This window comes from Coregonus lavaretus (assembly GCF_964263955.1).
Source record: "Coregonus lavaretus genome assembly, chromosome: 2".
Taxonomy (NCBI): Eukaryota; Metazoa; Chordata; class Actinopteri; order Salmoniformes; family Salmonidae; genus Coregonus; species Coregonus lavaretus.
This window is the reverse complement of record NC_139989.1, coordinates 16,082,731-16,143,631: the sequence shown is the minus strand read 5'-3', so window position 1 is coordinate 16,143,631 and position 60,901 is coordinate 16,082,731. Positions and strand designations below refer to the sequence as shown.

General features: G+C 42.5%; 1 protein-coding gene across 1 annotated transcript; it reads left to right on the top strand.

Moving 5' to 3' along the window:
• Positions 1-3,152: 3,152 nt before the first annotated feature.
• LOC311149075 (protein disulfide-isomerase TMX3-like) lies at positions 3,153-58,210 on the top strand (the record flags this gene model as incomplete). The annotated part of the gene is made up of 16 exons (XM_084186183.1): positions 3,153-3,270; positions 3,560-3,611; positions 6,163-6,202; positions 10,726-10,849; positions 13,157-13,202; positions 17,790-17,870; positions 20,125-20,224; positions 20,937-21,014; positions 21,440-21,506; positions 42,351-42,449; positions 43,161-43,218; positions 43,435-43,488; positions 46,551-46,607; positions 51,959-52,088; positions 53,324-53,392; positions 55,533-58,210. The coding sequence occupies 16 exons, from the start codon at positions 3,153-3,155 to the stop codon at positions 55,782-55,784; spliced, it is 1,425 nt and encodes a 474-aa protein (XP_084042309.1). The 3' UTR covers positions 55,785-58,210.
• Between the last annotated feature and the right edge of the window lie 2,691 nt (positions 58,211-60,901).

The window sequence follows — 60,901 nt, the reverse complement described above, 5'->3', positions numbered from 1 at the left end:
CTGGAAACCCTCCCACTTGCTGGCCAACAGATGTTCTTGTAGATTTTTCATTCAATAGGGTTTTCAGTACATTTATCTTAAGCCAACCCTTTATATAAGGTGTACCTTTAAACCTTTAATTTCAATTTTGTCAACCAACTTGGGTTCAGAATATAGGTCCAATGAAAGAAAGCCATTAAATATATGCATATGTGTCTCAGTTTCAGCACCAACTGGTAGATAAAAAAATACTCTGATCTTGTAGATTATATAGGCACATTTTAAGGTTAGGAAAGTATGAATCATTTAAAAAAAACTGTTTCAGAGTGCCTTTATGCACAAAATATATTGCTGAATCAAACATAAAGTGGTTTGATTCATCCTGAAAGTTGTCATATCAAGTTCAATACATAAAATATTGTAAGGTGGAATACAAAAGTGTACAAAAAGGGTTGAACAACAGTCCTATAAATCTACTCTAATCCTCTCTAATCATGGAACTGTGTGACAATGGTCCAGTCCTCGTGAACCAGGAACACCTGCTATGTATGGTCTGAGTTCCATAGTGATTCAAATAGACTACATGTCCCAAATTATTCCACAATTTTAGCCTAATATGATCCACTAATGCTAGCGACCCTCAGGAACAATTTAACGGATGTGACAGAGGAAAGAAAGGTAAACAGAATGGAATGGAATTATGCAAAATGTAATCTACAAATTTAAGAAAACAAACACTAAAGTGACAGATATAAATGTATGTGGGTATTACCGATGGTGGCTCCCGATAGTGGCTAATATTTAACATGATACAAATAGTAAAATAAAAAGGAGAAAAGCCTGGGTAAATAATTAAAACATTCTAAAGCACATACAGTGCCTTGCAAAAGTATTCATCCCACTTGGCGTTTTTCCTATTTTATTGCATTACAACCTGTAATTTAAATTGATTTTTATTTGGATTTCATGTAATGAACATACACAAAATAGTCCAAATTGGTGAAGTGAAATGAAAAAAATAACTTCTTTCAAAAAATTCAAAAAAATAAATAACAGAAAAGTGCTGCGTGCATATGTATTCACCCCCTTTGCTATGAAGCCTCTAAATAAGATCTGGTGCAACAAATTACCTTCAGAAGTCACATAATTAGTTAAAAAAGTCCACCTGTGTGCAATCTAAGTGTCATATGATCTGTCACATGATCTTAGTATATATACACCTGTTCTGAAAGGCCCCAGAGTCTACAACACCACTAAGCAAGGGGCACCACCAAGCAAGCGGCACCATGAAGACCAAGGAGCTCTCCAAACAGGTCAGGGACAAAGTTGTGGAGAAGTACAGATCAGGGTTGGTTAAAAAAAATATCAGAAACTTTGAACATTCAACGGAGCACCATTAAATCCATTATTAACATTTTTTACGAATATGGCACCACAACAAACCTGCCAAGAGAGGGCCGCCCACCAAAACTCACGGACCAGGCAAGGAGGGCATTAATCATAGAGGCACCAAAGAGACCAAGGATAACCCTGAAGGAGCTGCAAAGCTCCACAGCGGAGATTGGAGTATCTGTCCATAGGACCACTTTAAGCCGTACACTCCACAGAGCTGGGCTTTATGGAAGAGTGGCCAGAAAAAAGCCATTGCTTCAAGAAAAAAATAAGCAAACACGTTTGGTGTTCGCCAAAAGGCATGTGGGAGACTCCCCAAACATATGGAAGAAGGTACTCTGGTCAGATGAGACTAAAATTGAGCTTTTTGGCCATCAAGGAAAACGCTATGTCTGGCGCAAACCCAACACCTCTCATCACCCCGAGAACACCATCCCCACAGTGAAGAATGGTGGTGGCAGCATCATGCTGTGGGGATGTTTTTCATCGGCAGGGACTGGGAAACTGGTCAGAATTGAAGGAATGATGGATGGCACTAAATACAGGGAAATTCTTGAGGGAAACCTGTTTCAGTCTTCCAGAGATTTGAGACTGGGACGGAGGTTCACCTTCCAGCAGGACAATGACCCTAAGCATACTGCTGGTTTAAGGGGAACCATTTAAATGTCTTGGAATGGCCTAGTCAAAGCCCAGACCTCAATCCAATTAAGAATCTGTGGTATGACTTAAAGATTGCTGTACACCAGCGGAACCCATCCAACTTGAAGGAGCTGGAGCAGTTTTGCCTTGAAGAATGGGCAAAAATCCCAGTGGCTGCAATATCCCAGTGGATGCAATATTTTGCATGTTCAAAGTGGTAGGCATGTTGTGTAAATGAAATGATACAACCCCCAAAAAATCAATTTTAATTCCAGGTTGTAAGGCAACAAAATAGGAAAAATGCCAAGGGGGGTGAATACTTTCGCAAATTATGAGGGCACACAATTAAAATTCGGAATAATGGCACAGCTATTTATAGCCTAGACTACTTGACTGTGGAAAAGGGGCTGCAATACATGTCATGTTGATATGAATTTCGGGTTGCTTCCTTATGACTGGTTTCACATTGGTCTCCAGGAATCATAAGAAAAAATCAGCTAAAGCAATTGCTATGTGTATTTACAATCCCCTTCTACAAACGGATTACTAATTTACTTAGCTCTTATCAATAGCTCTTATTAATTTATCAATTGCAGTGCATGGAGAATGCTGTTACTTCTATCAGAAAAAAATGATGTAGATGATTTTTCTTAGATGACCCTCAACGAATAGCGGGAGAATAGAATGCTATTCTCATGCTTAAATTCAAGGTCAGACTAGGCATAGAGAGAAAAGTGCATAAAAAGGGAATTACATTCCATTTATGGCGCTTAACTCAGGTCGGAATCGGCCCCATAAGGCATAGGCCTGCTCCTGTCTAGTTGTGTCAATTTTTATTAATCTATTTGGTTTTTATTTGTATTTTATTAATGTATTATTCTGTATAAGTAAAAGCATGTTTACAAATGTATTTTATTATTATTATTATTATTAATTATTGGCTAAACTGAATCAATTGTAGGCTACAGTATGTTCATTTAACAGCAGGACATATCCAAAAGGAAATATACCAAAGAAAGAGATTGTCTGTAAATGTAACTATGATGAACACTGAAAGACTACATGGGGGTTAAGTTGTTTTTATAAAAGTAATAGTATTTATGTATTTCTGATTCCTGCAACATTGTGATGCTTCCGATTTAATGCAGCGTAATCACAGCGCATGCTCAGACAGACCGAAATTATTGCTTGTATTTATTTCCTGCTTGACGTTTCCATTCGGAGCGATGGCAAAAGTGAAAGCCACCTTGGTTTGTGCAGGTACTTACACTTTCTAACCGTTTCTGTTTTGTTCATAAATGCGTTATTCGTTGCATTACCTTGATAACTTGTTAGATTTGTTCGCTTGGGTGGAATTGTGCTGTAAATTGCACGCAGTAACAGTAGCTAGCTAAGGGCGCGAGCTATTCTAGCTGATGCATCATGAGGTTGAAAGCAGTAGGTAACGTTAGCAGCATATCAAAAATTGCAGAAGCATTCGTATAACTGTGTTGATTAATTGTTAACGTGAAGATTTTCACATGAACTGTTCATTCTGTTTTTATTGTAGGGCTTTTTCTATGTTCAACGGTGCTTGCAATTGTCGAAGAACTCGATGACACGTAAGTGATGCTCTAATGCATTTTGATTGTGGAATCTTCCTGTCTTTGTTTAACGTCAATCCCTAGTATGTATGCGAATGTTGTCACCAGGGGACTGACGACCATTTTGGTTAATGTAATAGACCTGAGTGTTTACCCAATTAATAACTATTTTATCTTATGTTAAGGTAACATAAGCTATTCCAATCTCAAACCAGTCACTCTCCCTGTACACAGAAACTTATGTTAATATTGTTTGTAAACAAAATTGTAGACTTCTGAGTTTGACTCAGTGTACCCATCACCAGGGGGGTAACTTTGTGTTGTATATTGGGGTGGGGTGGGGTCACTGGGTTCCAGGATCAACATCCTTCTAGGGGGGTCCAGGGGTATGTCCCCTCCCGGGAGATAAAAAAAAAAGAAGGAAATGGCTGTGAAATGGTAGTTTCTGGTGAATTTTGAAGGGAAAATACATCCCAAACGTTTCTGTTAATTTGGTCAATATATCCCAACCACAACTGAAATTCCAATCATTTGGATATTACTTTAAACTGTTGGTCTAACTTTATAAGTTCAGAAAGTAACCACGCTTGGCAATTTTCTGGTTGAACAACTGTGGGAAAGTCAGTTCTGTGGTGTGTTCAGTTCGATTGAACGTTTGCTACATTGTTTAACGGGTTGTACTGAATGACATGTTTCCCCAAAACGTTCTTCAACGTTCCAGAACAGGTAACCTATGTTTAGTGGGTGTGGCTTGAAGCAGTGAGTGACGTATTTGAAGGGCAGCGGTGCATTTTGAACCCACAACCCAACCCCTGCCCGTTTTTCAACTGGTCATTCAGAACAGCACTGTTTCCGTTTTAATTGAACGTTGCATCACGTTTTTTGTACTGAACGCAGCCCTGGTGACTTTTTCTACTCTAAAATGATTGAAAATAAAATGATGGTGACACCATTACAAAAATGAGCCTAACAACATATTGGTCCATATTATCAGGCTGGTGTGTTATTTGGCAATAAGCATTATCACCTGTAGCCCAACTGATGCAGCATAGTGGCTATAAATAAATAGGCTGAAGCATGGGGTTACCCATCTGTATTTGTGCTAATCATTAGCTAGATCAGTGCTTCCCAAACTTTTTCTGTCATGGCCCCGTTTCATCATGTGGGAACATCATACGCCCCTTAACCTCCCCACAAAATTATGGTATAAGAATACATTTTACTCATCAAGAAACCGTACATACAATCACCAGTAACTGGCTTCCCTTCCATATTGAAATCAAGAAGAAAAAAGTAATAAAGGATAAATTAACCAGCATCCTCCTGTGCAATGTCACATGCATCCCTATCAATGAAGATTTATGGTGGGCCAATTTATTTTGTAGATTTTCTCGATTGAAATAAAATATAAAGTTGGTTCTGGAAGTATTCTAAAGGTGACTATTAGGTTGCATAAACATGAGTGCTTTCCCCCCAGAATTTTGGCCTTCAAAATAGTTTTCTAGGTTGCTGCTGCTGGCCAGAGTATGTGAGACAGGCATGCTACCTCTGACTGGGGAGAGAAACAGGCTTGCTTGAGCCTACTGCCTGAGGTTCAGAGAAATGGCCCTTCTCTAATTCTGTAGCCTACTAGAAACCAGTTATTTGAACTCACAAAATTGAGCCCAATATAACCGTTACCAATTATCACTAATTTTGAGAAATACCGCTCACATGCGCATCTCGTCACTTTGCAATAGAAACTTAAACTTTAAAAAATATATTTTTCTATATAATTATTATTCATTCTTATGAATTTACCATGTTAAATGTGACCTCCTTTATTTGTTACAAGTCAGCTCATAAATTAAGGGTTTTATTAAGAGGAGAGGGAGAGAGCGAAAGAGAGGAGCTATTGCTCCGTTCTCCTTACGAGCCCTGTGCAACTTTTTTCCCTTCACAAACCAGGCCTCTGAGGACCGGGCTAAACCAAAAGCATATTTGGCGGCGGGGGGATCCAATCATAAAATTAGGAATTGAGTAGTATTTTAAAGCCACAGAAAGCCAGTAACTACGGTGGGAAAATAATTTCCAATTCATCATGGTATATTATTGAGGGGGTCAAATTGGCCTGTCTCTAATATTGGGGAGATCATGACCCCCCCAGTCCCCCGCCCCTCCGCAAGTTAAGGGCCTGCTCATTACATCCTTGTTGCAGTATGTCTTGTTCGTTATGGTTGTGTGTCTATAATGCCGTGTTCACGTCATATCGGAAACTCAAATGTCTGACTTGCTTACTCGTAGAAAAATGAGTTTTCCACTTGGGAAATATCAGAATCAACCAATAGGAAGCTATACGCAAATACTTTTTGTTCATTTTAACTCTGAGGTCCCATTGTTTCCGACATGACGTGAACGTGTCTATTAGACATCTTCAAAGTTTCATACCAGTTATTGAGAAGCTTCATGGTTTGAATAAGTCGCTTTTTATGATGAAAAAAAAGGATTAGATCTATTTTAATAGCTTTGGTACTGGTTAAAATATAAAGCCAAAATGTTATGAATTCTGATCATTTATTTTCTTCCTCAGATTTAAAGACACCAGAGTCGATGATGTCTGGCTGGTGGACGTGAGTCTTGTTTGCTTTGCATCACACACACTGCAATCATGCTGACCTGACGAGGCTGAATGAGCCCATTCAGCACTGCTTTAGACCCTCGTCCCGACACCAGTGTCCAGCTCATCCCTTACGGAAGTGGCCGTGGGGGGGGGGGGTCTACTGTGTGTGTTTTAGTCAATGAGAAGTCATGCATGGCGGGCGGCGCGCCTGGCCGGGGGGCTCTGAGGGGGCTTATGCCAGAGCCCAGGGTTCATGTCTGGGGCCTGAGCAAATCCAGCTGGCACCCAAAGCAGCTTCCACTCCTAGTCTGGTCTGGACAGGGAGTGCCAGTCTGACCGCTTGAGGAGAAATGATTGGAGTGACAGCAGTCGTAATGTATGCACTGACGTGGATCACTATAGGCACGCGCACACACAGCCGGAAACACAGTCTTGTAGACTGGTACACAGAACAGGGCTGTGCATTGACTATCAGGCAAAAAAATGCTTAGGTGGAAATGCCAATCCCAATATCAAGCACAGCATTGCCACAAAGATGGCAGATTTGATTGAAATGTTGTAATTCAACTTTTTTGTCTGGTAGTGTATTCAGGGGTATCATTTCAAGTAAACCCAGGGTATAGCAAAGTGACAGGGTGGGGTTGAAGCTCATTTAGGCCTACTATTTTTCTACACAATTTTTAAAAACTCTAAAATGCTATTTGGAGAGTACGTCCCATGAGCGCCAACATGTTAAGTTTATAGGAGCATATACAGTTGAAGTCGGAAGTTTACATACACTTAGGTTGGAGTCATTAAAACTCGTTTTTTCAACCACTCCACAAATTTCTTGTTAACAAACTATAGTTTTGGCAAGTCGGTTAGGACATCTACTTTGTGCATGACACAAGTAATTTTTCCAACAATTGTTTACAAACAGATTATTTCACTTATAATTCATTGTATCACAATTCCAGTGGGTCAGAAGTTTACATACACTAAGTTGACTGTGCCTTTTAAACAGCTTGGAAAATTCCAGAAAATGATGTCATGGCTTTAGAAGCTTCTGATAGGCTAATTGACATCAGTTGAGTCAATTGGAGGTGTACCTGTGGATGTATTTCAAGGCCTACCTTCAAACTCAGTGCCTCTTTGCTTGACATCATGGGAAAATCAAAAGAAATCAGCCGAGACCTCAGAAAAACAATTGTAGACCTCCACAAGTCTGGTTCATCCTTGGGAGCAATTTCCAAACGCCTGAAGGTACCACGTTCATCTGTACAAACAATAGTGCGCAAGTATAAACACCATGGGATCACGCAGCCGTCATACTGCTCAGGTAGGAGACGTGTTCTGTCTCCTAGAGATGAACGTACTTTGGTGTGAAAAGTGCAAATCAATCCCAGAACAACAGCAAAGGACCTTGTGAAGATGCTGGAGGAAACGGGTACAAAAGTATCTATATCTACTGTAAAATGAGACCTATATCAACATAAACTGAAAGGTCGCTCGGCAAGGAAGAAGCCACTACTCCAAAACCGCCATAAAAAAGCCAGACTACGGTTTGCAACTGCACATGGGGACAAAGATCGTACTTTTTGGAGAAATGTCCTCTGGTCTGATGAAACAAAAATAGAACTGTTTGGCCATAATGACCGTTGTTATGTTTGGAGGAAAAAGGGGGAACTTGCAAGCCGAAGAACACCATCCCAACCGTGAAGCACAGGGGTGGCAGCATCATGCTGTGGGGGTGCTTTGCTACAGGAGGGACTGGTCCACTTCACAAAATAGATGGCATCATGTGGAAGGAAAATTATGTGGATTTATTGAAGAAACATCTCAAGACATCAGTCAGGAAGTTAAAGCTGGGTCGCAAATTGTCAGACTCCAGCCACCCTAGTCATAGACTGTTCTCTCTGCTACCGCACGGCAATCGGTACCGGAGCGCCAATTCTAGGTCCAAAAGGCTTCTCAACAGCTTCTACCCCCAAGCCATAAGACTCCTGAACAGCTAATCATGGCTACCCGGACTACTTGCACTGCCCCCCCCACCCCCACCACATATTTTTACGCTGCTGCTATTCTGTTAATTATTTATGCATAGTCACTTTAACTCTACCCACATGTACATATTACCTCAACTAGCCGGTGCCCCCGCACATTGATTCTGCACCGGTACTCCCTACTGTTATTTTATTTTACTTCTGTTCTTTTTTTCTCAACACCTTTTTTGTTTTATTTTACTTTTTTATAAAAAAAATACATGCATTGTTGGTTAAGGGCTGTAAGTAAGCATTTCACTGTAATGTCTACACCTTTTGTATTCGGCGCATGTGGCAAATAAAATTTGATTTTATTTGAAATGGGTCTTCCAAATGGACAATGACCCCAAGCATACTTCCAAAGTTGTGGCAAAATGGCTTAAGGACAACAAAGTCAAGGTATTGGAATGGCTATCACAAAGCCCTGACCTCAATCCTATAGAAAATTTGTTGGCAGAACTGAAAAAGCGTGTGCGAGCAAGGAGGCCTAGAAACCTGACTCAGTTATACCAGCAACTTATTGTGGGAAGCTTGTGGAGGGCTACCCAAAACGTTTGACCCAAGTTAAACAATTTAAAGGCAATGCTACCAAAAATACTAATTGAGTGTATGTAAACTTCTGACCCACTGGGATGTGATGAAATAAATAAAAGCTGAAATAAATCATTCTCTCTACTATTATTCTGACATTTCACATTCTTAAAATGAAGTGGTGATCCTAACTGACCTAAGACAGGGAATTTTTACTAGGATTAAATGTCAGGAATTGTGATAAACCGAGTTTAAATGTATTTGGTTAACCATTTTCCATCCTAAAAATTAGGAATAAGCAAAGGCTTTTATTTCTGGTCACACAGATGGAAAAGGGTTCTTAAAAACATCTACTAGAAAATGTCTTAAAAGGTATTAGAAATACATCAAAACACAATGTTGAAGTAAAGGTCCCTGCCAACTAAAATCGACATTTATATTTAGTTTGCAGAAATGATTTATTCTGTAAGTTTAAGAAATATTACATAATGTTTCTGTTACCACAAATTTCTCTCCCTCATGAGGTCTGGGCCAAACAAATTTGGTTTTATTTGGGAGCTGAGCTCATTAGAATAATAGCCAGTGTGTAGAATAATATGCAAAGGAGGGATATACATTTTCAGGATACATCACCATGAGACAATGACTGTATAGTACAGATCAAGGACCCATGATGTCATTATGTTACCATCATTCTGTTATGTTACCGAGTGTTGATCCACTTCACTTACTGTAGTTCAATAACCAAAATAGATTTTTTTCAAACTCAAGGTGTCATCCTAGCTGACACTGCATTCTTTCTGCAGACATCTTTGAATCTTAATTCGGAGTAGATATTTAGGAGTTTTTGAAAACGTGGTCTCTTAAAAAACTGAGGGAGATTTTACTGTCTTCTTCTGTTAACAAACTTTGCATCTGCACTGTTCCTCAAGTAAATGTGTTTTAGTAAAAATGTCAGTGGCAATTGTTAATAGTAGACTTCTGCATATACTGTAGGTGTATGGTTTGTTAAACATGGCAATACATTTTTGCTTGGCATACATTTTTTAAGTGAGTCTCTGCGTCACTTTGTTACCATGGAATTGCCAACAGCAAAAACAAGCAACATTTACTCCCGCCATTATCAGTCCCTCCAGGATTCAGCGATCAAATATATTTTTTAGCTAAATAAACAGTTCCCTGCATGTTATGCGAGGGGTTGCAAATATTTCCAGATAAAACAATCAAATCATCACAATATTATTGCATAGAACTGACCCATCACAGCAGTGCAAAAAGAGGGCTCGCAATTTCAACCAATCACTGCACATTTACCACATAATATGGTTAAATCAAGCCACACATCAGCAAAGTTTTTCCCTACAAATTGGACAAAATCATTGCATATTGCCATGCAAAATGTCAGAATTGGCGAAGCAAAATGACGTGTTTTTCCCCGCAAATATCACAAAACATCCCTGCGAAATCCTGGAGGGACTTTATTATCACCTTGGCTGTTGTAGCTTCATTCACCTCAAACACATGTCAATACAGCAGTTAGCCTGCTACGCACTAGCTCAGCACTGGGATTAAAAACTAGTTTTTAATCCATGTCTAATCAAACAGCAGTTAAGCCTACCTAGCGTCCTAGCCATCTACAGCCATCTTCCACCTCTGAACTGTTTTGAGAGAAAAGTCTTGCTGTTCATCTGCCTGCACCAACGGCATCCTCGTGGTCCTAAAGTCAGCCCCCTAATACCGCTAAACTGCATTTGCCTTTTAATTGGATTTGGAATGATTTTAGTAGCCTATTTTAAATTGTTGCGGTTGAGCTAGGATATTGGGACTGCCATACTCTGCAATACCCAGTTGATGTCCCTGAGTGTGTTGCCGCCATGTGTATTATTTATGAACTGTGTGTGTATTTGTGTTAATAGTTTTAGTGCTAGGCCTATTTCATCGTTTTTACAGTGATTGACAGTGTTGTGTTGTGCCTTTGCAGTTTTATGCACCGTGGTGTGGCTACTGTAAAAAACTGGAGCCTGTTTGGTATGACGTCGGCGCCGAGTTGAAAAGTTCTGGATCGCCGGTGCGGGTGGGCAAGATGGACGGCACTGCATACTCTGGTGAGTCTCTGTTGCAGTGACAATGTCAAAATTCTTCTCTACATATTCCTGATTGGCTGTAGCCTTGACTACCTACATTATTTTGTCAATGTAAGTACATTTGAACAGCTTTAATAAGTCGTAGACAAAAATAACAGTAAGCATATATGCTTTAACATGCAGTCTATCGGGTTAACACCCCTGACCGAAACAAAAGCAGAGCCCAAATAGGTGGCGGGTGGGGTGGGTGGTGGGAAAACACCAGCGCATAGCTTGCGTGTGGCAGCCATCAGAGAATGTGTGTGCGGAACCTGTTTGACTAAATAGGCCGCCATATTAAGGTAGAGTGATTCATCTAATTGGTGCAATATCAGCTGATGCCAATACTTGGGTTTCTTTGTCTGAACCGGCTGTGATTGATTGTGTGCCCGTATGAAGTGCTAGTTAGTCAAATGTCAGTTTGTGGACACCCCTTAAAATTAGTGGATTCTGCTATTTCAGCCAAACCCGTTGCTGACCGGTGTATAAAATCGAGCACACAGCCATTCATTTTCCATACGCTAACATTGGCAGTAGAATGGGCCGTACTGAAGAGCTCAGTGACTTTCAACGTGGCACCGTCATAGGATGCCACATTTCCAACAAGACCGCTAGTGCTTCCCTGGTCAACTGTAAAACTGTAAGTGTTGTTATTGTGAAGTGGAAACATCTAGGAGCAACAACGGTTCAGCCACGAAGTGGTAGGCCACACAAGCTCACAGAACGGGACCGCAGAGTGCTATAGTGCGTAAAAACGTCTGTTCTCGGTTGCAACACTCACTACTGAGTTCCAAACTTTCTCTGGAAGCGACGTTAGCACATGAACTGTTCCTCTGGAGCTTCATGAAAAGGGTTTCCATGGCCGAGCAGCCGTACACAAGCCTAAGATCACCATGCGCAATGCCAAGCGTCGGCTAGAGTGGTGTAATGCTCACCGCCATTGGACTCTGGAGTAGTGGAAACGCGTTCTGTGGAGTGATGAATCACGCTTCACCATCTGGCAGTCCGACGGACGACTCTGGGTTTGGCGGATGCCAGGAGAACGCTACCTGCCCGAATGCATAGTGCCAACTGTACAATTTGGTTGAGGAGTAATAATGGTCTGGGGCTGTTTTTCATGGTTTGGGCTAGGCCCCTAAATTCCAGTGAAGGGAAATCTTAACGCTACAGCATACAGTGACTTTCTAGATGATTCTGTGCTTCCAACTTTGTGGCAACAGTTTGGGGAAGGCGCTCTCTTGTTTCAGCCTGACAATGTCCCTGTGCACAAAGTGAGGTCCATACAGAAATGGATTGTCAAGATCAGTGTGGAAGAACGTGACTGGCCTGCTCAGAGCCCTGACCTCAACGCCATTGAACACCTTTGGGATTAATTGGAACGCAAACTGCAAGCCAGGCCTAATCGCCCAACATCAGTGCCCGACCTCACTAATGCTCTTGTGGCTGAATGGAAGACAGTTCCCGCAGCAATGTTCCAACATCTAGTGGAAAGCCTTCCCAGAAGAGTGGAGGCTGTTATATCAGCAAAGGGGGGACCAACTCCATATTAATGCCCATGATTTTGGAATGAGATGTTCTCCACATACTTTTGGCCTTGTAGTGTAAATATCTTCCCTCTAATTGAGCATATAGAGTCCCAAATGGCTATTCCATTTATAATGCACTGCTAGGGCCTTTAGGGCTCTGGTCAAAAGTAGTGCTCTCTATAGGGTGCAATTTGGGATGCACCAGAGAAGTTGACAACTTCCCCTATGTCTTCTTACTGTACGTACGTCTCCATTGAAACTGCCATTCTGCTATCGGTTTCACCTGGCTGTTAAAGATACACTATTACTATTGCCAAGACTTCATTACTTAGGATCTGTAAAACTTTTTTTCCTCATGTTGTTGACCCCAAGCCTCTTACTCTGGCTAATCACGCATAAACCAGATTAAAATTCCACGGACAGATTACATGACTGTCTGTCGCTGACTTTACTCGCTGTCCAAGATTAGGCTAACTAAGAGGCTACTAAAACCTCATAAACAGGTGACAACAGCTTTCAGGTATTAGGGAAAGTGCATTCTGAGGACAGAGAGATGGTCCTTAAAATGACAGTTAACTGAGGATTATGGTTACTGTAGTTCTTATGGAATTTATCTTCCTTATTGTCCCATTCTGTAGTTCCATATGTGATATGCAGCTTAGTAAAAAATTCTATAAAAAATAAGTAGTTGAGGAAATGGATTGACACAGAAAGACACACAAATGCTTCAGTTTTTTACAAATATTGTCACTTTTCCATTTAGGCATGTCCTCAGAATTTGGAGTACGAGGATACCCCACAATCAAATTGTAAGTATGAGCACATATGAAGACGATATACACTGACCATTGCAGTTTGTTAGTAGAAGTTTAGGCTACAAAACAAGAGCAATGCTTTACCCAATATTTTCCTTCACATTGATCATGTCTCTGCTGAACTCAATTGTCCATTGTGACTTAACTTGTCAGCATTAGGCCTGATGATGAGAGCTATGGAATAAAGCTCACCATACTCCCCTGGGGTTAGCCAATGGGGGATTTAAGGTGTTGTTGCCGCCTACCCTGAGGGCAATACATGGCCTAATGAGGTATTGTATCATTAAGATATGATGATTTGATAATAATCTATTCAGGTAATCCAATTAATACAGATGTGATCAAATATACTGGCTCCCGAGTGCAATGGAGCAGAATGTGTGTGTACAGTGCATTTGGAAAGTATTCAGACCTCTTGACTTTTTCCACATTTTGTTACATTACAGCCTTATTCTAAAATTGATTAAATTGTTAGTTTTTTCTCATCAATCTACACACCCCATAATGACGAAGCAAAAACAGGTTTTTAGAATTTCTTTGCAGCGATTACAGCCTCGAGTCTTCTTGGGGATGACGCTACAAGCTTGGCACACCTGTATTTGGGGAGTTTCCCCCATTCTTCTCTGCAGATCCTCTCTAGCTCTGTCAGGTTGGATGGGAGCGTCGCTGCACAGCAATTTTCAGGTCTCTCCAGAGATGTTCGATTGGGTTCAGGCTCCAGGCTCTGGCTGGGCCACTCAAGGACATTCAGAGACTTGTCCCGAAGCCACTCCTGTGTTGTCTTCTTGGCTGTGTGCTTAGGGTCATTGTCCTGTTGGAAGGTGAACCTCTGGAGCAGGGATCTTAAGGATCTCTCTGTACTTTTCTCCGTTCATCTTTCCCTCGATCTGATCCTGACTAGTCTCCCAGTCCCTGCTGCTGAAAAACATCCCCACAGCATGATGCTGCCACCACCATGCTTCACCGTAGGGATGGTGCCAGGTTTCCTCCAGACGTGACGCTTTGCATTCAGGCCAAAGAGTTCAATCTTGGTTTCATCAGACCAGAGAATCTTGTTTCTCATGGTCTGAGAGTCCTTTAGGTGCCTTTTGGCAAACTCCAAGTGGGCTGTCACGTGCCTTTTACTGAGGAGTGGCTTCTGTCTGGCCACTCTACCATAAAGGCCTGATTGGTGGAGTGCTGCAGAGATGGTTGTCCTTCTGGAAGATTCTCCCATCTCCGCCCTGACCAAAGCCCTTCTCCCCCGATTGCGCAGTTTGGCTGGGCGGCCAGCTCTAGGAAGAGTTTCGGTGGTTCCAAACTTCTTCCATTTAAGAATGATGCAGGCCACTGTGTTCTTGGGGATCTTCAATGCTGCAGAAATGTTTTGGTACCCTTTCCCAGATCTGTGCCTCGACACAATCCTGTCTCTGAGCTCTACGGATAATTCCTTTCGACCTCATGGCTTGGTTTTTGCTCTGACATGCACTGTCAACTGTGGGACCTTTATATAGACAGGTGTGTGCCTTTCCAAATCATGTCCAATCAATTGAATTTACCACAGGTGGACTCCAAGTTGTAGAAACATCTCAAGGATGATCAATACACCTTAGCTCAATTTCAAGTTTAATAGCATATACTTGTGTAAATAAGGTATTTCTGTTTTTTTAGGTTTAATACATTTGCAAAAATTTATAAAAACCTGTTTTCGCTTTGTCGTTATGGGGTATTGTGTTTAGATTGATGAGGAAAATATTGATTTTATCCATTTTAGAATAAGGCTGTAACGTAACAAAATGTGGAATATTTCACAGCGATTTAGATGGTACAATGATTCTCTACACTATATTTGCATGTTTTGTCACAAACTGAAATCCCTCAGTTTGAGACAACTTTTGTCCCTCAGTCAAGTATTGAATTTCAAGCACAGATTCACTTACAAAGACCAGTGAGCTTTTCGAAAGCCTCATAAAGAAGGGCAGTGATTTGATAGATGGGTAACAATAAAAAATCAGACATTGAATATCTCTTTTAAGCTTGGTCAAGTTAATAATTAGGGTGTGGATTATATATTAAACCACCCAGACACATGAAAGGTAAAGTTGTAGCTCAAGGATGTTACCATGAGGCCATTGGGGATTTTTAGTTCAATGGCTGTGATGGGAGAAAACAACTGAGGATGGATCAATAACATTGGTAACGCTTTACTTCACACCCAGTGTCATAACACGTTATGACACGGTCATAACAATGTTATAACAGCTGACATAACTTGGCATAACCTGTCATAATATGGTCATAACACTGTCATGACCTATATATTTATACCGGTTGTGACATATATTGTGTTATTTTATGGATGGTTATGACACCTACATAAGTGTCAACCCACATTTATTCAAATTCGTTTTTTCCCTGCCAAGAAGTTTGTTTCTTAAAACCTTAGTAGTAGGTGTTGTAATGTATTCTTTACAGTCAGGGTTTTTTCATATTTTTAATAACTTGTAGAAAATACACTTTATGACACTGTCAAGAAGCATTATGTCCATCATAATCATATAAGCCAGATAGGCCTATCACGTACATGCCCTTATATCAGTCATCAGTCAAAATGAGGGTGTCTTGTCCTGCTCCTGAAATCTGCTCCTGCATTCATCCCAGTCACCAGCAACAGAGCATTGGAGTAGGTGCATGTGTGACAATTGTGTGCGCAATTACAATGATAATTTTAAATGGTCAATTTAAAATATGGTCAATTTTGTGTAACATAAACATACTGTTGACACGTAGGCTATGGTGTAATGGAATGTTATGCCTTGTGGGGTTTGACACTCTTATGTAGGTGTCATAACCAGCCATAACATAACACAATAAGTCACAACAGGTCTAAATATGTGTCATGACAAGTTATGTCAGCTGTTATGACATATTATGACATGGTTATGACTGTGTCATAACATGTTATAATGCTGGGTGTCATGTAACATTGTAGTGACTCCACAATGATGACCTAAATATAGTTTTTTTTTAGGATAAAAATAAACGGATGGAGTTAAGCACTGGCAAAATCCTAGAGGAAAACCTGCTTCAGTCTGCTTTGCACCAGAGACTGTTAGAGGAATTCACAGTTTAGCAGGACAATAACCTAAAACACAAGGCCAAATCTACACTGGAGTTGTTTACCAAGAAGACGGTGAATATTCCTGAGGGGCCAAGTTACAGTTTTGACTTAAACCTGCTTGAGAATATATGGTAAGACTTGAAAATTGCTGTCTAGCCATGATCCCCAACATCTTGCCAGAGCTTGAAGAATAAAAAAAAATAAAATAATGGGCAAATATTACACAATTTTATAGACTTACCCAAGAAGACTAGCAGCTGTATTCAATGCCAAAGGTGTTTCTAACATATTGACTCAGGGAGCTGAATACGTACGCAACGACTATTTTAGTTATTGCATTTTATTCATAAAATGTTGTGTAGATTGTTGACAAAAAAATGACATACATTTTAATCCCACTTTGTAACACAAAATGTGAAGACTTCTAAGGGGTCTTAACACTTTTACAAGACAATTTAAATCCCCTAAGAAGTAGAAGCTGTGGCCTCTTCAGACAAATAAAAATACATTAGTATAGTCTTTTATTAATTTGCTTGAAACCAAATCTTTTTTATTTGAGGCTTCTGTAGGACACTTAGGTTTTGTTTGAGTGAACATGATAACTCTGTTAGGTGATCACAGTGGGGGCAATCATCACATTAAACCAAGCGAGTGATGAAATATTCTCAGTGGACTACATCCCCAGAGAGAAATATAGAGACCTGAGACTCCATCTCTCCCGGAGTTCATTAGAATAGATCCAAATAGCCTTGTGTACTGGCGTAACCCTAGCAAACACTCCTTGATGGATTTGTCAGGTCTTTGGGGTCTGATCCTGGTAGTACTGTGGTTGATGTAACTCCATAATGAAAGAGAAGAGGGCCCTTGTTTTCTATCCTGTACTGCTATTGGAAAAAACCCTGACCAAATAGAGAAATTCTGGGGCTGTAAGTGTCAAGCATCTCTGAGTGGGAGCGCTGATCTTGGATCAGGTTTACCCCTGTCCATGTAATGTTATTCATTGTGATCTAAAGGCAAAACTGATCCTAAATCAGCACTCCTACTCTGAGACGCTTGATACATACGGCCCCTGACCTCTGGGTATAGGGATCACTTCCTGGTGTAGTAGCTGCCTTTGCCCCGTAACCTGCGTCTGGATTGGAATCAGTTTTTGTTTGAGCAGTTTTGGATTTGACTCATACTTGCTGGAGAAGTGTAATTGTTTTTAGCTTTGGCATTGTTATCATGCTTTTCACAGCACTACAAAGAGCAACCCCAGAGTGGGTGGTCAGAATGCACACATACAAGCACTAGAAACTGAGCATAATAATTAAAGGTCCAAATGAAAGGCTTTTATCTTGTTTTTCTCTCATGCAAATGTACCATTCTGTCTTATTTCTCCTCACAAAATGACTGGCATAAAGAAGGAAATTCACGGTCTTTCTCTTGGTGTTATTCAATGTCTTTCTCTCCCCCACACTCTCTCTCTCCTCCTTTCTCAGGCTAAAGGGTGATCTTGCCTATAATTACAAGGGGCCAAGGACAAAGGATGACATCGTAGAATTCGCCAACAGGGTAGCAGGGTAAGTCATAGGACTCTTAACATATGCACTGTTGCTTCAACATCTCTTATGGGTGATATACAGTACCAGTCAAAAGTTTTAGAACACCTACTCATTCAAGGGTTTTTCTTTATATTTACTATTTTCTACATTGAAGAATAATAGTGAAGACATCAAAACTATGAAATAATACATATGGAATCATGTAGTAAGCAAAAGTGTTAAACAAATCAAAATACATTTTAGATTTTAGATTCTTCAAAGTGTCCACCCTTTGCTTTGATGACAGCTTTGCCCACTCTTGGCATTCTCTCAACCAGCTTCACCTGGAATGCTTTTCAAACAGTCTTGAAGGAGTTCCCACATTTGTTGAGCACTTGTTGGCTGCTTTTCCTTCACTCTGCGGTCCAACTCATCCCCAAACCATCTCAATTGGGTTGAGGTCGGGTGATTGTGCAGGCTAGGTCATCTGATGCAGCACTCCATCACTCTCCTTCTTGGTAAAATAGCCCTTACACAGCCTGGAGGTGTGTTGGGTCATTGTCCTGTTGAAAAACAAATGATAGTTCCACTAAGGCCAAACCAGACGGGATGGAGTATCGCTGCAGAATGCTGTGGTAGCCATGCTGGTTAAGTGTGCCATGAATTTTAAATATATCACAGAAGTGTCACCAGCAAAGCAGCCCCACACCATCACACCTCCTCCTCCGTGCTTCACGGTGGGAACTACACATGCGGAGATCATCCGTTCACCTACAGTGCGTCTCACAAAGACACGGCGGTTGGAACCAAAAATCTCCTATTTGGACTACAGACCAAAGGACAGATTTCCACCGGTCTAATATCCATTGCTCGTGTTTCTTGGCACAAGCAAGTCTCTTGTTATTGGTGTCCTTCAGTAGTGGTTTCTTTGCAGCAATTCAACCATAAAGGCCTGATTCACGCAGTCTCCTCTGAACAGTTGATGTTGATATGTGTCTGTTACTTGAACTCTGTGAAGCATTTATTTGGGCTGCAATTTCTGAGGTGCAGGTAACTCTAATGAACTTATCCTCTGCAGCAGCAGTAACTGGGTCTTCCTTTCCTGTGGCGGTCCTCATGAGAGCCAGTTTCATCATAGCGCTTGATGGTTTTTGCGACTGCACTTGAAGAAACTTTAAAAGTTCTTGACATTTTCCGGATTGACTGACCTTCATGTCTTAAAGTAATGATGGACTGTCGTTTTTCTTTGCTTATTTGAGCTGTTCTTGCCATAATATGGACTTGGTCTTTTACCAAATAAAGCTATCTTCTGTATACCCCCCCTACCTTGTCACAACACAACTGATTGGCTCAAACACATGAAGAAGGAAAGAAATTCCACAAATTAACTTTTAACAAGGCACACCTATTAATTGAAATGCATTCCAGGTGACTGCCTCATGAAGCTGGTTGAGAGAATGCCAAGAGTGTGCAAAGCTGTCATCAAGGCAAAGGGAGGCTACTTTGAAGAATCTAAAATATAAAATATATTTTGATTTGTTTAACACTTTTTTGGGTTTCTACATGATTCCATATGTGTTATTTCATAGTTTTGATGTCTTCACTACTATTCTACAATGTAGAAAGTAGTAAACATTTAAGAAAAACCATTGAATGAGTAGGTGTGTCTAAACGTTTGACTGGTACTGTAAATGGGTACATAATCACTTATGTAAGTCTATATGAATAAATATGATCGGACAAATTGGCTATATATGACCTGCATGTAGACATATGAATACTGTAGTCTCCTAAACAGGACATTATGCGGTATGGGCTACACATGGAACTCTATACAACAAATGTATTCTCTCCCCCTTACAATGCAGTGAATTTCCACCCTAGCAACTTCAAAGTCTCTTCAAATGCCAGTTAATAGTTTAGCCTGAGGGGATTCCTATCTCTCAGGGGAAAATCCAAACTAGACCCATGATGAGTGATCAGTCTGAATGGTGGGTCAAAGACCTGGCTGGGGTTTCACCTCTGACTGCATGCTTCTGCAATGTTCACTAGATGGCACCAGAACCATACACGTTAAACTGGGGAAAAAAACATGGCGGTGTTCAGTAGGCAGTCCGTAGCATGCCGCAATGCAATAAAAAAATTAGTGTTCTAATATGAGACGTTCAGCTTAGTTCCTCTGTTTCACCTGGTTTTATTAATTTTTCTCGCAATTTAACTAATGGGAAATATATTATCTTAGAATCCCAACTATAATGTTTCTGTTTGTGTGCATGTCTTCTATCCTCTTCAGGCCAGCAGTCCGAGCACTTCCAAGCAAACAGATGTTTGACCATATGATGAAGAGACATGACGTGCTCTTTGTATACTTTGGTGGGGAGTCTCCACTCAAGGTAAGGTCTCTGGAAGTTTCTCTGGTTCAGGCAGAGCATAACCTCCAAGAGCGGAGTGAGAGTGGTCACAATGCACAATAAGTAGCAATATAATGTGTGAAGTTGTTTTGACCCAATACTATCAGACATTTGAGTGAAAAATATACAAATCTACATAAACATTTATGTTAAGGAATTCAGTGCATAAAATCGTAGTAGGATTCATATTCTCCCAGTGTGATCATGGGAGTTTGTTAACGATACATTTATCCCAGTCAGTTCAAGTAGTTTATTTGCCATTCGGAGATGTAAAAAGAAATGCGTACATTGGAATTCTTGGTTGGAGCTCTCACATATAGTACACACATTATATAGTAAGAAGATCCATACTACATTGACATATTGGTTAACTACCATCCTGATTTAACTATGTGCTTTCTGAGTAATTCGACATACATTCCCCTCATGTTTATCACTTCTCTGTGGGTCTGACATGTTATCTTATCATCCAATCAATGCCACTGAAAGCTGTCACGGCATTTAGCTAGTATTTATTGATTGGATCATAAAGTTTCTGCTCACACTGCTGCTGCCGCCAAGAGCTCTCCGAGTGAGGCGAGGCCCATTTATACAACGTGCTAGACAACCTTGATAAATGTCCCATACCAAGTTAACAGAGGGCAATTCTCAGAGAAGAAGAAGCTTGTAACTTGTGTTGATTTCTCGTTTGCAGGAGAAGTATATCGACATGGCTGCTGAGCTGATTGTGTATACATACTTCTTCTCTGCGTCGGAAGACGTCTTACCAGAGGTAACGGCCTTGAGAATGTTGCATGATCCTTGACTCTCATTAAATGTCAGCGAGGAGAACTTATCAACGCTGCATTTGAAAGTTTTGTTCTCATCACTTTTATCTAATTAGGGATTTATTGTGATTTTGATAATTGTTTTAGTCGTATAGCTAGCTAGTCAAACACAAGGCAGCACTCACAAGTGAAAGTGCTGCAGTGACATTCTCCATGCAGTATGATATGGTAAATGCCATAGGGACAGCGAAGCCTGCGAGCATGCTGTTTATGCAGGTTTATTTGGCATGATGTCCACAGTTTGCTAGGATGACCTGCCGCCAATAGGACTGCTGTCTCGTATGGTTTAGGTGCCCATAAATTAAGAAAGTAATGGATGATTTATGGAATTTGCTTTGAATTATGTATTTTATGTGTTTTCACCATCCAGTCAGTGACTTTGCCAGAGCTTCCATCGGTCGTAGTCTTCAAGGACGGGGCCTACTTTACCTATGATGGTGAGTATCTGGTTGGGGCTACAGAGCTGGGGCTGGGGAGGTGGGTGATACGCTTGAGTAATATTTTGTTTGTGCTTTCCAAATATAAATAATTTTCATTTTTAACTGCCTATGGCTTGTCATAAATTCTTCTCTTGGAGTAACTATGTGTGAAATCGGCCTTTGAGGACCAGCTTTTCCCTAGAAAGGAGGTCAGTCTAATTTGGGCAAGGCAAGGGTGCCATTTTCTCTTTTGTTCCCCTCCTACCCATCTCCTCTTCCTCTCCTCTCCCTCTCCCAGCCTTGTTTGCTCAGGCTTTGTTTCTCCAGTCTTAAACCAGAGCGTCTGTTCTTTCATCTTTCATCCGGCTTCACCACACTACCTTCTGAAGTGGTGACTCCTCCGTCATAAAGCGGTTCGGCTCTGCCCACTATCGTCTCTGTGGTCAGGCCAGTGATGTCGTGGTGGTGGCTGTCTCTGGGTGGACACAGAGCAGGCAAAGGAACAGGGAAGGAGGGAGGGATGAATGAATGGGTGGATGATGGATATACAGTGGGGGGAAAAAGTATTTAGTCAGCCACCAATTGTGCAAGTTCTCCCACTTAAAAAGACGAGAGAGGCCTGTAATTTTCATTATAGGTACACGTCAACTATGACAGACAAATTGAGGAGAAAAAATCCAGAAAATCACATTGTAGGATTTTTAATGAATTTATTTGCAAATTATGGTGGAAAATAAGTATTTGGTCACCTACAAACAAGCAAGATTTCTGGCTCTCACAGACCTGTAACTTCTTGTTTAAGAGGCTCCTCTGTCCTCCACTCGTTACCTGTATTAATGGCACCTGTTTGAACTTGTTATCAGTATAAAAGACACCTGTCCACAACCTCAAACAGTCACACTCCAAACTCCACTATGGCCAAGACCAAAGAGCTGTCAAAGGACACCAGAAACAGAACTGTAGACCTGCACCAGGCTGGGAAGACTGAATCTGCAATAGGTAAGCAGCTTGGTTTGAAGAAATCAACTGTGGGAGCAATTATTAGGAAATGGAAGACATACAAGACCACTGATAATCTCCCTCGATCTGGGGCTCCACGCAAGATCTCACCCCGTGGGGTCAAAATGATCACAAGAACGGTGAGCAAAAATCCCAGAACCACACGGGGGGACCTAGTGAATGACCTGCAGAGAGCTGGGACCAAAGTAACAAAGCCTACCATCAGTAACACACTACGCCGCCAGGGACTCAAATCCTGCAGTGCATAGACGTGTCCCCCTGCTTAAGCCAGTACATGTCCAGGCCCGTCTGAAGTTTGCTAGAGTGCATTTGGATGATCCAGAAGAGGATTGTGAGAATGTCATATGGTCAGATGAAACCAAAATAGAACTTTTTGGTAAAAACTCAACTCGTCGTGTTTGGAGGACAAAGAATGCTGAGTTGCATCCAAAGAACACCATACCTACTGTGAAGCATAGGGGTGGAAACATCATGCTTTGGGGCTGTTTTTCTGCAAAGGGACCAGGACGACTGATCCGTGTAAAGGAAAGAATGAATGGGGCCATGTATCGTGAGATTTTGAGTGAAAACCTCCTTCCATCAGCAAGGGCATTGAAGATGAAACGTGGCTGGGTCTTTCAGCATGACAATGATCCCAAACACACCGCCCGGGCAACGAAGGAGTGGCTTCGTAAGAAGCATTTCAAGGTCCTGGAGTGGCCTAGCCAGTCTCCAGATCTCAACCCCATAGAAAATCTTTGGAGGGAGTTGAAAGTCTGTGTTGCCCAGCGACAGCCCCAAAACATCACTGCTCTAGAGGAGATCTGCATGGAGGAATGGGCCAAAATACCAGCAACAGTGTGTGAAAACCTTGTGAAGACTTACAGAAAACGTTTGACCTGTGTCATTGCCAACAATGGGTATATAACAAAGTATTGAGAAACTTTTGTTATTGACCAAATACTTATTTTCCACCATATTTGCAAAGAAATTCATTAAAAATCCTACATTGTGATTTTCTGGATTTTTTTCTTTCTTATTTTGTCTGTCATAGTTGACGTGTACCTATGATGAAAATTACAGGCCTCTCTCATCTTTTTAAGTGGGAGAACTTGCACAATTGGTGGCTGACTAAATACTTTTCCCCACTGTAACTGAGTGGGCGTGGGATGGTGGGAGACCACAGTGCCATCCAGAGGAACCAGGGTGGGTTGGGTTTCCATCTGGAACTGACTGACTGACTCGGCCATGTCTGAGTCAGAGCTGCCAAGTAAAGTCAGTCAGAATTAATGATATGCTATAGCCACCAATACAGTTCAAAGCCCCCTCAGCGTATGAGCACCAGCTTGCCACACTCTTGCAATACTTCCTGTATACCGCCGCCGAGCGCTTCGGGAGGGAGGTGAAAATGGAAGGGCAGAGCGTCCAGGCACAGGCCGACAACAAAGGGGCCCCAGTAGTGTTGGTTGGGGAGGTTAGGCGCTCTGTGAAGGGCCCGCAGAACAAAATCCAGCTCCTGGTTTGGCCCTGTTCCAGCCTGGCACTGGATGTCCGTCTGTTCCACCTGGCTGTTCCAAAATGGGGGCTTCTGCCACCAGAAGTCCAGCAGGAGGCGGTCTCCACAGTGGACGGTCACCACGAAAACACCACACTCCAGTGAGTCCTCTAGGACCCTGATAACGAGGATGTTCTGTATGGCTTGCATCGCCATGGTTACTGCTGGAGATAAGCTAGGGAAATCCAAGCCGGAGCAGCAAGATATGACAGATGATTGGCGTTTTTCTGAACATGCAGCTGGGTTATCTCACTCCACTGGAAAACATAAGTGGTTCTGGGATTGATAACATATTTTTGTCATTGCTTAAAATATATATATTTTTATATATATTTTACATTCTACGCTTCATCTTTAGACAGTTGGAAACAGAGGGGGGAGACAGGCAAGTGGGAGAACAGTAGGATTGTATCCTGGTCTCCGGTGGGGAACAGTTAGTCTGAAACTGAGAGCGTTACTGCAAGACCACAGGCTCTGCACAATGAAAAGGTTTTTGAAGGCTGTTACTTCAAGAACAACAGTAGTACATAATCCAAAAGTAAAATTGGAATGGTAAAATCATATTTTGATTTGTAAACGCATCTCATAGAGCTTCTAAGAGAAATGCTGTAGTCAGTATCATGACCTAAATGGAAGCCTTTCCAATTATACCTTGTGTTCAGTCAGTGTGATGCATATTTTACCTGAATCCTCCTCAGCATTGTCCTTGGTTTGAGAGTCCTGCCATTGGTGATCTGCTCTGGGCTGTGCTCGGTGCCGAACAGACGAGTACAGTAATGTAGCAGAGCAGCCACTGAAATGATGTTCACGTTCTCTCTGCTGCACTATGACACATTTTTACTGCATGTGTTGGGCTACTTCCCAAATGGCACCCTATTATCTGTGAAATGCATAGGGCTCTGGTCAAAACTAGTGCACTATATAGGGAATAGGGTGCCATTTGGGACGCACACACAATATCTCCCCTCCACCACATATACAAGTCACTGTCATCGCCGGACAGTCAGAATTTGCGTTGAACATAGGGCATGTAGTTATAAATGTAAATCAGCTAATTCAAATATGAGACTAGTACATCACCGTTTACTGTAGGTTGTAGTTGTGTTATGAATAGCTGTGGGCATGTGGGGTTTAGCTTGGACACATATAGGCTAGCTTTTGTGATAATTCCAGTGTCTATTTGTACATATATATACAGTGGGGAGAACAAGTATTTGATACACTGCCGATTTTGCAGGTTTTCCTACTTACAAAGCATGTAGAGGTCTGTAATTTTTATCATAGGTACACTTCGACTGTGAGAGACAGAATCTAAAACAAAAAAACAAAAAATCACACTGTATGATTAATTTGCATTTTGTTGCATGACATAAGTATTTGATACATCAGAAAAGCAGAACTTAATATTTGGTACAGAAACCTTTGTTTGCAATTACAGAGATCATACGTTTCCTGTAGGTCTTGACCAGGTTTGCACACACTGCAGCAGGGATTTTGGCCCACTCCTCCATACAGACCTTCTCCAGATCCTTCAGGTTTCGGGGCTGTCGCTGGGCAATACGGACTTTCAGCTCCCTCCAAAGATGTTCTATTGGGTTCAGGTCTGGAGACTGGCTAGGCCACTCCAGGACCTTGAGACGCTTCTTACGGAGCCACTCCTTAGTTGCCCTGGCTGTGTGTTTCAGGTCGTTGTCATGCTGGAAGACCCAGCCACGACCCATCTTCAATGCTCTTACTGAGGGAAGGAGGTTGTTGGCCAATATCTCGCGATACATGGCCCCATCCATCCTCCCCTCAATACGGTGCAGTCATCCTGTCCCCTTTGCAGAAAAGCATCCCCAAATAATGATGTTTCCACCTCCATGCTTCACGGTTGGGATGGTGTTCTTGGGGTTGTACTCATCCTTCTTCTTCCTCCAAACACGGCGAGTGGAGTTTAGACCAAAAAGCTATATTTTTGTCTCATCAGGCCACATGACCTTCTCCCATTCCTCCTCTGGATCATCCAGATGGTCATTGGCAAACTTCAGACAGGCCTGGACATGCGCTGGCTTGAGCAGGGGGACCTTGCGTGCGCTGCAGGATTTTAATCCATGACGGCGTAGTGTGTTACTAATGGTTTTCTTTGAGACTGTGGTCCCAGTTCTCTTCAGGTCATTGACCAGGTCCTGCCTTGTAGTTATGGGCTGATCCCTTACCTTCCTCATGATCATTGATGCCCCACGAGGTGAGATCTTGCATGGAGCCCCAGACCGAGGGTGATTGACCGTCATCTTGAACTTCTTCCATTTTCTAATAATTGCGCCAACAGTTGTTGCCTTCTCACCAAGCTGCTTGCCTATTGTCCTGTAGCCCATCCCAGCCTTGTGCAGGTCTACAATTTTATCCCTGATGTTCTTACACAGCTCTCTGGTCTTGGCCATTGTGGAGAGGATGGAGTCTGTTTGATTGAGTGTGTGGACAGGTGTCTTTTATACAGGTAACGAGTTCAAACAGGTGCAGTTAATACAGGTAATGAGTGGAGAACAGGAGGGCTTCTTAAAGAAAAACTAACAGGTCTGTGAGGGCCGGAATTCTTACTGGTTGGTAGGTGATCAAATACTTATGTCATGCAATAAAATGCAAATTAATTACTTAAAAATCATACAATGTGATTTTCTGGATTTTTGTTTTAGATTCTGTCTCTCACAGTTGAAGTGTACCTATGATAAAAATTACAGACCTCTACATGCTTTGTAAGTAGGAAAACCTGCAAAATCGGCAGTGTATCAAATACTTGTTCTCCCCACTGTATATATAGTGTTTTTTGTTAATTCCTTTTGCGGCTGTCAAAGGTCACTGAGGAATCAAGCTTTACACCCAGATTGGAGAGTGGGATTTTCTGTCCTGCAATTGTGAGGTGTGTTATTGGTGAGTTACCTGGTGGGGGTCGCCAACAAGTAAGGCCTCGGTTTTGCTGCTGTTCAGTTGCTTCATCCATGTCCTTATCTCCTCAAGGCACGTGTTCAGACGGCACATGCATCAGAGGGACTTGGGGCAGTTTTTACTTACAGCTGGGTGTCATCAGCATAGCAGTGGAATGAGATTCCATGCCGGCTAATGACACGACTGAGGGGGATGGGGTCCAAGAACAGATCCTTGTGAGACACCGCACAGGTGGTAGGGCTGTTGGAATAGGATCCAAGGTACAGGAGTAGGTTTTCATTAATACCTCCTTGGGTCAAGGAAACAGGAGAGGGGCTGAGGTGGAGTTCGTGGAGGGTCGAGGGCGGGAGGAGACGGAGTAGTAGAGCAGGAGATGAGAGATCTGATGATGCTAACATTTGTTTTTTTTAAGTAAATGAAGCTGTTACACTGCTCTTCTATTGTCTTGATCTGGGACTGGGTTTTCAAAAGATGGTTTATGGTGGAAAACCGGTGCTTTGAGTTTCCAGGATTTTTGTTGATGAGGTTGGAGTAGAACGTCAACCATGCCTCTTTCATGGCCTTGGAATAGGCCCTATGGTGCTCTTGAAATGCCCGTTTGTGGACAGTGAGGCCTGAGTTTCTGAGACGCCGTTCCAGGATGCGTCCAGTGGATTTCATGTTTGTCAGTTCTGGAGTAAACCAGGGAGCTAAGAGAGCGAATGCGATGTCCCATGTTTTTATGGAGGTCAAGCACACTGCTCAGGGATTGGTTGTAAAACTCCACAGTTTCATCCACTGACGAAAATGCTGGAGGAGACAGGCTCAAGATGTTCTCTGACAAGCTGGCTGGGTCTATGTTTTTCCAGTTCTGGAAACACATGCTTGGACTTGGTTAGAGGGGGAAGGAATGTCAAGTCCAGTGCGACAACCTTGTGGTCAGACACACTGAGGTCATAGACCTGCATGTCGTTGATGGGGGCAGAGTCAGTGATGACTAGGTCAAGTAGGGGGGGGGACAGTTCCAGTTCAGCTGTAACCAGGTGGGCATGCCTCATTTAGGGCTGAGTAGACCCCAGGCTGATGGCAGGTTTCAGTTAGGCATATGTCAAGCTCCTTGTCCACTTGTGGTCATGCAGCAGGAGGGATATATTAGTGAGAGACTAGGCAATAAATAGTTCCATGCTGACAGGCAAGGGAGCTGTAGATGGAATAGGAACTGCATGAAGTGTCTGTAGAGGCACAGAAATCCACTCCGCGTTTTCAGATTTGCCTTGTGGGTCTCGCGTTGTTTCCAACTGCCTAAAGAGCAGCCTGCAGACTTGGCCAGGGTCCTTTATCATCCAACTCTGGTGGGCATTTTGTACTGCTCTCATTGGGAGTGCACACAAAATACTTTAGTTTGTTTAATAGTCTCCTACCCCCTCGTCGTCCTCGCCGTCTGCTTTTTTTCACGTAGGATCCCATATTGAATAAGGGTGTTTTTGAGCTCTTCATACAGGGTTGTTTTTATCCTTTCAAAACTTTTGAGGAATCCTTCTGTGTAGTGAATGAGGGTTGCTGCCATTTCTGAGTCTTTGGTCCAGCCTGGAAGAAGATGAGATGAGGCTCTATGAAGATTTGGGCTGGTTTTCAAGTCCAAACAAGTTAGTTGATTAGAGTTGTTAAGAATAACTAACTTAACCTTGTTGGTAAAAATAAATAGATATGTGTTCAATACTCAATACAAATAATTAAGGATACATTTGCAGGAGTAAATTACAAAGGCTGCCACTAGGTGCCATGACAACCAAAAAGTACAGGGGTTCATCCATTTTTAACCACCTAAGTGCTACGATTTGGAAGTTTGACAAAGTTCTACCCAACTTTGATCATGTTACAGCCTGTATAACGTGCATACTGTACAGGAGAAGTGGTTTGACTCCTAGTAATGGAGTTTTTATTCTTACATAAGAAAGTCTGTGTTCAGTGAAAGATAATGGGCTGCATGCTAGACTTGAACATGGTTATAATGAAGACCGAAATAGACGCTAGACAGTAGGGTCACTAGTTTATTCTTCGTTTGGTCTTATTTAGAACTCTCTCTAAACAGCCTTTCAACGTCTTTTTTTCCTCTCCCGTTGTTAAGGTTGAGCTCATATATAGCATACTGTTAATGAGGTCATATCAGCAATGTCTCGCTTGGCTGTACATGGAACATTTCAGCAGTTTTATTCTTATATAGCCAGTTATGTGGTGCGGTTTATGGTATTACAGCCTGGAAGCCCTGCGGCAAGGCAACATTTGTTTGCAGATTTTTCAGTGGGAGTATGTCAGTGAGGTGAGATTAATGAATGGGTTTATATGAGTGTGTTGGATAGATAACCTGCTCTTAAGGACCACAGAACTTCAAAAATGATTCCTATTTCCCTCTAGCAAGTAAGCATGCACTGCACACTGGGCTTGTCACGATACCAACATTTTACAAATGATACGATATCAGGCCAAGTATCACGATACTGAGTAGTATCGCGATACCACGGTGGAAAAAATCAGTGGCCTAGCATCCTGTTCGCCCCGTCCTCCGGACGCTTATTCACGTTTTCTAAACGTTCTCCAAAAACCTGTCACTGAAATTCACACCCCCACTCAACACAACACATTTAATTTAACTTCACACTGTTCAGTGTATAATGGAATACTGCATAGAATGGATGATTTGCTCATATTTGCAAAGGCCTACCTGTGATTTGGCTGGAGGAAGGAATATACACTGCTCAAAAAAATAAAGGGAACACTAAAATAACACATCCTAGATCTGAATGAATGAAATAATCTTATTAAATACTTTTTTCTTTACATAGTTGAATGTGCTGACAACAAAATCACACAAAAATCATCAATGGAAATCAAATGTATCAACCCATGGAGGTCTGGATTTGGAGTCACCCTCAAAATTAAAGTGGAAAACCACACTACAGGCTGATCCAACTTTGATGTAATGTCCTTAAAAAAGTCAAAATTAGGCTCAGTAGTGTGTGTGGCCTCCACGTGCCTGTATGACCTCCCTCCATGCCTGGGCATGCTCCTGATGAGGTGGCGGATGGTCTCCTGAGGGATCTCCTCCCAGACCTGGACTAAAGCATCCGCCAACTCCTGGACAGTCTGTGGTGCGACGTGGCGTTGGTGGATGGAGCGAGACATGATGTCCCAGATGTGCTCAATTGGATTCAGGTCTGGGGAACGGGCGGGCCAGTCCATAGCATCAATGCCTTCCTCTTGCAGGAACTGCTGACACACTCCAGCCACATGAGGTCTAGCATTGTCTTGCATTAGGAGGAACCCAGGGCCAACCACACCAGTATATGGTCTCACAAGGGGTCTGAGGATCTCATCTCGGTACCTAATGGCAGTCAGGCTACCTCTGGCGAGCACATGGAGGGCTGTGCGGCCACCCAAAGAAATGCCTCCCCACACCATGACTGACCCACCGCCAAACCGGTCATGCTGGAGGATGTTGCAGGCAGCAGAACGTTCTCCACGGCGTCTCCAGACTCTGTCACGTCTGTCACGTGCTCAGTGTGAACCTGCTTTCATCTGTGAAGAGCACAGGGCGCCAGTGGCGAATTTGCCAATCTTGGTGTTCTCTGGCAAATGCCAAACGTCCTGCACGGTGTTGGGCTGTAAGCACAACCCCCACCTGTGGACGTCGGGCCCTCATACCACCCTCATGGAGTCTGTTTCTGACCGTTTGAGCAGATACATGCACATTTGTGGCCTGCTGGAGGTCATTTTGCAGGGCTCTGGCAGTGCTCCTCCTGCTCCTCCTTGCACAAAGGCGGAGGTAGCAGTCCTGCTGCTGGGTTGTTGCCCTCCTACGGCCTCCTCCATGTCTCCTGATGTACTGGCCTGTCTCCTGGTAGCGCCTCCATGCTCTGGACACTACGCTGATAGACACAGCAAACCTTCTTGCCACAGCTCGCATTGATGTGCCATCCTGGATGAGCTGCACTACCTGAGCCACTTGTGTGGGTTGTAGACTCCGTCTCATGCTACCACTAGAGTGAAAGCACCGCCAGCATTCAAAAGTGACCAAAACATCAGCCAGGAAGCATAGGAACTGAGAAGTGGTCTGTGGTCACCAACTGCAAAACCACTCCTTTATTGGGGGTGTCTTGCTAATTGCCTATAATTTCCACCTGTTGTCTATTCCATTTGCACAACAGCATGTGAAATGTATTGTCAATCAGTGTTGCTTCCTAAGTGGACAGTTTGATTTCACAGAAGTGTGATTGACTTGGAGTTACATTGTGTTGTTTAAGTGTTCCCTTTATTTTTTTGAGCAGTGTACATCAGTGGGCTGGTGAAGGGAGGATGGCTCATAATAATGACTGGAGTGGCGCAAATGGAATGGCATCAAACACATAGAAACCATGTGTTTGATACCATTCCACTCCAGCCATTACCACGAGCCTGTCCTCCCCAATTAAGGTGCCACCAACCTTCTGTGATATCATGCATAGCGATCTGTGTGTCAGTAAGAGAAAAACACTGCATGAAACCTTCTTTACTCTTCAGTTAACAGACACACACACTCTCCCTCCCTTCCTCACACACCTTCCTCTCTCTGTCTCCCTCACTCTCATAAACACACACCTCTCTCTCTCTCTCACAAACACACATACACACACTGCTCCCAACTTTTAAAACGTTAGGCACAAAATGTAATTTAAGGAGCATCAGAAATAAGTAGATTTTTGATATAGTTTAGGCTTACATTAGGCCTATATGAATCCTACCTTTTTGAAGCACATCTCATGAGTAGCAGACCCTCAAATTTGCCTAAACCTACTGTGAAGTTACCAGGTTGTTAGCTAGCTAGGTAACATGACTGAACAACGTTTGTTATCAAACCAATAATTAGCGACCCAGGATTACTTTAAAATGGCCCGCGATATGGTTTGTGAAATTATATAAAAAGGTATCTGGTAATATGGGTCATATTTTTTTTACAATTTAGGCTAGAGACAGCCGTTTTCTTTGCTGTAAAGCTGCAATCATGCCTTTCGCGAAGCAGTGCTCCATTCTCACTCTGATGCTGCATGACAGTGAACTTGCAAAGTCTACACAGACTGGTCTGTGCTCTTGGTTATAACAGGTGATGAAATTATACACTGTATCAACATTGCTTGCTTTGCGCACTGCTCCAATGTAACAAATTTACAAATCTAACAACAGAAGACTGATCAGGGTCTGGGTCTGCATCCCCGCTCGCCATCACGGCTAAATTATATATAAAACTGACGGAGGAATAGACGCGCGTGAAGAGAGGACGGAGAGAAGCAGGTGAGTTAAAGGAGCTGCATGGTCAATCTGACTTCTGCATTGGCTGTGCAGCATTTACGGTGATATGGCCTCTGCAGAAGTCAGGGCATTGATACTTCTTGCGCTTCGCGAAGCAGCGCAGAGCTGTTGAGCAGAGCTGTTGTGAAGTGAGTTTGTGTTTATACAGGAAGTCCCGCCCCCACCTACCATCAACCAATCATGTCAATGCGGAGCTATACGGAGCCCTCCACATTGTTCCAAAATTTGGGAGGCGCACGGCGATGCGGTACAGAGCTCAATTTGGCCTCTGCATGCCTCCGGAAGCATTGTGTCACACCCTCCATACGGAGCCTCTGACTACATTTTCGGATCAAGCATAAATTGTCTCTGAGAGGCGGGCTGGTAAAAATATACACGTGTTTAGCAGATGTTATTGCGGGTGTAGCGAAATGCTTGTGTTTCTAGCTCCGACAGTGCAGTAATATCTAACAAGTAATATCTAACAATTTCACAACATATACCCAATACACACAAATCTAAGTAAAGCAATGGAATTAAGAATATATAAATAAAAATATGGACGAGCAATGTCAGAGCGGCATAGACTAAGATACAGTAGAATATTATAGAATAGAATACAGTATATACATATGAGATGAGTAGTGCAAGATATGTAAACATTATTAAAGTGACTAGTGTTCCGTTTCTTAAAGTGGCCAGTGATTTCTAATCTATGTATATAGGCAGCAGCATCTAATGTGCTAGTGAAGGCTATTTAACAGTCTGATGGCCTTGAGATAGAAACTGTTTTTCAGTCTCTCGGTCCCAGCTTTGATGCACCTGTACTGACTTCGCCTTCTGGATGATAGCGGGTAAACAGGCAGTGGCTCGGGTGGTTGTTGTCCTTGATTATATTTTTGGCCTTCCTGTGACATCGGGTGCTGTAGGTGTCCTGGAGGGCTGGTAGTTTGCCCCCGGTGATGCGTTGGGCAGACCGCACCACCCTCTGGAGAGCCCTGCGGTTGGGGATGTGTCTATGATTACAGCTGCCACATGTGATATGCGCATAAAAGTGAAGTGGATATTATTGGATCTGCGCATACAAGAGACTAGTGACTGTTGCTTAAATTCTACCCTCTTGCCTCACTCCCTCTCTGTCTTCCCCACTGCTTCGGTAGGGAGGGAGAAGAAACTTTCAGGCTGCTGCCTGCCTGCCTGTTGTCTATGAAGGCCAAGCAGCTGTGGAGATGCCAGTCTGCCCGCGTCTGACTCGGCGCTCTGAGGAACAACGTCTTGCTAAGACTGCATATAACCTACTGTACAGTATGTAACTACAAAGAGATGACTCACCGTTGCATACAGAATATGCAGCCGTAGCTTAGCTTTTGACTACATGAGGAGAACTTCTATTAGCATTGTATGACCTTGATGGTCCATAAGTGTATTACAGGTATTATGGTTGGGTGGTCAACGCATATCTCCTATAGGAGGGAGTCCTACTAATAGCTTATTATAAATGTGTTCACACCTACAGATTTATTCTTATTCTTCTTTAGCCAGCCGGTGTTACCCAAAGAGGTCTTGTTAACTTAACATTTCATAATGGAGTCTTGTACTTGACATCAATTATTTCATCTGTTGCCCATGTGCTGCTTCTTTCTCTGGAAGAACGGTGTAGTCAAGCTTGGCTCTGCTTCCCCGCTGCTCACTGTCGCTAGTGGGAGATGGTGAAACGAGAGAAGGTATTTTCCATTCAAATGCCTATTCCACATGTCAAGGTAGAAAAACGACTTGCAACATCGCTAGGCATATCATATTTCACAATAATGCCTTGTGATCTAGAGGGCGGCCTTTTGCATCCCCCCAATGGTCCAAATGTGGAATCTGTACCCTTGCCGATATCATGGACAGTAAAGATTTGAGAACATTCCAAGATTTGAAAGACACATACACATTACCATTCAACTCCTTTTTTCTATATTTACAATTTAGGTCAGCAATGCTGGTTTATGGACTCTTGGGGAAACCCAACTACTGAACTATCCAATGATGGGATTTATAAATAAATTATCTGGGCTCCCGAAAGGACTGATCTCTATAATGTATAATCAACTTTTGGAAAGCTCATATTCTGAGCTAGCCATTAAAGTATGGTCCACAGATCTAAGTGAATCTGAACAGCACTTTAACTGGAACAGAATATGGAAAAAGTTGACCTTGGCATCCCGTAATCCGAACCATCAAACATTTAACTTTTGTTCACAGACTGTATTTAACACCAAGGAAACATTTTACGATGAAATTGGCCCCAACTCTTAACTGTTCACTGTGTCCCTTCAAATCAGGTAGGCACATAACTTCATATGATGTGGGAGTGCCATGCAGTTAAATGCTTCTGGGACAAAGTTTTTTATTTTATTTTATATTTTATATATTTTTAGATGTTGTAACATTAGAGTTATCAACAGCGAGAATGAATGGTGCTAGTCAAGGAACAATTGAGGCCTGGACAAATATATACTCTTTAAAAATAATCTCAGCTGAAGCCCAGCACATACAAATAAACAATCTATGAAGCCCAACACATACATAAAAAATAATATTTTAAAAATAATAATATATATGTATACAGTGCCTTCGGAAAGTATTCAGACCCCTTGAATTTTTCCACATTTTGTTAGGTTACAGCCTTATTCTAAAACTGATTAAAAAGAAATTCCCCCTCATTAATCTACACACAATACCCCATAATGACAAAGCAAAAACTGTTTTGTAGAATTTTTTGCACATTTTATTAAAAATGGAAAACTGAAATATCACATTTACATAAGTATTCAGACCCTTTACTCAGTACTTTGTTGAAGCACCTTTGGAAGTGATTACAGCCTTGAGTCTTCTTGGGTGTGATGCTACAAGTTTGGCACACCTGTATTTGGGGAGTTTCTCCCATTCTTCTCTGCAGATCTTCTCAAGCTCTGTCAGATTGGATGGGGAGCGTCACTGCACAGCTATTTTCAGGTCTCTCCAGATATGTTAGATCGGGTACAAGTCCGAGCTCTGGCTGGGCCACTCAAGAACATTCAGAGACTTGTCCCAAAGCCACTCCTGCGTTGTCTTGGCTGTGTGCTTAGGGTCGTTGTCCTGTTGGAAGGTGAACCTTTGCCCCCGTCTGAGGTCCTGAGCGCTCATCAAGGATCTCTCTGTACTTTACTCCGTTCATCTTTCCATCGATCCTGACTAGTCTCCCAGTCCCTGCCGCTGAAAAACATCCCCACAGCATGATGCTGCCACCACCATGCTTTACCGTAGGGATGGTGCCAGGTTTCCTCCAGACGTGACGCTTGGCATTCAGAACAAATATTTCAATCTTCGTTTCATCAGACCAGAGAACTTCTCATGGTCTGAGAGTCCTTTAGGTGCCTTTTGACAAACTCTAAGCATGCTGTCATGTGCCTTTTACTGAGGAGTGGCTTCCGTCTGGCTACTCTACCATAAAGGCCTGTTGGTGGAGTGCTGCAGAGATGGTTGTCCTTCTGGAAGGTTCTCCCATCTCCAGAAGAACACTGGAGCTCTGTCAGAGGGACCATCGGGTTCTTGGTCACCTCCCTTACAAAGGCCATTCTCCCCCGATTGCTCACTTTGACCGGGCGCCAGCTCTAGGAAGAGTCTTGGTGTTTCCAAACTTCTTCCATTTAAGAATAATGTGTTCTTGTGGACATTGAATGCTGCAGAATTTTTTTTCGGACCCTTGAATGAGTAGATATGTCCAAACGTTCGACTGGTACTGTGTGTGTGTGTGTGTGTGTGTGTGTGTGTGTATACGTACAGTACCAGTCAAAAGTTTGGACACACCTACTCATTCAAGAATGTTTCTTTGTTTTTACTATTTTCTACATTGTAGAATAATAGTGAAGACATCAAAACTATGAAATAACACATATGGAATCATGTAGTAACCAAAAAAGTTTTAAACAAATCAAAATATATTTTAGATTCTTCAAAGTAGGCACCCTTTGCCTTGATGACAGCTTTGCACACTCTTGGCATTCTCTCAACCAGCTTCATGGGGAATACTTTTCCAACAGTCCTGAAGAAGTTCCCACATATGCTGAGCACTTGCTGCTTTTCCTTCACTCTGCTGTCCAGCTCATCCCAAACCATCTCAATTGGGTTGAGGTCAGGTGATTGTGGAGGCCAGGTCATCTGATGTAGCACTCCATCACTCTCCTTCTTGGTCAAATAGCCCTTGCACAGCCTGGAGGTGTGTTTTGGGTCATTGTCCTGTTGGAAGAAAAAAAAAGATAGTCCCAATAAGCGCAAACCAGATGGGATGGCGTTTCGCTGCAGAATGCGGTGGTAGCCATGCTGGTTAAGTGTGCTTTGAATTCTAAATAAATCACGACAGTGTCACCAGGAAAGCACCATCACACCACCTCCTCCATGCTTCATGGTGGGAACCACACATGCAGAGATCATCCGTTCACCTACTCTGCGCCTCACAAAGACACGGCGGTTGGAACCAAAAATCTCACATTTGGGCTGTAATCTGAGGTGCAGTTAACTCTAATGAACTTATGCAGCAGAGGTAACTCTGGGTCTTCCTTTCCTGTGGCGGGCCTCAGATTTCCACCGGTCTAATGTCAATTGCTCGTGTTTCTTGGCCCAAGCAAGTCTCTTCTTCTTATTGGTGTCTTTTAGTGGTGGTTTCTTTTGACCATGAAGGCCTGATTCATGCAGTCTCCGCTGAAGAGTTGATGTTGAGATGTGTCTGTTACTTGAAATCTGTGAAGTATTTATTTGGGCTGCAATCTGAGGTGCAGTTAACTCTAATGAACTTATCCTCTGCAGCAGAGGTAACTCTGGGTCTTCCTTTCCTGTGGCGGTCCTCATGAGAGCCAGTTTCATCATAGCGCTTGATGGTTTTTGCAACTGCACTTGAAGAAACTTTCAAAGTTCTTGAAATGTTCTGGATTGACTGACCTTCATGTCTTAAAGTAATGATGGACTGTCATTTCTCTTTGCTTATTTGAGCTGTTCTTGCCATAATATGGACTTGGTCTTTTACCAAATAGGGCTATCTTCTGTATACCACCCCTACCTTGTCACAACACAACTGATTGGCTCAAACACATTAAGAAGGAAAGAAATTCCGCAAATTAACTTTTAACAAGGCACACACATTAATTGAAATTCATTCCAGGTGACTACCTAATGAAGCTGGTTGAGCGAATGCCAAGAGTGTGCAAAGCTGTCATCAAGGCAAAGGGTGGCTACTTTGAAGTATCTAAAATATAAAATATAGTTTGATTTGTTTAACACTTTTGGGTTACTATATGATTCCATATGTGTTATTTCATAGTTTTTGATGTCTTCACTATTATTCTAAAATGTAGAAAATAGTAAAAAGTAAGAAAAACCCTTGAATGAGTAGGTGTATCTAAACTTTTGACTGGTACTGTATGTATGTATGTATGTATGTATGTATATATGCATAATTATTATTATTTTTTTTACTGTCATTGCTTTCAGGCCCACGGGGAAGGGGTGGTATGTGGAGGGTTTTCTGTGGTCGCAGGGAGGGTGGGTTGGGTGAATGCGATGGGAGGTTGGTGGTAGAGGATCACTTATTTTTTTTAAATGTTTCTTGGATATTGTACCTGTAACCCCCAATTAAGAAAAATGAAGAAATGAAATGTGGTCACAAAAAAGAAAAACAACATGGGATTGGTTTGCACACACTCATGAAATAGCAGTGTTGAATTTGACAATTTATCATTGCTGTTTTAATGAATCGGGGTAGTTATGCATGCACTGTAAAATTGAAAAGAGCTCAGACTAGCTGCTTCCTGAGTGTCAATAACATTTTTTGCTCTGAGTCATTCACCGTGTGGTTGTATACAGAAACACAAATATGTTAGGCTAATTAGGTCGGGTGAGAGGGAGGGTATTATTCCTCCAGATGTCACAGTGTGAAAAGAATCCAGGCCTACACAGTTGCACAGGAGGAATTGAGACCTGTGTTCATTATCTTGTGAATCAGACTCTTCTAAAATGCATAAATAACGTCTTTGGTTGGATGTTGTTCATTCATAGAATTTGTGCATCAACAAAATGGCTTTCATGTTTGGAAAACGATTCGTATTACCATTTCCTCCAGATGTTTGTGGCCACCCTGATCCACAACATGCCAGCTTTGATGCAGCACACACATGAAAAAATACTATAGTATGCTATAGTCTAAACACTGTAGTATTACTATATATACTATAGTATTCACGGTAGTGTTTTTGCAGAGATGACTGTAGTATACTGTAGTATTAACTGTACTGTTTTTGCGGACATGGCTGTAGTATACTATGGTATTCACTGTAGTATTTTGCGGACGTTACTGTAGTATTCAATATAGTGTTTTGCGGACATGACTGTAGTATACTGTGTAGTTACTGTAGTGTTTTCGCCTACGTGACTAGTATTTACTGTAGTGTTTTTATGGACATGACCGTAGTATGTTGTAGTAACACCTTAGCTAAAATGGCACAACTACCAGACTACTCCAGTTACTGTTTATTGAAGGGAACACATCAACCAGAACATAAGACACACTGGTTCGTGACAGGCCATCTATTGAGTTGGTTCAACAGTTCTGAGCAATGTAACAGACCAGACAACACTTCAGCAAAAAATTAAAAATGTGTATTACAATTGTAACATCTAAACTTTAGGTTCTAGGCCCATTAAAGGTAAACAGTACAGAGTCAGATATAATGAACAAGCAAAGTTTATTAACTTGACCAGGTTATAGACTACAGGGCTGATTTAAGTTGATGTGCTGGCTTAGTGCAGTGGTCCCCCCTCAAATATCACATTAATACACATTAGACATGGCTAAATGTATAGAACGTCAAGAAAATGAGCTTTACAACTTAGAGGATTAGGTTTGCTTATTTGACACATAACATTCATTAAGAGTACACCAAAGTGACTTCTTAGATCTGTTACTTCCACTACAGTGAGGGAAAAAAGTATTTGATCCCCTGCTGATTTTGTACGTTTGCCCACTGACAAATAAATTATCAGTCTATAATTTTTATGGTAGGTTTATTTGAACAGTGAGAGACAGAATAACAACAAAAAAATACAGAAAAACGCATGTAAAAAATGTTATAAATTGATTTGCATTTTAATGAGGGAAATACGTATTTGACCCCTCTGCAAAACATGACTTAGTACTTGGTGGCAAAACCCTTGTTGGCAATCACAGAGGTCAGACGTTTCTTGTAGTTGGCCACCAGGTTTGCACACATCTCAGGAGGGATTTTGTCCCACTCCTCTTTGCAGATCTTCTCCAAGTCATTAAGGTTTCGAGGCTGACGTTTGGCAACTCCCTCCACAGATTTTCTATGGGATTAATGTCTGGAGACTGGCTAGGCCACTCCAGGACCTTAAAGTGCTTCTTCTTGAGCCACTCCTTTGTTGCCTTGGCCGTGTGTTTTGGGTCATTGTCATGCTGGAATACCCATCCACGACCCAGTTTCAATGCCCTGGCTGAGGGAAGGAGGTTCTCACCCAAGATTTGACGGTACATGGCCCCGTCCATCGTCCCTTTGATGCGGTGAAGTTGTCCTGTCCCCTTAGCAGAAAAACACCTCCAAAGCATAATGTTTCCACCTCCATGTTTGACGGTGGGGATGGTGTTCTTGGGGTCATAGGCAGCATTCCTCCTCCTCCAAACACAGCGAGTTGAGTTGATGCCAAAGAGCTCGATTTTGGTCTCATCTGACCACAACACTTTCACCCAGTTCTCCTCTGAATCATTCAGATGTTCATTGGCAAACTTCAGACGGGCCTGTATATGTGCTTTCTTGAGCAGGGGGACCTTGCGGGCGCTGCAGGATTTCAGTCCTTCACGGCGTAGTGTGTTACCAATTGTTTTCTTGGTGACTATGGTCCCAGCTGCCTTGAGATCATTGACAAGATCCTCCCGTGTAGTTCGGGGCTGATTCCTCACCGTTCTCATGATCATTGCAACTCCACAAGGTGAGATCTTGCATGGAGCCCCAGGCCGAGGGAGATTGACAGGTCTTTTGTGTTTCTTCCATTTGCGAATAATCGCACCAACTGTTGTCACCTTCTCACCAAGCTGCTTGGTGATGGTCTTGTAGCCCATTCCAGCCTTGTGTAGGTCTACAATCTGGTCCCTGACATCCTTGGAGAGCTCTTTGGTTTTGGCCATGGTGGAGAGTTTGGAATCTGATTGATTGCTTCTGTGGACAGGTGTCTTTTATACAGGTAACAAACTGAGATTAGGAGCAATCCCTTTAAGAGTGTGCTCCTAATCTCAGCTCGTTACCTGTATAAAAGACACCTGGGAGCCAGAAATATTTCTGATTGAGAGGGGGTCAAATACTTATTTCCCTCATTAAAATGCAAATCAATTTATAACATTTTTGACATGCGTTTTTCTGGATTTTGTTGTTATTCTGTCTCTCACTGTTCAAATAAACCTACCATTAAAAGTATAGACTGATCATTTCTTTGTCAGTGGGCAAACATACAAAATCAGCAGGGGATCAAATACTTTTTTCCCTCACTGTAGATGGCTTTCTGAGATGCTTTCAGATTTAGCTGACCAAGTTCACAAGATGACCAAAAACAGTGACAAACAATACTGTACTTCTGATGGTAGAACATAAACAGTTAACTACTGCATTTACATAAACAATAGATATTTTTGAAATACAACTTACTTTACTTACAGTCACCTTATTGGAGGGCGCTGCCAATAAACTGCCTGGACCTCAATCCAGCAAAGCCTCGCCCAACAAACCAACTGAAAACGAAAGGACATTATTGCGGTGGCTTTAGTATTTTTTCATGTGGGTTAGCTGTAAATGTGTAACATGTTTGAACTAGGAAAACAATGGAAATATATTATTTTGTGTTATTCTCAACATATTTCTTAATGCATTGTATCCACATTTGTGTTTGTATTGTGTTTTTTAAATAGTCAAATCAATCAATCAATAGATACTACAGTGTGGAGTATAGTATTCTACAGTATACTACAAAATTCTACAGTAAGCACTACACAATCGAGTGGGAACCTCAGAGGAAATCCACGGCATGAGCTCCCCAAGGACAGCACGTTTAAATCAAAACAGCATCTACAAAGCTAGCAGTAAAGCTATCTAGCAGTCCAATCGATCAAAAAATTCTAAAGTAAGCACTACGTGATCAAGTGATACTACAGTGTGCAGTATAGTATTCTGCAGTATACTACAAAAGTCTATAATAAGCACTACAAAATCGAAGGGGATACTACAGTGTGTAGTATAGTATTATCCAGTATACTACAACATTCTAATGTAAGTACTACACATGATCAAGGGATAGTACAGTGTGTAGTATAGTATTCTGCAGTATACTATAAACGTGTATATAGTAAGCACTACACAATCAAGGGATACTACAGTGTGTAGTATAGTATACTACATAATTCTATAGTGAGTACTATATAGTATTCTATAGTAAACTGTAGTATTTTATGTGGGCAATCTCTTTCAAAGTCTCTCATTCAGCTCTGAAATATATCCTACCTGACTACTTCACCCATAGACAAACATCTGGCAGAACACTGGTCCAATAGCACATCCTTACATCATAATATATTTATTTTATATAGCGCTTTTCATACGAAATCTGTCCAAAAAATATAATATATAATGATAATTCAGGTTCATGAGAGATGGTCTTCCACAGCTGTATGAAGATGCAGTTCAGTACAGGACTAGCTTGAGAAAAGGTGGTGTCGATGGTCCAGCCATATCCCCACTGTGTGTGGCCCTCTTTGTAGTGTATGTGTCTGGATGTGTGTGTGTGTGTGTGTGTGAGAGTGAGAGAGACTGCGTGCGTGCGAGCGCGCTTGTCTTCCTCACATAGTGAATATCAACAGGTATAATAAGTAAGTAATTAGTCTGACCTTCTACTTCCCAACCACGCGTCAATACTCAATTGAACCATTCTCTGTAAACTGTTGTTTTCTCAATTGATCATCAATGCTTGACATTTCTCTGTTGTCTTGTTATTCTCTGTAATTGCAGAGTACGTGGACGGTGGCTTGTCTTCCTGGGTTAACAAAGAGCGATTTCAGAGCTACCTGCAGATCGATGGCTTCACCCTGTATGAACTGGGAGAGACAGGTACTGTATACATTCTGTACTCCACCAACATACTGACAAGTACAGTGTAGCCCTTTTCCATAATAATGTGCAATTGTGGCTATCTGGGTAGATTTGACAGGTGTAACCAATTTGGTAATAGCTCCAACTTGCCCTCTAGGTGAACGTTTTACCCTATTGCTCACACCAATCAAAGCCTCTCAGATCTCAACAAGTGCACAGAGTCAAGGGGTCGATTTGGTATTGGGCCACCCCCCCGTATTGCATCCTTTCATTACATTGTACATAATAACCTCAACCAAGGCTTTGACATGTAATGCTTCATGACATGCCAGCAGAGGGCAGAGTAGTTCTTATCATTTCCAACCAAGCGCTTCCTTCCTGCATCAGTCCACAAGGCTAAACACTGAATAGTACATGTACACCCATCTTAAGTTGTATAGCAGTTGTTTTATGTTTTGTGAGTCCATTTGTCTTGTTCTTATGGGCTTGTTCCCCTTCTACTGCACCAAAATAGCCTCCACCCACTTGTTTTAGAACCACCAAGAAGTCACCAAATGCAGAATGACAAATTAATAGATGCCTTGGTTGGTCCTTTCTTTCTTTTAGCTGCTTCTGTAGCGATGCGATATATCTCCCCCAACGCCTTTTATCTTCAGGCTAATGTCCTCCCGCCATCTCTTCTTCCGTCTGTTTGTGAGTGTGACTTGTAATCCCTCTCTCCCTCTACAGGCAAATTGGTGGCGATTGCAGTCATCGACGAGAAGGACCCGACAGAGGAGAGCGGCAGGTACAAAAGAACATTGTGAAATTAAAGCCTAGCGCTCCTAGACAAATTACAAACGCACGCTTCCATGGAAACCGCTGCGGTGGCATTTAAAAACGGGCAGCTTTTTCAACTAAAGATAAGCACTGCATTTATTGTTTGGATTGCCCACAAATTGATGCATGTGGGAAGAGTGTCACGATGTGAACTGATGTGGTACCTTTTTGATTTGTCTGTTAGATTAAAGACTCTGATTCAGAGAGTGGCAAAGGAACACAGAGAGCATTTTAACAGGTAAGAGTGTTTGGATGAAGATGAACCATTGAAATATTCATAACTACACACACTAAACTATTGTTTTTCTGTCCTCGTGGCCGACCTAAAATGTATTTCCATTCAAAATCCTATATTCTCTAACCCCTAAATCTAACCTTAACCCCTAACTCTAATCCTAAACTAATTCTAACCCCTAATTCTAACCCTAAACCTAATCCTAAACCTAACGCCTAAGCTTAAAATAGCCTTTGTCCTCATGGTCCTTGTTTAATATCCTTGTGGGAACATTTGGGGATTTCAGGTCCCCACAAGGATAGAAGAACAAGTGTGTACACACATACACACTTATTACAAGGGATCGCTGTGGGGAGACAGCCTAACCAGCTGTACTTCTTTGAGGACATGTCTGGTTTCATTCAGTATCAGTGGGGAGGTAATTATGCAAAATGTCAGGCTTACCAAAAATAGGCGCTCCCTTGGAGCTGTCAGTCGCTGCACAGTTAGAGGAACTTATTACCTCACGAGACTTTGTTCTCCTGTAAGAATACCTTATTAAACTATCACCGGTGTGAACGGAACACTACATTACAGAATGGTGCGTGTAATGGATCCATTTTGCTTTAATTAAGAAGTGATCTACCTCTCGACAAACTCGAAATGGGATTTCATAAGGCTGATGGGTAAGAACACACACATCAAATGCATTCACTTCAGTACAGACCCGAGTCCCATACATAGTCATACATATTAGTCTCAATGTACATAATCTCACCACATTAGGCACACACTCCATATTACTCTTTCTCTTAATTCACTGGCGCTGGCCCTCTTGCTAAATGAAGAGGTATTATCTAAAATTTCTATGATCAAGGTGTTTATTCTCCTTTCCAGGCAGCCACATTAGAGCTGATTGAATTTCACAGATCCCTATCATCAGTTAGACTATCTGCCACGCTATCGCGCCTTGTTTTTGAAGTCATCACACTCTCCTGATTCACAGTCAGATTATAGCCCAGTTTTTTGACACAACCTAAATGCTAGATGGCTCGTTGTAATTAAGTCACACAAACAGCAAACCTGGTTTAAAAAAACAGATAAAGCAACACCTCACGGCACAACGCCTCTCCCCTATTTGACCTAGATAGTTTGTGTGTATGTATTGATATGTAGGCTACATGAGCTGTTCGTGTCTATTAATGTTCTGTATTATGTCATGTTTCATATTTTGTGTGGACCCCAGGAAGAGTAGCTGCTGCTTTTGCAACAGCTAATGGGGATCCTAATAAAAAATTAAAAAATACCCCCTTCGTTAGTGCCCCCTGTGGTGGGCAGAGGCAGACACGGAGACTGAGGCAGACACGGAGACTGAGGCAGACACGGAGACTGAGGCAGACACGGAGACTGAGGCAGACACGGAGACTGAGGCAGACACGGACACTGAGGCAGACACGGACACTGAGGCAGACACGGACACTGAGGCAGACACGGACACTGAGGCAGACACGGACACTGAGGCAGACACGGACACTGAGGCAGACACGGACACTGAGGCAGACACGGACACTGAGGCAGACACGGACACTGAGGCAGACACGGACACTGAGGCAGACACGGACACTGAGGCAGACACGGACACTGAGGCAGACACGGACACTGAGGCAGACACGGACACTGAGGCAGACACGGACACTGAGGCAGACACGGACACTGAGGCAGACACGGAGACTGAGGCAGACATGGAGGGCAGGCGACTGATGCAGATAGATGTCATTTGAATGAGTGAGGTGGTGTGTGAGGGCGGTAATGAATACTGTGGCATTCAGCTCGCCCTCCATCCGCAACAGTGTGACAGAGCGATAAATGCAATCTCTGAGAGGAGACTACCCAAGGAGACGTGTCTGTGTTTGTGGTGTGTGTTAGTCTCTCTGTGTGTGTGTTTGGGTGCAGGATAGGTGTGTGTGTGTGTGTGTGTGTGTGTGTGTGTGTGTGTGTGTGTGTGTGTGTGGTGTGTGTGTGTGTGTGTGTGTGTGTGGTGTGTGTGTGTGTGTGTGGGCTATGGTTTGGGGTTATGTGTATGTGAGTGATTGTGAGTTAACGTGTGGGTCTGTTGCACCGCAGGGAGTTGAAAAGAGAGTGGGAGGGAGGTGGAGGGAGGTGAAGACAGGGGGAACAGGAGTGAGACAGCAATATTTATGCGGTTGAGCGGGGAGAGCTATGGTGATTGCTATGATGAACTGACATATATAGACACGCTCACCACATAAAATGTGTATAATATGTTCTTCCAGTCTCTCACATGTACACGCACACACAGACACATATATGTACACACACACACACACACACACACACACACTGAATTCATACATAAAGTCCATAAACCAGCTTCCTCTTGGGTAAGAGTAATGACTCACTATCTTAGAATAAGAATTCAACAAGCCTCACTTCCTTCAAGTACTCAGTCTTTAGCCCAATATTATCTGAGTGAGCTTCAGCCTAACCAGATTAGATTGGGTTTAATAATAGTTCAGTGTCTTCATAATCATGTCATTGATATTGGCACCGGCTGTATTGTTTGGCACCCAGGGGACAGACGTTCCAGATGGGATCATGATTCAATATGAATGAAATATATATGTTGAGGCGGCCATAATCCGTCTCTCAGTGCAAACGACTGGGTTCTTCCCAGTTCCCACGGCTTCGGCTGCTGCGGCAGTCCCCTTCCTTCCCTGTCGCTTGCTTTCTTCCCACAATGCACCACACAGGCTCCAACACAGAACAGTACAATGAGATACAAATGGAATGCCTTCTTGATCTGCCTTACCATTTAGATGAATCATCCAATACTTTTTTGAGAAGAAGATGGAAGTGTTGTTTTGCTATTGTGTGCCGTTGGAGAGAGAAGGGAGTCCTTGGTTCAGTCTTCATAGGAAACTAGGTCTTGTGTTATGACTCTTGTTAGGATCGCAATGCTTATATGAATTGGTCTCTATTTCTTTTGTTGGTCTTACGATGAGTTGTTTGTCATAAATGAGCTTGTTTGTATGCATGTTGTGTCTCACCTTGTTCTGTCTCCCCAGAGACTTCCAGTTTGGCCACATGGATGGAAACGACTACATCAACAGCCTCATTATGGGGTGAGTGTCTCCTCCTTTTCCTCTACCGCTCTGCTTCTTTACCTCCTCTTCTGTACTTCCTCTCCTCCTTCTCTCCTCCTCTTTCACCTCTCCTCTACCGCCTCTTCAACTCCTCCTTTCTTCTACCACCTCCTTCCTCTCTTCCGCCTCCCTTCTACTGCCTCCTCCTCTCTTCCCCCTACTCTCTCCCCGGGTTTCCTAGGCTACCGCAGTAACCTCACACTGTCAGACTCCATAAAACCGCAATTTAAAGTCGGCCTCCGCTAATAAAATGCACTCTCTTGGATCCGTCAATTACCCGGGACTGACTGTCATTTGCTTTTAGTGGGCTGGGAATTGACAGAATTACCACGATACATAGGTGCCGATACGATATGTATTGCGATTCTCACGATTCTATATGTATTGCGATTCAATACTGTGATTTTAGTGCGTTTCGATGTTCATATGTCTGCTGCAGAGGGACAAGAGAGAGCCGTGAGAAAACGAGATTTGATCAGTCAGGGAAATAAAAGTGCTAAAAATAAAGTGGCTCCCTGGAGTTTTGGTGCAGGTACATCCAACTAGCGCAAAAGAAAACGGATATTGTCAAAACGATACAATATATTGTAAAAAATAAACTATCGATTTTTTATTTTCTTTTCCCCATCACTAATGCTAGCTCCCTGCCAGGTTGACCTTGTATTGATACCGCCGTGGAGAAGGGGAGAATATATGAGTCCTATGAAGCTGGTGGATTGGAGTCTTATTGGGCCTGTGCTTTAATGGCTGTCGGAGGGAGGGCTGTGCTAATGATGCAGTAAGCCCCAGCATGGAGCTGCGTGACAGGGCTCGCTGCTGCGTGGTGTGGTGTCATGCACTGAGAGGCCTGTGCTGCTGCTCTGAAACCACCACACTGTTAATTAGCCCAGACCACCAAGCCTGGCAGGGCCAGCAGGAGCACAGCGGGGCAGCAGGGGCACAGGACAGTGTGTGTTTCTAGTTAGTGTGTGTGTGTGTATGTTTCTAGTTAGTGTGTATGTTTCTAGTGTGCGTGTGTGTGTGTGTGTGTGTGTGTGTGTGTGTGTTTAATAATAAATAATAATAATATGCCATTTAGCAGACGCTTTTATCCAAAGCGACTTACAGTCATGCGTGCATACATTTTTTGTGTATGGGTGGTCCCGGGGATCGAACCCACTACCTTGGCGTTACAAGCGCTGTGCTCTACCAGCTGAGCTACAGAGGACCACAGTTAGTGTGTGTGTGTGTGTGTGTGTGTGTTTCTAGTTAGTGTGTGTGTTTCTAGTTTGTGTTTCTAGTTTATGTGTGTAATGTATGCATGCAATCATGCATACATACATTATACACTGAGTATACCAAACATTAAGAACACCTTCCTAATATTGAGTTGCATCCCCCTTTTTCCCTCAGAACAGCCTCAATTCGTCAGGGCATGTACTTTGGGATGTCCTTTGAGTGCTGGACCATTCTTGATACACACAGAAAACTGTGTCAAAAACCCAGCAGCGTTGCAGTTCTTGACACAAACCAGTGTGCCTGGCACCTACTACCAAACCCCGTTCAAAGGCACTTAAATATTGTGTCTTGCCCATTCACTCTCTGAATGGCACAAATACACAATCCATGTCTCAATTGTCTCAAGGCTTAAAAATCCTTCTTTAACCTGTCTCCTCCCCTTCATCTACACTGATTTGAAGTGGATTTAACAAGTGACATAAGGGATCATAGCTTTCGCCTGGATTCAGCTGGTTAGTCTGTCATGGAAAGAGCAGGTGTTCCTAATGTTTTGTACACTGTGTATGATCATGTTGAAATGATTTAATATGAGCGTGACCAAAGACTAAACTCGATGGTCCTTGAAAAACCGACTTTATGTAAAATATATATATATATTTTTTCAACATTAGGACTGTTTTCCTCAAGAAATCAAGTCGGCTTCATGTTTTGTTTCCTTAACACAGTATTTAGGATGAATTGCGATGTTAGTATCATGACAACCCTAGTGTGTGGGGGGTAAATACTGTAGTTAGTAAATACATCAGAATGTTATTGTTTGTGTGAGGGAGATTACAGTAAACATGCTCTTTTAATCACGCCAAGGGCTTAAAGAGTGTGTTTGTGATGACAGCAAATGTGTTACTGTGAATATGTCTGTGATCGAAGTACACACAATGTGTGTGTAAAGCTGACACTGTGATGGGGGATTAGAATAGACATACATATTCAAAGATATATAGGGTGGGTAGTGATTACACAATTGTGTTTGCATGCTTGTGTGTATATGTGCTTGCTTGTGTGTGTGTGTGTGTGTGTGTCCTCTGTGCTTTTTTGGACGGCACCGGCCCGAGTCTGCCCAGGATTAATTGGCCTCCTTTGAGGAATGAAATCCCGGCCTGTCAATGGCCACTAATCCCGCTCCTTTAGGAAGGCCAGGGAAATAAATCTGATGGCCTTTTATCCTCCCCTCCTTCATCACACAGATTACTGGGCTCTCTCTCTGGCAGCACCCAGTCATATCTGGCAGGGTCAGCCTATAGCGCTTAGACAGAGACACATACACGTGCACACACACACACACGTGCGCGCATGCAAGCACGCACACTCCCTAGTCCCATGTAGTTTAATGTCTGAGGCTGGTTTTAGTGTTTCTGCTCGTCTGTTTGAGTATAGGATTAGCGCCGTAGCAACGCCACTGCAACATCACAGCCGGGCATATGGTATGCATTCATTGCATTATGTTTGGGTGGAAACTGGAGGAGCCAGAGCCGGGGCGACTCTCGCACTCTCCGTAATGTCCGTGGCTGTGACTGAGAGCCAAGCTGCAATATGCATGGGCAACGCAGGCAGAGTGAAAGTGGTAGTGCTGCTGAAAAGCCCCAGCAGTCTGCTCTTTGAAAGGTGAATGGGCTAATCCATGTTGATTCAAAATGTCTGCCATCTGTTGGTTCTGGGCTGAATGTCAGATGGAGTACTCACGTAAGGTTTGTGGAGGGGGGGGGGGGGGTTGTGTGTGTGTGTGTGTGTATGCTGCACAGCTCCAGATCTCAGCTGGGCTGTTTGGAGTAGGAGCCTAATGGTGGTGTAGTGGAGGGCTGTCTACAAAGCTAGTGTGTGTGGAGCTTGTGTGCCTGAACTCAGCTGGGGTGTTCACTGCTGAGATGTGTAGTGGCACAGTGATGCACAACATGCTTTATCTCAGCTGGGCTGTGTAGTTGTGTGTGTGTGTGTGTGTGTACACACACGCACGTGTACATTGTATGTATATGTGTCTCTTCTCTCAGTTGAGCTGTGCAGTTGTCTGATGTTCTGGGCTACACTGTGTGTGTCTCTCTGAGACTGGGTATATGTCACCTCAGCTGTGTGGCCACCCAGTGCTGGACTCCCCCTGATTCAGTTGTCAGCTCTAATTTGTAAAGGTTCCTTTAACTGTGGCCCCATGATGCCGCCAGAGTTGCACACTGTTTGCATAAAGATCAAGATGACTATCCAAAAACTCTGCATCACATTGCCTTTCATCCATACCAAATCCACCCTTTGAAAGTGTGCCCTCAGGAAAAGTCGGGCCGCATCGGAAAGAAAAGAGCTGTGTATCTCATCTTGACTATAAAGCTTCTTTGTTATTTTTGTTTCTTGTGCATCTTACACTATAATCTACTATTTAATTGGCATCATGGTTGATATGTGTTCAACACCATAGTGCCCACAAAGCTCATCACTAAGCTAAGGACCCTGGGACTAAACACTTCCTTCTGCAACTGGATCCTGGACTTCCTGACGGGCTGCCCCCAGGTGGTAAGGGTAGGCAACAACACATCTGCTACGCTGATCCTCAACACAGGGGCCCTTCAGGGGTGCATGCTCAGTCCCCTCCTGTACTCCCTGTTCACCCACGACTGCGTGGCCAAGCACGACTCCAACACCATCATTAAGTTTGCTGACGAGAAAACGGTGGTAGGCCTGATCACCGACAACGATGAGACAGCCTATAGGGAGGAGGTCAGAGACCTGGCAGTGTGGTTCCAGGACAACAACCTCTCCCTCAACGTGAGCAAGACAAAGGAGATGATCATGGACTACAGGAAAAGGAGGGCCGAACACGCCCCCATTCACATCGACGGGGCTGTAGTGGAGCGGGTCAAGAGTTTGAAGTTCCTTGGTGTCCACATCACCAACAAACTATCATGGTCCAAACACACCAAGAAAGTAATGAAGAGGGCACGACAACACCTTTTCCCCCTCAGGAGACTGAAAAGATTTGGCATGGGTCACCAGATCCTCAAAAAGTTCTACAGCTGCACCATCGAGAGCATCATGACCTGTTGCATCACCGCCTGGTATGGCAACTGCTCGGCATCCGACCCTAAGGTGCTACAGAGGGTAGTGCGTACAGCCCAGTACATCACTGGGGCCAAGTTTCCTGCCATCCAGGACCTATATACTAGGCGGTGTCAGAGGAAGGCCCAAAAAATTGTCAAAGACTCCACACCCAAGTCATAGTCTGTTCTCTCTGCTACCGCACGGCAAGCGGTACCGGAGCGCCAAGTCTAGTTCCAAAAGGCTCCTTAACAGCTTCTACCCCTAAGCCATAAGACTGCTTAACAATTAATCAAATGGCCACCCGGACTATTTCCATTGACACCCCCCACCTCGACTAACCTGTACCCCCACACATTGACTCGGTATTGTTATTTTATTGTGTTACTTTTTGAAATGTAATTTTTTACTTTAGTTTATTTAGTAATTATTTTCTTAACTCTATTTTCTTAAAACTGCATTGTTGGTTAAGGGCTTGTAAGTAAGCATTTCACGGTAAGGTCTACACCTGTTGTATTCGGCGCATGTGATAAATAACATTTGATTTTATAAGTGGGGCCCTGAGTTTTCTCTGGTCAGCTCACATGGTCAGAAAAACTCCTGGCCCTATATGAAATGGGTAGAGGGATATTCTGCAGTATAGAAAAATAGAACACTTTTATATTCCAGTGTCTCGAAATAGGTGCTGGAGGTCAAATCTGAAGACATATGGGTCGAATTGGGACATGTGAGCATAGATTGCAGTGTACATTGCAGAGTCTGTGGTCTTGTGCTAATGCTCCTGGCTTAAACGCATATACTACTCTCCCCACCATAGACCGGGGTTCATTCCCTGCTCCAACCCTCCAGTCTATTTCTCCAACCTGCCTGTACCCCAATCCTTCCACTGCAAAAATGATTGCAGTGGAATGATTGCAATCATCCTTTATTGAGATTGACATTTTGCTGCATAGTTTATCTTCTGAATTGGTTATCTGCCATATCTCTGTGACCTTTTTTAGAGTGATAATCTCCTCTTCCTCTTTCCCCCACAGCGAGGTGTCGGTGCCGTCCATCATCATCCTCAACACGTCTAACGAGCAGTACTTCCTGCCCAGCGAGCCCGTGGAGACCCTGGAGCAGCTGGTCCACTTCATCAACAGTGTTCTGGATGGCTCCGCTCAGGTCCACAACTCCACTCTCCTCTGACTCCCCTCTGCCATTTTGGCTCCAGCTGGTTTTCTTTTCCCTTCCCCTATTTATTTGACCATTCTAACCGCAACAGAAAGCTCAAATTGTTTGTGTAGCTGTTCAGGCTTTGTTTATTCTTTATGTATCCAGGGAAGTCCAATGAGACTTGATGGACTCTTTGGCAATATCCTTTATTGAGATTGACATTTATGTTGCATAGTTTTTCTTCAGCATAGCCGATCTGCCATTACTCTGGCTCCTAAATATTTATTCCCAGTGTCAGTATTTGGCATATAATATATTCCAGTGTCAGTATTTGGCATTATAATATACTCCACTCAATGATTTATATACACACTAGATGACAAATGGGGGGGCGCTGTGTTGAAGCCACCATGCCTCCATCTTGGCACTCCCCCACCGTTGTATAAATATTTTGGAAGCTAAAGAAATGCATTTATTAATGTCTACATTTTATTTTTCCCCCCATTCATTCTATTACAGACACCTTAATGCATACTTTTAAATAAGATGTGAGCTAAACATACAAATAAAAAAATAAAATATATATTTTAATTCCTTAAAGTATAATTTTTTGAGATGACTAATGTAACTATCCCCACTACAACAACCAAATACTTAAATACATGTAATTTTGTCCTTGAGACATGTAATTGAAATACTGTAGAATTCCATTAATTCCTATGGAGGACTGCTCCTACTGGGGAGTGCCAATATGGCTGACCGGTGGCTTCAAACCTCTCAATGGACAATACATAGCATCAGCAATGAGAGGTTTATATACATAATGTAATCCACTATATGGCATCTGGAAAAAGTGACATCCTTTCCCCCTCTTGTTTATTATAAAGTCACACAGATGAATGAAACCGTAATCCAAACACAACGGAAGTCCCTCTCTTTCCCAGAGCGTTCAGCAGGGTTATTTTTTGCCTGGCAAAACAAACCAAAACCCCACCAAGTAAACAGCAGTGGAGAGTGAGAACCCTGTTCTGTTCCCCAGGCTCGTGCCAGCCCAGCCAGCTCACCTCATGACTGCTATGCTTGGTGCTGCTGCCTGCCTAAGACTCTGAGGAAGCGCTGGCAGGCTGATGTCTCTCTCTCACACTCACTCTTTCACACACACACACACACACACACACACACATTCCAGTCTCCCCAGTGCTCCACTCTAACACCACATCCTCTGTCTGTGTGTTTCCCCTCAGGCCCAGGGAGGAGACGGCATGTTCCAGAGGGTCAAACGAGTGGCCTTCGACGCCAAGTCCACCATTATGGTGAGTGGCTGGGCACAATCAGCATTAGGCAAATGGCAGGGGGGAATAGGAAATGGGAAAACAAGATAATTGTGGGAGGATGTTGGCAATGTGTGCAGCATAGGTTTAATGTATGCTGTCGTGATGAATCCATCAAAACAATTAAGAAAAAAATAATGTGGTTGCCGTTTTTCATTTTGAATAATATTTCATGCTATTTTCTGAATAACAAATATAATATGGAGGGAAACACCCCTCTGTACAATATCCTGTGTAGCTATCTACAGTATGTGTCCTAAGGCCCACTAGTATTCCCCTAATAGTCACCAGTATAACAAAGAGATGACTCGTCAATAGAAGAGGAGTAGTGTATTGAAAAAGGAAGTGGCGACCGTGACAGAGAGAAAAGATGACAGAAAGAGAGGGATGGGAATGAGGCAAGAATACAGAGGAGGTCAGAAGAACTCAGAAATCTTTCTTGGAACTGTTGGAGCTGTTCTCATAGTACAATTAGACACTACACTATCACTTTCACACTCCATCCCCAGGTGGCAGCACCAACTGGGTCAGGTGTTGTGCTCTGCCAGGAAGTTTTGTTAAGTGTTGATTGTGCACAGGTGTGGGTAATCAGTCAGTGTGGCAGCTTGCATAGCCGTGAGGCTGCTGCAGTTTGAGGGCCATGTGGGCCTTTGGTTTGAATCTTTATTTTTTGGGCATGCCTTTTTGTATTTATATTTTTTTGTCACTACTTTGAACATCCATAACTTGTTTGAGCTGGCTAACCAAGGAGTCAAGACTGAGCTATCCCTGGACCCAAGTAAGGTTGCTGTCTCCTGGGCACATGCATACCTCACGGTCCGCATACTTTGACTTCTCACGTAAATGCACACATCAAATCAGGTGTAGTGAAGTCAGTAGGTTAGCTAGTTGGTTTCGTAACAGGGAGGACTAGTGTTTATTTGACTGACAGTGTGATATGAATGTAAATGGGATGTAGTAGCGTAATGCTATTCAGAAAGTAGACTGTACCCGAACCAAGAATAAACCTTAGAAAGGTGCCCTCAAATGGAAAATAAAATGATTGATTAGATTCAGAAAAATGCTGATCTGGTAGGAAAAATACATTTATGGAAAATGGTCACCTGAGGGGGAAAAGGAAAATCGATAGGTAATTTTAGGCCCAAAAAAACTATTGAAATTTTGTATTGAAGTTTCGCAGTTCAAGAATGCCTCACTAAAATCTGTAAAGGGGAAGAAGGAAGTCATTATTTTTCAGCCTGAATGTCATAATTTTTTATTGTGAAGCACTAGTTGTTTCTTTTCAGTAGTGCCCCTGCTAGCCTTGGTCACTCACGGTGAACGAGATGAGCAAGCAGCCATCACCTTGCCCTCGGAGTGCACACGTGCACACACACACACGCACACACATCACTGCAAGGAAGCAACGATCCGCATTAGACCCAATGACTCATGATGCTGACCCATCTTTAGGATTACACACGCCTGGCAATTACCATCCCTCTTCTTCCCCTGGCGTTGTCGGCAGGATTTCTCTTCCTTTCCTTCCTGGATGACAGCAGCCTTTGACCGAATGTCTTGCCTCTCGGCACATTGTCTCCCCTGCAACCCGCTCTATTAAGGGCCAATGATTCACTGCCACTCATCCATATTTTAGTGGAAGACATTGTGCGTCACTGGAGTAGTACCCTGAGCTCATCTGTGCCCGTAGGTGAGGCTGATTTAGGTTGGTTTATAAGGGAACGCAGAGGAAAGAGAGTAAAATATACAGAGTCATATTTGAGGTTCCTGGGGTTGTGTGTGTGTCCGTAGGTGAGGGTTGTTTAGCTTGGTTTAGAAGGGAAAACTGAGCAAGGCAAGCGTAAAAAGTGCATGTTAGGTAATTATATGTTTGGCATTGAATATGTGTGGTCAGGACTGAGTTGCTTGGTGTACTACTATAAAATAATGTGTTTATGTTTTGGGCTTATAGAGGGCATAAATCTATTATACTCTTTCTGCTGTTCCACCCCACCTTCTGTCCACCACTGTCAAACCCCCCCCTCCTCTCTCTATCTCTCAATATCTTAATCTCTCCCTCGCTCTGCCAATCTCTCAATCTCTTCCTCTTCAACTATTTCCCCCGATCACCCCTCCCTCTCAGTCGGTGTTCCGCAGCTCCCCAGTGCTGGGCTGTTTCCTGTTTGGTCTGCCGCTGGGCGTGATCAGCCTGATGTGCTACGGCATCTGCACGGCCGAGTCGGACGACGGCCAGGAGGACATGGAGCTCATGAAGAGGGAGGACGACGAGGAGGAGGACGAAGAGGAGGACGAGCCTCGGCAGGCCACCGGAGAGCTGGAGGGCCCCGAGGAGGAGCAGGAGGAGAAGAACCCGGACGACAAGAAAGCAGATTAATGCCAAGGGTAGTGGAGGCGGAGGAACAGGCCTAGTGATATACAGCGACATGGAACTCGGACACATATCAACCATGTTTTTTTTATTTTATTTTTTATCATCCTTTCCCCTCCCACCACCCTACCGGTATCTTTCCGCAGACTGTTTTTTATTGCTTTTGAATCTTATGTATAAGTCAGTTAGGTCAGCAGCTAGGCAATGCACAAAAAAAATAATGTCCTTTATTAAATTAGCCTTTTTGATATGGAACTATGAAGATTAGTCATTGATAAGTAAGTGTTGCAGAGAAGAAAGGAAGGAAATAAGCCAAGTTTTAGCAAAATTAATTATCGTTCCTTAACCAACCAGGGGTCATTCCATACTTTGAATCAGGTAGCATTTGTGTTTAAAAAGGTGACCCATTGGTAATATGGTGAAAAGGTGACCCATTTTACATTTTAGACATTTAGCAGACGCTCTTATCCAGAGCGACTTTCAGTTAGTGAGTGCATACATTTATTTGTATTTTTTTAAATACTGGTCCCCCGTGGGAAACGAACCTACAACCCTGCCGTTGAAAACGCCATGCTCTACCAACTGAGCTACACGGGACTACACCCATTGGTAATATGGTAAAAAGGTGACCCATTTCTCCCGTGCCCAATTGCACTGAAATATTTGATATTGAATTATATACTTTGTTCTGTTGGAATTTTGAATTCCCAAATCAAAGCTTTAGATTTTTTAAAAGTCCCTCCACTGAATGTTGCAACTCACCCATAGTCGACTGCGGAGGAAGTGCCCATGAAGGAAAAGTTGCCATAAAATGAATACTCATGCATTTCAAATGGAATCTCACAGTTGTAGCTCCAGACACTTATTAATTTCCAACAGTGGAAATGATGCAAACAATTACATTGACAGAACCCACAATCTTATCTGCAATATTAAAGCTGATCTTTAATAGAAACTGTGTCCAAGAACTCACATCTGGATAATGTAAGCTTCTAGGGATGTCTGACTTATTTACCCTGCTGTAGTTTTAAATAGACATACTGTACAGTAAGTTGTTTTTTCTCTATTTTAGAAGGCCAATGGTTAGTGTAATGGGAGACAGGCTTAATGACCGCAATATGCGTTTGTGCATCCGAAATGGCACCATATTCCCTATATAGTGTGCTACATTTGACCAGCCTATATAGGGAATAGGCTGCCATTTTGAATGCAGACATGGAATGGTAATATACTTGTAGACATTGGCTGATCAGATCCAAAATGGTGGCTCTTTGCGCTCCTCTGAAAGAGCTTCACCACCCGTTGTCCATCACTAGTTCTGGTAGGCTGTTTCTGGGAAGGAAATGTAGCAGATTGCATCCAAATGCACTGAGATTACAAAACAATTAAATGTAAGTTTACTCAATGCACTGACAAAAACATGTTGGGAGTTTTTACAGTACTTAATAACAGTACATTCCCTGTTGCAATAAAATGGTAATGTGGTGTTTAAAGGGGTAGACTGTCGTTTATATTCTTAGGCCTACATAAGCATTGCATGACATAAACAATGTATTTGATATGACCTACGGTTGATGAACTATGCCAGATCAACTGCTACAATGGTATGTCTTATGGATACCCTGCATACTGATGTTAATGGGATGTTTGTGAAATGTTACATCAATGTGGTGTAAGTATTATGAAAAACGTGATCTCCAGCCCTCTCCTTAAGAGTTACCCAGTACAACTATTACATAACAATTGTTACTTTTCTGTTCAACTTTTTTCTTTAGCTGATTTCATAGACGTGTTGGTTGCTTAGCAACGACACCGACGCGTGCGCAGCTAATAGGGCAAAACGGACTGTTGGTTTAGATTGATGACAACATGTACTATACTTCCTCTCCAATGTTTACTGAAAACATAAATACATTTGCACAATGAGCACTTCTTTTAACTCAAATAGATCGTTACAGGTGTTGGTTAGTTAGCTAGTGAATTTGAGCCATATTAGCATAGACCTGACTTCAGTCAAAACACCTAAAAAAAACAAGACATGGTATCAAGAACAAGATAAAACTAGCTGAAACAAGCCACCTACGATTCCCCACATGGCAGCACCTTGTCATTGTTGCTAGCTATACGGCCATCCAGAATCACAACACACGACCCTCTGCCCCATTGAAGCGCGCGCATCGTTTTCGTGATGTCAGCTAACCCGTCTATTGTGCTTGTGTTTAGTTTACTAAATTAGGCACCCGAACCCAAGCACGACTCTTGGTTTTCAGAAGACAACTGTGAAACTGCACTATGGAAACCAACACGCCCTTGCCTTCTGGTCATTGTAGTTGCCTACCATTCTCTCTGCCAAACTCTGCTCATTGGGTTTGAATTGAGATTGTCACTTTATTACTGGTTTGAAATAAAAATAAAAAAACGGTCCTCTTTTCTTGTTGACTTGACGCCTGTTTGTTCTTCACTGAAACGCTGTTATGTATTCTTCAGAGGAAGCTGGTGGGAGGAGCTATAGGAGGACGGGCTCATTGTAATGGCTGGAATGGAATTAATGGAACGTAATCAAACGCGCTTTCCATATGTTTGAAAACGTTCTAATAAGTCCATTCCAGCTATTACAATGAGCCCGTCCAACACGTAATACTCTCGATCTCCCTCTCATTTAATCTCCCTATATATTTTTTATATCCTCATTCCACACTTATTCTCCCTGCTCTAAGCTTCTATAATGTAATTCTAGGTAAAGACATCTACTAAATTATTGCTGATATAATCAACTTTGGGAGATCTACGTCTGGCAGAGGCTGATTGCATTACTTTCAATGTAAAACTAATTTATTTCCTTTCCCGAGGGAACAACTATGTACAAGAGTCAAACTCCAAGATGTGACTCCATATAATGAAAAAGCACCTCATAGGCCTTCAAAGTCATACTTTCAACAGGAAAAAATGTAAAGCCCCCATGCAAAATATCTTGGAAATATGAAACTCAAATACAATGCATTTTTCCCATAGATGAGGGCAGTGTTTTTCCAGGTCTGATTAAAGGAGAAGAATATGTACATTTTCCTTTGGGTTGTCATTAGAAGGATGAATTACCCCAGAATGGGAGAAAATATATAACTACATCAGAATCAGTGTCATTGTGTGTTGCTCATGCAAAAAGTCATTCATCGCTCAATTACCTTGCCCTATAGCGAGAACGAGTTTCATTGTGTGTTAAATGAAGGAGGCGAGCTCGCTGTCTCTAACTACCCCTCCAAAGGCTTTCACTTTCACAAAACCAACAATCTAAATCACTGGACAAGGATGATTACATTTCGGCTTCAGTTTTTGATTTATGCTGCATGTTTAAATAGCAAACAAATAATAGTACAATACATTCTGTAGCAATCACTTTTAGTCTAATTCACAGACACATTTAACAGTTTGAGGTCAGCATGATGTTTAAAGTGAAAAATAGATTGACATAATATTTGCCAGTTAATAACAATGGTTGATATACACTGAATATACAAAACATTAAGAAAATCCACTTCAATCAGTGTTAAATCCACTTCTATCAGTGTAGCTGAAGGGGAGGAGACATGTTAAAGAAGGATTTTAAAACCTTGAGACAATTGAGCCGGATTGTGTATGTGTGCCATTCAGAGGGTGAATGGGCAAGACAAAATATGTAAGTGCCTTTGAACGGGGTATGGTAGTAGGTTCCAGGCACACCGGTTTGTGTCAAGAACTGCAACGCTAATGGATTGTTTACGCTCAACAGTTTCCTGTATGTATCAAGAATGGTCCATCACCCAAAGGATATCCAGCAAACTTGGGGGTCCTAATGTCTGGTAGACTCAGTGTATAGAGACATACACGTACTGGTTTATTTTTCAAGGCACTTGAAGCTTAGCAGTCATCACTCAAAGAAAGTAAGGGAGAAGAAAGAGATAAGCTGGGTTGGTTAATCAATGTTCACCATGGAAACCAACCCACACTTGTACACTGAGGACTGACAGATCTCATTACATGTACAGGTAACTGCCAAAATAATGGAAACACTTGAGTAAATGAGGGATACAAAGTATACTGAACAAAAATATAAATGTAACATGCAAAGTGTCAGTCCCATGTTTCATGAGCTGAAATAAAAGATCCCAGAAATGTACCATACGCACAAAAAGCTAATTTCTCTAAAATGTTGTGCACAAATGTGTTTACATCCCTGTTAGTGAGCATTTCTCCTTTGCCAAGATAATCCATCCACCTGACAGGTGTGGCATATCAAGAAGCTGATTAAACAGCATGATCATTACACAGGTGCACCTTGTGCTGGGGACTATAAAAGGCCACTCTAAAATGTGCAGTTTTGTCACACAACACAATGCCACAGATGTTTCAAGTTTTGAGGGAGCGTGCAATGGGCATGCTGACTGCAGGAATGTCCACCAGAACTGTTGCTAGAGAATTGATTGTTCATTTCTCTACCATAAGCCTTCTCCAACGTCGTTTTAGAGGCCTACTCACCAGACATGTCACCCATTGAGCATGTTTGGGATGCTCTGGATTGATGTGTATGACAGCGTGTTCCAGTTCCCGCCAATATCCAGCAACTTCACACAGCCATTGAAGAGGAGTAGAACAACATTCTACAGCCTGATCAACTCTATGCGAAGGAAATGTTGCGCTGCATGAGGCAAATGGTGGTCACACCAGATACTGACTGGTTTTCTGATTCACGCCCCTACATTTAAAGAAATATATCTATGACCAACAGATGCATATCTGTATTCCCAGTCGTGAAATCCATAGATTAGGGCCTAATGAGTTTATTTCAATTGACTGATTTCCTTATACAGTGGCTTGCGAAAGTATTCACCCCCTTGGCATATTTCCTATTTTGTTGCCTTACAGCCTGGAATTAAAATGGATTTTTTGGGGGGTTGTATCATTTGATTTACACAACATGCCTACCACATTGAAGATGCAAAATATTTTTTATTGTGAAACAAACAAGAAATAAGACAAAAAAACAGAAAACTTGAGCATGCATAACTATTCACCTCCTCAAAGTCAATACTTTGTTGAGCCACCTTTTGCAGCAATTACAGCTGTAAGTCTCTTGGGGTATGTCTCTA